This window comes from Homarus americanus, unplaced genomic scaffold, assembly GCF_018991925.1.
Source record: "Homarus americanus isolate GMGI-L3 unplaced genomic scaffold, GMGI_Hamer_2.0 scaffold21048, whole genome shotgun sequence".
NCBI lineage: Eukaryota > Metazoa > Arthropoda > Malacostraca > Decapoda > Nephropidae > Homarus > Homarus americanus.
This window is the reverse complement of record NW_024714126.1, coordinates 400,816-472,904: the sequence shown is the minus strand read 5'-3', so window position 1 is coordinate 472,904 and position 72,089 is coordinate 400,816. Positions and strand designations below refer to the sequence as shown.

The 72,089-nt window shown below is 37.2% G+C and overlaps 3 protein-coding genes across 4 annotated transcripts in view; 1 reads left to right on the top strand and 2 right to left on the bottom strand.

The window, feature by feature from the left end:
* Window positions 1–27,149: 27,149 nt before the first annotated feature.
* Window positions 27,150–44,830, bottom strand: LOC121875851 (transcription initiation protein SPT3 homolog). Of its 2 annotated transcripts, XR_006090683.1 has the most exons (9): window positions 44,527–44,830; window positions 41,090–41,199; window positions 37,826–37,934; window positions 35,508–35,734; window positions 34,852–34,980; window positions 31,379–31,543; window positions 30,248–30,420; window positions 29,284–29,421; window positions 27,150–28,801 (listed from the first exon to the last, which is right to left on the bottom strand). XR_006090683.1 is itself a non-coding variant. In XM_042380558.1 (8 exons), the coding sequence occupies exons 1-7, from the start codon at window positions 44,540–44,542 to the stop codon at window positions 30,250–30,252; spliced, it is 927 nt and encodes a 308-aa protein (XP_042236492.1). In that variant the 5' UTR covers window positions 44,543–44,829; the 3' UTR covers window positions 27,150–28,801; window positions 30,248–30,249. The 2 variants fall into 2 exon arrangements, 1 of the variants encoding a protein (XP_042236492.1); XM_042380558.1 differs by lacking the exon at window positions 29,284–29,421 and having other exon boundaries at window positions 44,527–44,829.
* Window positions 44,831–45,004: 174 nt separating this feature from the next.
* Window positions 45,005–50,012, top strand: LOC121875837. The gene is made up of 2 exons (XM_042380551.1): window positions 45,005–45,148; window positions 46,806–50,012. Exon 2 carries the CDS (start codon window positions 46,835–46,837, stop codon window positions 48,722–48,724), a length of 1,890 nt encoding a protein of 629 aa, XP_042236485.1. The 5' UTR covers window positions 45,005–45,148; window positions 46,806–46,834; the 3' UTR covers window positions 48,725–50,012.
* A 10,850-nt stretch (window positions 50,013–60,862) lies between these two features.
* The window catches only part of LOC121875835 (ras-related protein Rab-18-like), a 13,495-nt gene continuing 2,268 nt past the window's right edge, over window positions 60,863–72,089 (bottom strand). Inside the window, exons 2-5 of the mRNA XM_042380538.1 lie at window positions 71,504–71,621; window positions 70,151–70,342; window positions 68,679–68,804; window positions 60,863–65,193 (exon numbers count right to left, since the gene is read on the bottom strand). Coding sequence (XP_042236472.1) covers window positions 65,080–65,193; window positions 68,679–68,804; window positions 70,151–70,342; window positions 71,504–71,621 — 550 coding nt within the window. The 3' untranslated portion in view covers window positions 60,863–65,079. The remainder of the gene's footprint in view (window positions 65,194–68,678; window positions 68,805–70,150; window positions 70,343–71,503; window positions 71,622–72,089) is intronic.

The window sequence follows — 72,089 nt, the reverse complement described above, 5'->3', positions numbered from 1 at the left end:
CTCCAGGATTCTGGTACTACACCTGTTTTTAAGGACATGTTAAACAACTTTGCTAAGGGCATACTAAGCTCTTCCTTACATTCCTTTAATACTCTGGCAAATATCTCATCGGGACCAGGTGACTTATTAGGCTTTAGTTTGTCTATTTGCTTACTAACATCGTTACTAGTCACTACTATCTCACTTAATTTGTTTTCTTCACTATCTCTGAATAGAGTCGGTGCCTCGGGTATCATGTTTAAATTTTCGGTGGTGAAAACTGTTGAAAAATATTTATTTAAATTATTGCTCATTTCTCCGTCGTTATCAGTGAGCTCGCCGGAGTCTGACCGTATTGGTCCAATCTTTTCTCGTGTTTTAGTTTGATACATTTGGTAGAATCCTTTGGGGTTTGTCTTCGCCTCCCTTGCTACCCTTACCTCATTATTCCTCTTTGCTTTCCTTATCTCGGTTTTAACTCTACTCGCCAATACCCTATAATAGTCCCGGAGGTGAATTTCGCCACGATTTATCCTTCTACCTATAGCCTTCTTTTGGCCAATGATGTTCTTTAAATAATTATTTATCCATTTAGGGTCATTGTTGTCTGATCTGAGTTTTTTGTATGGTATGTTCTGCCTTTGTGCATTAAGTAACTCACTATTTAAATTGTCGTGGAACTCGGCAATCTCAGATCTCGTTATCAGGTCGGTGTCATCTGTCAGGTTCACGGCCAAGCGCGACACCCCCTCTCTCAGCTGCCTCTTTAAACTGTCAAAGTTTGCCCTTCTGAAATCTGGTACTTTAGTGGAATTTTCCTTACGTCTGCCCTGAAAATCTAACTGGAATCGAATTTCTTTGTGATCGCTGTTTGCAAGTTCGTTCCCTACCTCGACATTGCTAATGAGGTTTTCTCTGTTCGTCAGAACTAAATCCAGTATATTATTACCCCGTGTGGGTTCGGTTATATGTTGACTCAGGAAACAGTCCTGGACCGTCTCGAGAAAATCCTCTGATTCTGAGTTACCCGTAAGGACAGTCCAATCTATTTGGCCAAGGTTAAAGTCGCCTACTATACAGACTTTGTTGTGTATGGAAGCCCTGCGCATTTCATCCCAGATAAGTCGCTCATTGACGCTATCGAGATTGGGGGGTCTATATATTACCCCTGTGATTAATTTTTCCCGACCGTCGCTTAATTCGATCCAAATTGTTTCTGTATTCCTCTCAGTTTTTATTTCCTTATTTATTTCACACTTCAGATTATCCCTAACATAGATTGCTACTCCGCCTCCTTTCCTGGTCTGCCTATCGGTATGGAACAGTTTGTAACCCGCAATTTGGTATTCGACTGGTAATTCACGTGTGTCTAGGTTGATCCATGTTTCAGTGAATGCAATTATATCGATTTCTTCGGTACATACCAAGGCCTTAATATCATCCATTTTGTTTCTCATACTTCTACTGTTCGCGTAGTATACATTTAAGTTAGTCGTGTTCTGAGTCCTTCCCTTACCGCGTTTAGTTTTAAACTCCCTGTCTAATTTAGTTTTGTCATCATTCCTAACACTATTTCCCTGTAATCTTTCGCCTTGTTTACCCGCTCCCACTGCAGTCTCCTCCACCCCCGTGCCCCTATGTTCTCTTAGCAGTTTAAAGACTTCGATATCTTTTGAACTGCCCCCTCTAGAGCCCCAGCCAGGGTTGCTACTCCATCCCTAGACAGGTGCACCCCATCCCTAGCATAAAGGTCCCTTCTGCCATAGAAGTTGTCCCAGTTGTCAATGAATGGGACTGATATTGACTTGCAATATCTGTCAAGACGGTCGTTAACACCAACTGCCCTTGACAACCATTCACTGCCAACTCTCCTTCTAGGCAGGACACCGCATATGATAGGGATCCCTCCCTTTGTCCTAATACGATCTATGGCTGCCTTGAACTTATCAAAAAGTTCCTCGCTCTTACACCGGCCAATATCATTGCCTCCTGCACTGAGGCAGATAATGGGTTTGTTCCCATTACCAGACAAGATATTGTCCATCCTGTCGATTATATCCCCCACCCCAGCTCCTGGCAAACACACCCTCATCCTATTTTTTTTTTTACCACAAAAGGCCCTGTCCATGTACCTTACCTGTGAGTCACCAACAATTAAAGTTTTTATACCTTCCTTGTCATCCCTGCCCCTGACTGTACTAACGTCCAATTCGTCTATCAAGGGACTGAACGGGTTGGTACACTTAGCTGTTGTTGTCGTTGTTGTCGTATTCTTCGTGTGCTTCTTCACCACCAGCTTGGTCCTGCCACTACTCACGACTTTCCACTCGTTTGATTTTTCGTCAGACACTGGCTTTACTCGTCCAGCCTCTCCTTTTAACTTCGCCAGCTCTTTCCTTAATTTCACGTTCTCCAACGTGGCCCTCTCAATTTCTAACTTGGCCCTCGCCAATTCTTCAGTGGACCACTCCAGTTTGGTCAACAAACTCTCATACCCAAGACCGCACATATCACTGGCCATATCTGATAATTATCCCTCTGGAGCTAACCCTGCCGTGACCTTTCCCCTAGTGAGGTCAGAACACAACTAAGATTTAAATAGTATATGAATTAATTCTTTGACTTTCCCTGACTGAATTTTAACAAATTCCCTGACTATTTATAGGAGACAAAAAAAGTTTTAGTTGATGTTTTGTATGAAACTGAGGCGGGAAATAGTGGCCACACACTGGAGGGTGTATTCACCCATATTCTTGGACTCGTCGTCAGGGGTTTTGGTCTTGGACGAAGGAAGATTTTTCAGTTTCCGACTGAAGAGTTAATCCCAACGGAACACTACCAACCATCGCTAATATATAATTCATAAACCAAATTGTTCATGAAATTTGCTCTGTTACAGGGCAGTAGTGACTACTGCCCTGTAACAGAGCAAATGACCAAAACTGAATAAAACTTAATCCTTTAGGTCAGCCCAGTGAATGTATAAGGACTCATCGAGCTGGTAAAATTATTATAATATTATACCAGTAATAATGCAAGGATCTGAGGCCTCCTCCTCCTCCTCCTCCTCCTCCCTTAAAGCCTCCACTTTCCACCCAACTGATTTTTTTCTTTATCAGTTTATTACATGAGCTCAACAGACAATAGTTCACAATAATTGAACACAAGAGACATATTAATATATGCAAAGCAAAATATAAATCACAGGAGCTGGGGTGGGGGATATAATTGACAAGATGGACAATATCTTGTCTGGTAATGGGAACAAACCCATTATCTGCCTCAGTGCAGGAGGCAATGATATTGGCCGGTGTAGGAGCGAGGAGCTTCTTGATAAGTTCAAGGCAGCTATAGATCATATTAGGGCTAAGGGAGGGATCCCTATCATATGCGGTGTCCTGCCTAGAAGGAGAGTTGGCAGTGAATGGTTGTCAAGGGCAGTTGGTGTCAACGACCGTCTTGACAGATATTGCAAGTCAATATCAGTCCCATTCATTGACAACTGGGACAACTTCTATGGCAGAAGGGACCTTTATGCTATGGATGGGGTGCACCTGTCTTGGGATGGAGTAGCAACCCTAGCTGGGGCTCTAGAGAGGGCAGTTCAAAAGATATCGAAGTCTTTAAACTGCTTGGAGAACATATGAGCAAAGGGGTGGAGAATGCAGTGGGAGCGGGTAAACAAAGTGAAAGATTACAGGGAAATAGTGTTAGGAAGGATGACAAAACTAAATTAGACAGGGAGTTTAAAACTAAACGCAGTAAGGGGAGGGCTCAGAACACGACTAACTTAAATGTATACTACGCGAACAGTAGAAGAATGAGAAACAAAATGGATGATATTAGGGCCTTGGTACGTACCGAAAAAATCGATATAATAGCATACACTGAAACATGGATCAACCTAGACTCATGAGTTACCGGTCGAATACCAAATTGAGGGTTACAAACTGTTCCATACCGATAGGCAGAACAGGAAAGGCGGCGGAGTAGCAGTCTATGTCAGGGATAATCTGAAGTGTGAAATAAATAAGGAAATAAAAACTGAGCAGAATACAGAAATAATTTGGATAGAATTAATCAACGGTAGGGAAAAATTAATCACAGGAGTAATATATAGAACTCCCAATCTTGATAGAGTCAATGAGCGACTTATCTGGGATGAAATGCGCAGGGCTTCCATACACAACAAAGTCTGTATAGTAGGCGACTTTAACCTTGGCCAAATAGATTGGACTGACCTTACAGGTAACTCAGAATCAGAGGATTTTCTCGAGATGATCCAGGACTGTTTCCTAAGTCAACATATAACCGAACCGGGGTAATAATATACTCGATTTAGTTCTGTCAAACAGAAAAAACCTCATTAGCAATATCGAGGTAGGGAACGAACTTGCAAACAGCGATCACAAAGAAATTAGATTCCAGTTAGATTTTCAGGGCAGACGTAAGGAAAATTCCACTAAAGTACCAGATTTAAGAAGGGCAAACTTTGACAGTTTAAAGAGGCAGCTGAGAGAAGGGGTGTCGCGCTTGGCCGTGAACCTGACAGATGACACCGACCTGATAACGAGATCTGAGATTGCCGAGTTCCACGACAATTTAAATAATGAGTTACTTAATGCACAAAGGCAGAACATACCATACAAAAAACTCAGATCAGACAACAATGACCCTAAATGGATAAATAACACTGCCCTGCATAGTTTTTGAGGTTTGTGTATTATTAAGCTTTTCTGGGTGTATTTTGCATGCTGATCTCAAAAATTTTATCCATTTTGCTCAATCAGGTCAGAATTTTGTGCTATAGCATTTTAAGCGGAGATTCAGGTAAAATATTGGCATTTTTCGCTCAAAATGGGGTCCTCATATTCGTTCATTAAAAAAATCATCCGAGACATTGGCAAGCCTCACAGAAAAGATTTCGGTCAGTTTTAATGCCCTTACGATGCATTTAAATACACCCACGTGCTCGCCGGCCATTTAAATGTCCGCCGTGACGCAAAGGAAAAGAGTATATGTCCGTGTTTTTTTACATATATTTTTTCACAATTAAATTTCTTTTTCATCTGGTGGTACATGGCATGTTTCCTCTGTCTGTGGGATAGTCGAGCAGACAAGCAGCACTACATGCAATGTGACTGGCCTGCAAGAAGTGGACTTACTCCAGGTTCTCACAATGTTGTTGCCCATGCTCTGGTGAATCCGCAGAACATTCTTCTTCCGCCACTGCACACCAAGCTCGGTCTGTTCAAAAACTTTGTAAAGGCACTGGACAAAAAAAGCCAAGCTTTCAATTTTCTGAAAGAAAAATTTCCAAAAGTCAGTGAGGCAAAGCTGAATGCAGGAATTTTTGATGGCCCTCAGATCAGAGAGCTTTTCAAAGATCCCAAGTTTGATTGCAGCATGGATGTAAATGAGAAGAAAGCCTGGCATGCCTTTAAGTCTATTGTCTCCAATTTTCTTGGCAACTACAGAAGTCCAGAGTATGAACGAGTTGTTGAGGACCTACTTCTGAGCTACAAAGTTCTCGGTGCACGCATGCCCATCAAGATGCACTTCCTTAGCTCCCACTTGGACTACTTTCCAGAGAACTGTGGTGATGTGAGTGAGGAACAAGGAGAACGCTTCCATCAAGATATCCGTGTAATGGAGGAGCGGTACCAGGGTCGCTGGGATATCAACATGCTCGCCGACTACTGTTGGTGTCTGAAACGGGACGCCCCAGACACCAACCACCAAAGAAATTCTCTGCGACAGCCATTTATGCATGTCTAACTGTAAAGGCATCTATGTAGTTGACATATTTTGGTCCTATGTGTTGTGGTTACATTTCTTATGATATATGTTGCATAAAAATTTTGACATCATATTTAAGAGTTTCGATTTTTTCCTAATTCCCATAGCATAAAAATCTGACCTGATTGGGCAAAATGAATGGCATTTTTGGAATCAGCACGCAAAATACATAAAGAATCAGCTAAGAAACCCGCACCTCATGAATTTTTTTTTCAAATGCAGCCCAGTGTAATTATTTAAAAAACATCATTGGCCAAAGGAAGGCTATAGGTAGAAAGATAAATCGTGGCGAAATTTACCTCTGGGATTATTATAGGGTATTGGCGAGTCGGGTTAAAACCGAGATAAGGAAAGCCAAGAGGAATAATGAGGTAAGGATAGCAAAGGAGGCGAAGAACAAACCCCAAGGAATTCTACCAAATGTATCAAACTAAAACACAAGAAAAGATTGGACCAATACGGTCAGATACCGGCGAGCTCACTGATAACGACGGAGAAATGAGCGATAATTTTAATAAATATTTTTCAACAGTTTTCACCACCGAAAATTTAAACATGATACCCGAGGCACCGACTCTATTCAGAGATAGTGAAGAAAACAAATTAAGCGAGATAGTATTGACTAGTAATGATGTTAGTAAGCAAATAGACAAACTAAAGCCTAATAAGTCACCTGGTCCCAATGAGATATTTGCCAGAGTATTAAAGGAATGTAAGGAAGAGCTTAGTATGCCCTTAGCAAAGTTGTTTAACATGTCCTTAAAAACAGGTGTAGTACCAGAATCCTGGAGGATAGCGAATGTAATACCGATTTTCAAGAAGGGGGATAGATCACTATCCTCTAACTACCGCCCAATCAGTCTAACATCAATAGTAGGCAAGTTACTGGAAGCAATCATTTCAAACTCTATTCGAAATCACCTGGAGAAGCACAGATAGATCAATGATTCCCAGCATGGCTTCACAAGCGGACGTTCATGTCTAACTAATCTATTAACATTCCTTTCATCAGTTTTCGAATCGGTGGACGAGGGGCACAAATATGATGTGGTATATCTCGACTTTAGCAAAGCCTTCGACAGAGTCCCCACGAAAGACTAATTAGAAAGGTAGAAGCACATGGCATCAAAGGTAATATCCTTAAATGGATTAGGGCGTGGTTACAGGACAGGAAACAGCGAGTGAGCATTAACGGCACTAAGTCCCATTGGAGCAACGTCACAAGTGGAGTTCCCCAAGGCTCAGTACTTGGACTATTATTATTTATTATATACATAAACGACATAGATATCTGCATAGACAGCAACATAAGCAAATTTGCTGATGACACTAAAATAGGACGTGTTATTAAATCTGACGAGGACTCTGCAAAACTACAGGAAGAACTAAGCAAATTTTTCGAATGGTCTGAAAAATGGCAGATGAAATTCAACGTGGACAAATGTAAAGTACTCAGTATAGGAGATGTAAACAGGGAAACCAGATACCAGATGAACAACTATGCCATAGAGAAATCAGACTGTGAGAGAGATTTAGGAGTAATGATAAGTAGGAACTTTAAGCCAAGTAAACAATGTGTTTTTGCTCGTAACAAGGCTAATAAAGTACTTGGGTTCATACAAAAGAGTGTGAGTTACAAGACTAGCGAGGTCATCCTAAAACTGTATCTTGCGCTTGTGAGACCACAACCTGGATTACGCAGTTCAGTTCTGGTCACCGCATTACAGAATGGATATAGAATCCTTGGAAACAATTCAGAGGAGAATGACAAGACTAATCCCGGGCATTAGGAACCTTGAGTATAGAGACAGGTTAAAGCATCTTAATTTGCACTCCCTCTAGAGACGTAGAGCGAGGGGCGACCTGATAGAAGTGTATAAGTGGAAGTCAGGGCTAAACAAAGGGGACATTACAAAGGTACTCAAACTATCCAACCAAGAGCGAACTCGTAACAATGGTTATAAATTAGACAAATTTAGATTTAGGCGTGAAATAGGTACACACACTGGTTTGGAAACAGAGTAGTGGATGAATGGAACAAGTTACCAAATATCATCATTAACTCGAATACGCTGAATAGCTTCAAACACAGGTTGGATGCTTATATGAGCAATAGGGGTTGAGTGTAAACGGGACTGCCCAGTATGAGCCAATAGGCCCGCTGCAGTTTCCTCCATTCTTATGTTATGTTCTCGCCACCTCCTGCCACTGGCAGCCCCCCACCCACCTCGCTCAGTCCGCCACTACAACAAAATTCAGCCCATACGAGCCCGCATTGATAGATATTAGAATAGCACCATCCCATCTATTGTAAAAATAAGAAACAACTCCTGATTTATGTACTGTACAGTCCTGTAAATGTATTCAACGCATATTATATCATTATGTCTAAATCAAATGTAAGACTGTATATTTTCAGCCACCGGCTGCAACTCTATTATTAAACCGTTTTTATTATTATTATTATTTACACACACACACACACACACACACACACACACACACACACACACACACACACACACACACACACACACACACACACACACACACACACACACACACACACACACACACACACACACACACACACACACACACACACACAGCCTTCGGGCTGCAGAACTTTTCAGTACTTTTTCAATAAACCGTTATTATTATCATTATTATTATTATTATTATTATTACACACACACGTGAACATAAATATAAATATATATATATATATATATATATATATATATATATATATATATATATATATATATATAATATATAATATATATATAATATATATATATAATATATATATATATATATATATATATATATATATATATATATATATATATATATATATATATATATATATATATATATATATATATATATATATATATATATATATATATATTGATAAAATCACAAGGGAAACAACGGAGCACCTTAGCTTTCGTCTTTATTCAAGACATCTTCAGTTGCCTCTGAAGATGTCTTGAAAGACGAAAGCTAAGGTGCTCCGTTGTTTCCCTTTTCCCGTGTGATTTTATCAAGATTTATCTTATCCACGTTTTCATTGTGGATCTATATATATATATATATATATATATATATATATATATATATATATATATATTTCATTAGCCCAATAAAGCACGCGGACTTCTACATACAATCAACACCTCAACCCGCCAGGATTCGAACCCACGGCCCACAAGCCTATGACTGTGACCGGGGAACGCTAACCGCTGGACCACTAGGATACTAAAAGCAGTCCTAGACATTGTTATATTTCACACAAAGCCTGTTCAACGAGCTTATGGCGCCGTGAACCTCTAATGGGGACCACCCGTATCACGAAATGGTCGAAGGTGTGTGTGAATGTCTGTTTGTAGAGACTTCACACACACACACACACACACACACACACACACACACACACACAGTGTTAGTACCGGTATCAAGTACAATAAAACCTATCTTACACAGCTTCCTCTTATACAGTATTTCAACAACTCTCAAAACTGACTGTGACGTGATTAGTTTATTTCCAGTATTTTTTTTTATTCTTTAACGTGTATTATCTATTCTGGGGGAGTGGGCGGGTGTGAATGTCTCATCACGGTCACACACTTCCATGAATATCAACGAGAAAGTCATGTCGGCCGCTACTTAGTCTGCGTGTGAGGCCCAGCTTGTCATCACCACCACCACTACCACTACCACCACCTGTGTACACGGAGAAAATCCCACAGGCGAAAATACTACCAAGCAAGAAATCCCATCACAGAGGAATTCCCACCCAAAGTAAATCCCGTCAGAGAAAACTTAATCGGGGAAAATAGTCAGTCAGTATATAACAAATTAGGAATAAAAATAACATCGGTTCGACTCTACTCACAACCAGATTAGTTACCCTGTCTGGTTATATAAAATCTCCCATGAAGAAAATCCATCGGAATAAAAAAATAGAAATTGTACAGCTTCACAAACAATACAAATTCCACTACGAAATTAATTTATATAAACGAAATCCCACAAATGAACAAAATCCCTGCCGGAAAATAAGTAAGTTTCATTCAGTCTACCCACACAGGTTCATCCACTCCATCCGCAAAGTTTCATTCAATATATACACAGTTTCACCCACTACCCACAGTTTCAACCACTCTACCCAGTTTCATTCACTCTACCCAGTTTCATCCACTTTACCCAGTTTCATCCACTCTACCTACCTACAGTTTCGTCCACTCTATCCAGTTTCATCCACTTTACCCGGTTTCATCTACTACCCATAGTTTCATCCACTCTACCCACACAGTTTCCAACACTACCCTGTCTCATTTACTACCCACTCTACCCACACAGTTTCATCCACTCTACCTACACAGTCCCATCCACTACCCACAGTTTCATCCACTCTACCCACACAGTTTCATTCACTCTACCTACCCAGTCTCATCCACTGCCCACACAGTTTCATCCACTCTACCCACACAGTTTCATTCACTCTACCTACACAGTCTCATCCACTACCCACACAGTTTCATGCACTCTACCCACACAGTTTCACTTCTACGCAGAAATCCCACCCGAGAACATTCCCCCAGATGATTTCCCACTGGAAAATTTTCAACCACCCAAATAATAAAGTGAGCCTCCATCTCGTTAACTTGGTCCTCCTAAATAGTCTGTCAGGTAGGTGGGTGTGTTCTAACCCTACAATCGCAGCAGCTCTGGTGGTGTGTGTGTGTTAACATGTTGAAGTAGGTGCTGGCGTAGGCAGATCGGAAGCGTGAAATTGGAAAGCTATTTAAGAAAAATTTGCATTTTTTATTTTTAATTGTCGATGTCTAGTGTGTGATGTAGTCCAGAGTACGTGGGTATTGGGAGTTGTTGAGGCACAGTAAAACATCTTAGCATCCACAGCATAATTGGAACGGCGGGGGTGACAGGGCGGCACAAATGGTTTACTCACGAAGCGTTTTTACGTTACGGGCGGAAATGTAGTCAGACACACATAAGAATATAATAGGGATGCATGAGAAGGGATCGGCTAAAGAACAATTTGATTTCAGTGTTCCCTTTGCCTTTTCCTCCGTCGCTGTATCTCGCAGTGGGAAGGTCACCTGGTTCAAAACCGTTGGCCATCAAGAGATATTCCTTGGCAATACTATTACGAGCCTCAAGCAATGTTGTATCAGGGTACACAGAAGCGTCTTAAAAATTCTGATAATTAATATTTTTGGATTAAACTGTATGTTGAATACTTCATCGTGTGACCAACACTAGTAACAACGTCAGATGTGGAATTTATATCAAAACTGATGTATCATTCTGATAAAAAAATAAAAAGTAATGAAAGCAAATTTATTATACTTTCCTTGTTGCTCAGTAAAATGAAAGAGCGTTATCAGACTAATTAGCTGTATATTATCAATGATAGAATTAGTGGGTCCCTTATTTATGACCTGAACTGACTAGTCACGTCGCCCCCTTCTCTTAAGCTCCTCTACGTGTGTGTTGGTGTGGGGATTACTGGATGACATCATTATGACCTGATCTCATGTTTAATAAGGTCACCCTGTATATTTAAGCCTCTCTCTGTCCATGTAATCCAGTTGCCTCTGAAGATGTCTTGAATAAAGACGAAAGCTAAGGCGCTCCGTTGTTTCCCTTTTCCCGTGTGATTTTATCAAGATTTATCTTATCCACGTTTTCATTGTGGATCTACATGAAATATATATATGAACCTTGTCAAAATTATGCACAACAGAAATCTGGAAGAATTACGATAGTTAAATAAGGTGCTTTGGAACGTAGAGTTCTTTACAACAACCTGTTTTCAGGAATCTTTTTTTTAGGTACATTGTAACTGTCCATCACACTATATTGTCGCAAGTCAGAATAACTTTAGTTATCTTTTATAAAAAGTTGAGAGAAAACAAAAGGAATGTCAGCATACTGCCGAGTAATTTCAGATAGGAAATGACAAAAAATTTATTTGTCATATGATAGAAAAAAAGTTATATTGCAGCGAGCTTACAGAAAGTTGGTAATAGCAAGGAACGGAACCCAGGCTAGTCAGACAGCATAGTTCCAAGGCCTGGACTCTGGACCGAGTAAAACGGCCAACGGCCTTTGACTGAGAGAGCCTTTCCTCGTACTGAGAGCAAGGGCGCTGTGTCCAGATATTGTGGTCCCACGCATCCCTGGAATGGACGGAGGTCGCTGTCGAGCCTGGTCGATGCATTCATCAGCCTGGATGACTGCAATTATCTGGAGGCAAGGAGAGCTGATAAGAGGAATTAAGGAATGACATCTCATATTCCTTCATTCTCTATATCTTATTCATAGATGAAACTTATAGTATAGTTTTTAGTCACACCAATACACATTTTTATTTACTTCAGGACTTAAGTGCACACAAGATTTCCTTGTCCGCCAAATCCAATTTACTGTGAAATACATCAGCACGTGACTGACCTGAGTATTAGTACGAGTAAGAAAGGGGGAGCTAGGAATTTATTCCGGCAGCCCAGAGAACCATTAACCAAGACACCATCACTACTGTGGATCATGTATCTGTGTAGGATTTTCGTCTAGATAAGTTCACCAGGGGCCTGTACATTATTCCATCATGTGTCCCATACAATACCTGTACCACATGAACATTACACCTCCTCCACTGGTGTTCCCATTTTAGCAGTCAGTCAGCACTGAGAGAAATTGTTAGGGCCCGCTTACCTAGATTATACCCAAAGGTGAAAACACAAAACAGTCACTTTCCTGTTTGTTTGTTTTTTTACTAGGATTAGCCCACCCGGGCACAGGTCACTGACCCACATCAGGGCCTGTGGGGGCGAAAATGTAATAACAATAATAATAATAATAATAATTCAGATATGTAAAATTTATAATAAAAAATACAAAAATATAAATAATAAAATAATAATAACAATAATAATAATAATAATAATAATAATAATAATAAAGAAATGCAAAAAAAATCAAGACCGAGAAACAATATAGGTATGTATGTTGTGTTGTCAATGGTAAGAGAAACAATTGAGACGCTGCAATTTTGTGTAAATGAGGCAGAAAGTCAGATCAGCAACCTGGGACTTGGTCACAATTCTTGTGATGCCATATGGCAGCAGGGTCTACCATTAAACAACACATTATGCTTCCAATATTTTCCCAGGCGTTGTGATAGATCATTCATTGAAGGCAGAGCAAAGCAACAAAGTGGGGGCAGCAAAGGGGAAAGTAAATCGAGATTTGGGGATTATAAAGCGTACTTTTGAATAAAATGATAAGAAAATGTTACCTTCAACTGCTCAAATCTCAAGCACGTCCCAGTTTGAATTACTGTTTGCAGGCATGAAAATCCTGCCCCCAGAAAGATCTAACATCCCTAGAAAAGATAAAACACAAAACGACTAAGATTATTCAGGAACTATGTAATCTGCATTATCCAAGTAGACTTAGGGCTAACGACCCTTCAGACAAGTCACAATAGGGAAGACCGCATTGAAACATTCAAAATCCATAAAGGGATGGAAAACGTGAACCCGGGACATTGTTTTTTGTTATGTAACGCACCACTAACACGAGATGACATACTGTAACTACAAGCTCGCCAAGTTATCATACAAAACGAATTAAAGAAATATTTTTTCACACAAAGGGTGGTAGACTTACTGAACGGTCTACCAGCCCAAGCTGTGGAATCAAGAACAGTAATGGGTTTCAAATCAGATCTTACAAAATTATCAAGAATAATGGAGCGATCCTACGCAGGCCACTGGTCTCCTTCCCTCGACGTGACCACCTTTAGAGGGTGGCAATTAGGTAAATAAATGTTGTTTGTGACTCGCAATACTAAAATGAAAAAAAGGAAAAGGCCGTTACGTCTGCGCTCGTGAGTAGCCAGGTCATACGGCTATATGAAGTCGCAAATAGCCAGAAAGATGGCCCTTGTGTCTTTAACAAAACCTAAATTAAGCTTACCGTAACATTTCATATACTGTATATGCCTCAACCCACCGTTAAAAGTATCACATATTTACTGTAGGTTATAAACGATGAAGGATACATGCGCCTTTCTCAAATTCTTGCACGTGTTTATAAACCGAACTGTAACTAGCTAAACGAAACCCCATCTGTTGAAGTCCTCCATGTTAGCCGGCTATGTTACTAAAACTATGGCCAAAAAACAAAAACATTTAAGACTATTACTTACCAAAGTACTGTACAAAGAAGTTCACGACGGAGATGGCGCTCCTGGAGGATTTAAATATCACTCCTCGTCGACACGTTTCGAAACAGAGACGAAAGTTGAGGCAATAATCGTTTACCACGACATAAACGCTGGCACTACTCTGGGGACATAAGTTTATGCATCACAAATTAAACAATTGTTTAACCATAACGTCATTTTTCTACACTGTAAACGTCGAATTTCACAGTCGTTTAAAGTATCAATCATTTCCCACCACATTTCCATTTCCTACCAGATTTTTAACGCTATAATATCAACATTCGTTCCGCACTGGAAAACAACACTGATGTGAATGAGGTAATATTGACTTTTGATTAACACGTAACAAGTTACAACACTCATGGGTTATCATAAGGACAGTAAAGTGCAGAGGATTATTTATAACACAAGAGCCTGAACAGTTGCCAGTTACTCTTTATTTGCGCCATCTGATGACTGAACTGCTAGTAAGTTGATGTGCTCTTGAATCTTGATAGCGAATTTGGTCAAGGATACTTATTAGTTCTACATTCAACCGTAATTATAGTATGTAAAAAATGAATAGTTCATTTGGGTCAACATAGATTAACTTACTTTTATTATCTTTAACTCACATTGGAATGACGAAATAGTAGGTAGAGGGCAGGCAGCTCAAACAGGGAGAAACTACCGCCTGTGAAGATATTGGAAGAATAATGTATTGTCTAATTGTAGACCCTGCTGCCATATGGCATCACGACAATTGTGACTAAGTCCCAAGCTGCTGATCTGCCTTACTGCCGCATTTACACACAATTGTAGGGTCTCAATTGTTACCCTTGCCACTATCACAACATACATATATCGTTTTCTCTTTTGATCTTTTTTTTTCTTTATGGTTCTTTATTATTATTATTATTATTATTATTATTATTATTATCAACATTATTATCTAGCAAGTAATAGGCAAGCACTGGCTCCAGAATGTATCTGACTCTGCCGCCAGTGTTGGTCAAGTTTGATCTCAATTGAGTTACTCTGTGCCGTTCGCAACACTATAGCAGGCCAGGGTATTTGAAGAGTGAACAACTCGTATTCCAAAAAAGTTTGCACCTGACCATTTTCTGTTTGTGGCTTCTTTTAACCTGAGGTAGAGCCAACCGAACGCCATATTGTTACTCAGCGGGTGGGAAGTCTTCTCGGGCTGTCTCCCACATAGTTTATGAACATGATTATCCAATTGTAAACATGTATGACAATTTTACTTAATAACATAATCCTCTTCCTCTACAGTAAGAGTGCAAACTTTTCCATCAGCTGAGTAACAACATGGCGCACGCGCTTCACCGAGTAGACCGAACTCTATCTATGGCTCTGACGTGAGGTTGTAACCTCAGGTTAATTAAGAAAGTTGAGGTCCAGATAGTTTATTACTTATATCATATAATGCTATAAGACTGAGGATCTCTCGAATCTTAAGATACTGTTTTGTAGGATAACAGTTGCGAGATGAATATAATATGCAATTACACAAATTTGTTTCAATGTTCAAATGTGGTCACATTTTTCTTATAATGTTGATTCGGTGTAGAAACGATCTAATGCCTGCTAGGAATAATTCATATGTAAAGCATTTATTTTTCTCCTGATGACTAAACATCCTAACACCCTCTGGGTGGTTAGGTTAGATCAGCATTAAGGGGGTTAATCTTAAGGTGATCTAAGCTAGTGGGGGCTAATCTTAAGTAATGATTTAGTAGAGGGCAACTATGGAATTGTATATTACTTTATATATAGAGAGATAGAAAAAAGAATACTCTACATAATTTTGATACAAATTTATATACTGTACAGTATTTCAAGTTATTTTGACTTTAAGATTTCACAAAAAAAATCCATTTTGATCACCCATAGTAGGCAGGGCTTTGAATTAGAGGGAAATTATGGTTTAAAAACATACAAAAAGTTGACCAAATCTAACCTTACATTTGCCTTGGCAATTTTGTATGGTTTCATGAAAAGTGTTTATCTTTGCAACATTAACATTGCTATTCTGCATCACACTTTGGATACTTTGCAGAACACCATGAGCCTTGAAAGTGTCCCTTAGGTATTTTTATTTTGGCTAATGCCAGACGATTTTATTCAGCTGAGGGGAGCCACAGCCTGCTAAACCTTTACTTTTTATCCTCTTCACCAGTGATCTGTTCATTAGCCACTTGGGCAGTCGGTCATGTCTCTCATAGGCACTGTTGGCAGATACTGGACAGGCAATGGCTCCTGAATATCTCGGAACCAGCTCCAGTGTTGGTAAATCTGGCCTTGAATGAGCTCACACTCTGTGCCGTCACAACGCTCTCTGGCAGACTGTTCCAAGAGTTCACAATTCTCACTCCGAAAAAATTTGCCCTCACAATTTTCTGGACTTGTGGCTTCTTTAACCTTGAGCTGTGACCCCTTGTGGGGCAGACGTCCGCCAGCTCCAGGTATGTACATTCAACCGAGTAGTGCCTCCCGAAATGTTTATGCACTTCGAGTAAATCGCCCTCGCCCGTCTGTAGTACAAGCTAGGTAGTAGCAGGCGCTCCAATCTCTCTGGGTAACTGAGGTTCCGCAGAGCAGGCACCAGTCTGGTGGCCCTCATTTTGACATTTTCAATCAATTGACAGTATCTAGTATACCTCGGGGACCAGACTGGATGACATTACTCCAGACGGGGAAGCACCTCACTCTTGAAAATCATGAGTGACGGACCATCCAGATATCTAAATGACCTTCTTATAAAACCTACTACAATAGTTTCATTGCCCGATTCTGTAGAACCTGTTCGTTTCTTGCATTACTCCGACACCTTCTGTGGCCCTGCTAAACCCTGAGCACAACTCTTCTTCACTACCCTCTCCATTCTATCAGCTACTTCCTCAGTCTTAGCAAGGATCTCTTTTTCCCAACTTGCTCTAGTTTGGCAACCAGCAAAGATCCAGCTTCATCTATTTCCGTCCCTAGGAATCTTATTCCCCTATGGTTTGCAATTGCCTCATTTACTTTGATTTTGCAGTTCGGGCTATACAGTACCAGGAACAGCCTTCATGCTTAACTGCATTATGTATTGTCCTGAATGCTGTATAGCCCAGACCTGCACAATTTACATCTGACATCGCCCTGCAGTAATTGCATGTCAACAGACTTCCTGGTGATGTTGGGGTTTTAGCCCTTGCTTCCTTGCGCCTCATGTTTGTCGCTGTTGGGGAGGAAGGGTTGGGTGTGCAGACTCTGGACGAATCTTCTCAGCTTCAAGCCCAGTTTACAATGTGATGTAATTCTAATTGTCAGCTTAATAATATTAATCTTTATCATTACTACGATTATCGCTTCTAATCTGTGTCTTGGTGGCAGGGCTTCAGCATCAAGTCCTTTTAAAACCCTGTTTCGCTGCCTTCGTACATATGCCTTTTTGTCTGGTGCCAACCACCGGACTCTCGCACTTAATTTCTTCTGACGAAAAATTTACCCCTCCCAGTCTATTGCTGCCTCTCAAATTAAGTTCTTAACTCTAATATCATTCCTTAATTAGGGTTGTTATGATTTAAATCAAATGATTTAAATCACATGATTTAAATTGATTTAAATCAGAGTAAAAAAATCATGATTTAAATCAAAATTATTTTTTCACAAATAACTGTTTTCTCTTTTTATTCTACATGATTGAAAAGTATATGCAATGCAGCAGGCTAATAACATTATTTGGATTTACATAATTATGTACTGTACTATAGTCTGTTCTCTCCAGTTTTGCGAAACTTTGATCATATCATAAGGTCTCATTATTAATGTATATATTTACATGAAATATATTGTTACCTAAGATAATAAATACTAGTGAAATTCAGAAATCATCACATCCCAGGATCTTTGTATAGAAGAGCAGGAGGAACAATGCTAGCAATGCCATCACACACACGATAGAACAGTGACAGATTCTATTGAATCTTATTTAAAGAACTGGGAGACCCTTGTCAAAGTGTGCAAAGAAAATAGTGAAGACATTGGTAAGAAATTGAAAGGAAAGTTAATGATAAGGCATTAAAAAGAACTGCAGAAGACTATTTAGAGAGACTTGAGCCTATTACTGTGGCATTGGACTGTGTCCAGAGAGAACATACCCTATTAAGTGATGCTGTAGAAATCTGGGTAAAACTGAAAACTGATATTAAGGAGTATTTAACAGATAAGGAGGATATGGATAATTTTGAAAAAAAGAATCAAAGTAGCATTGACACCTGCCCATTTTCTAGCTAATGTGATAGATCCAAGGTATAAGGGCAGACATCTGACTCCTGAGCAGCGAGACATTGCAGAACAGTATGTGTGCGAGTCTCTTCCACATTTCCTTTCAACATTAATGTCCTTCCATGGAAGAAGTGCACCATTTAAAGAGGTCTATTTTGGTAAAGATGTTGTAAAATCTCTCTCACCCCTTGCTTGGTGGCAGTATTTTGCCAATGATATGACAGAAAATGTAATGGATGTTCCTAGGCAATTATTTACAGCTGTTGCATCATCAGCAGGGGTTGAGAGAATTTTTTCCACATTTGGATTTGTACACTCAAAGGTAAGAAATCGCCTAGGACAGGAAAAAGCATCTAAGCTTGTCACAGTACATAAGCATTTCAATGTTCAACTAAGCTAATTTAAATGTTTTGAACTATTTTTTGGTTTACAGAATGAGAGTATTGTGTTGACTTGAAGTTATTACCGGTAATTCTTAATACACTATAATCCTACACATGTAAGAAAATAAACTTGTTACCAGTATTATTTTTTTACAAAATGAGAATATTATTCTGTTGGCTTGAAGAAGTTAAGTTATTAATTTTTGAAACACTGTAATCCTATAAGAGCATTTATGTTAAATTTCATTATTACGTTTGGATTTGTGCACTCAAATGTAAGATATGTTACCAGTTTTCTTTTATTTTACAAAAAGAATATTATTGTGTTAAATTCCAATGGTACATCTACTGCATAAGTATCTTAATGCCAATTTTCTGTTCATTATCCTGAATAAGCTTTGGTTGAAAAATACTGTTTTTATGGTTTAAAAATACAATTTTAATGCAATTATTAAAAAAATAAAAAAAAATCGATTTAAATAAAAAAAATCCGATTTAATTCAAATAAATCAATTTTTTTTTTTAAATCATGATTTTTTCCAACCCTGTTCCTTATAAACTCATTTTATTCTTGGCCTGTCCTTGGCTGTCTTCCCCTCCACAATAGGACTCATTGACCAATTGGTCTCACCTATCTTCCCCACATGCCCAAACCATCTCAGCCTACCTCTATCCAAAAGTAATCTTCCCTTTACCCAGAATCTCAGGTTCCCAGAACTCTCCAACAGCCAAAATGGATTTTTTTCTTTCTGGGAAATTCAGGGAACTCTCTCCAATCCAGGCATGGGAATGAGTTTCCAAGGACGAATTCATGCACATTTTGTGGGAACATTTTGAGTCACATTACACATTTACCTCACCATTCTCATTTGAGCTCACTCCAGCCTGCATTATGACAACATGTTGAATCGCCCATGTTTCCTTTCATGCAGAGGGAAGGTCCTCTTACCATCAATAAAGGCAGCAACCCCCCCTTAACTTCCTCAGTTTTAAAATGTTTGAGGTGCAAACATTAACCAACCTGAGGCAAAATAGCTTCTTACTGTGTAACAAACAAACAAACAAAGAGCTTTAATGTTTGTGCCAAACTATAATACTGTATATATTTTTAATTAATTAATTATTAACCACAGTAAGAGTTGTGTGAGTGGAGGGTATGGTGTGGGTGGATCGTTGAAGGGTACAGTGTGGGAAGACACCACCCAGTCACATACTGTACCTAGAGATCTCGTGAGGTGAAGTGACGTCAGGTCAGGTCAAGTGGCAGTGGCCATGACAGCGGACTTTCCCTTTGATCTTCTTGTGTCCATTAGCACCTTGACCACCCACCTCACCTAAACTACCCCCTACCCCAATAAATCCCCTCTCTTCTCCCCAACCTTTCCTTCAGAGGCTTGGTCTTCCTGTTAGACATCAGTTGCTCTTTGCATTAGTACCTGGACATAAAATGAATTTCAAAGAGGCTGTGATTCTAAAATGCTTTTCATAATTACATCTGAGTGTATTTTAAAAAAAATACTTTTTTTTTTTTTTACGGGGATTAACCCACCCGGACACAGGTCACTGACCCACATCGGAGCCTGGGGGGTGAAAATGTAGCAATAATAATAATAAATAATAATAATAATTCATATTAAATAAGATTTATAGTAAAAAATAAAATGTAATGAAATAATACGGTGGTCCCTAGGTTGACGAACACAATTCGTTCCAGAAGGTCGTTCGTTAACCGAAACCATTGTTTCAATGGGATTTTGGGTAATTGGTTCCAGCTCACCGAAAATTACATACAAAGTAAAAATAAATGCAGTAAAGTACACTTACTTTGAGGTGTGTATGTAGAAGGTTCCTGGTTGATGATGATGATGATGATGGGAATTAGAAGTGGGGATGGAGGAGAAATCATCCCATTCATCATGCCGTCATTTCACCCATAAAATTTTAAGTTCACTAGGTGTAATTCAAGATTATATTCTTTAAATCAACACTGCACTGCACTATATATTGTCAATATGTAAAATAAATTTGACCAATGACCAATAATTGTACTGTAAAAACGTAAAAATAGTTTATGTTCAAGAGAGTCTCAAGCAAGATGTTACCTCTACTGACCAGAGATACAAACTGACACCTGTTTGGTGAGTTGAGTGGCTGTTTGGCACATTAAAAACTAGTTTTCTGTACTTCAATTATGTTAAATAATTGTTAAAATTACTAAAAATTTTAATATAAAACTTGGAAAATTATTGAATAGTACAACCTTCTTGATATTTACTCAAATGGGAACGAATTTAAGCCCTAGAACCAATTACTGTATTGGTGGACTAATATTCCAGCTGGTGAGCAAGCGAAAACATGTTGAGAGGAATTCGTAAGGAATTCGTTAACCGAATTTTTTTCGTTAACCGAATTGAATATTCTTATGGAAGGTAATTCGTTAACCGAAATTTCGTTAACCGAGGCGTTCGTTAACCTAGGGACTACTGTAAGGATGATAATAATAATAACTCTGTAGTAGAAATAATAATAATAATAATAATAATAATAATAATAATAATAATAATAATAATAATAATAATAATAATAATAATAATAATAATAATAATAATAATACAGTGACCCCTCGTTTAACGAACGCCTCGGTTAACGAAATTTCGGTTAACGAACTGCCTTCCATAAGGATCTTCAATTCGGTTAACGAACAAAAATTCGGTTAACGAATTTCTTACGAACCGACCTCAACATGTTTTTGCTTGCACTGGCCGGGCAACCAGCTTTAGTATCAGTCCACCAATACATTAATCGGTTCTAGGGCTTAAATTCCTAACTATTTTAGTAAATATCAAGAAGTTTATACTATTCAATAATTTTAAAAGTTTAATATTCAATTTTTTAGTCATTTTAACAATTATTGAACATAATTGAAGGTAAAGTGACTAGTTTAAAGCGCAGCATCCAGCCTCTTAACACAGCAAACAGGCGTTAGTCTCTCTGTTTTCACTGGAGGTAACATCTTGCTTGAGACTCTCTTCAACTAAACGCTTTTTTCTGTGTTTCCAAGCAAATTATTGGTCATTTTGAAATATATTTTACATATTGACAATATATAATGCAGTACAGTGTTGATTTAAAGAAAATAATCTTGAAATACACCAAGAGAACTAAAATTTTATGGGTGAAATGGTGCCATGGGGTGACTTCTCTTCCACCCCAATGCCTTCTCTTCTTCCTTCTCCTCCACCCCCATTGTAATTCCCATCATCATCATCATCATCCAGGAGCCTTCTACATACACACCTCAAAGTAAGTGAACTTTTCTACCATTTTTGTTGAATTTAGGAAATTTTTGGTGAGCTGGAACCAATTACCCAAAAACCCATTGAAACAATGGTTTCGGTTAACGAACGACCTTCTGGAACGGATTGAGTTCGTTAACCGAGGGGTCACTGTAATAATAAATAATAATAATAAATAATAATAATAATAATAATAATAATAATAATAATAATAATAATAATAATAATAATAATAATAATAATAATAATAATACAGGTTGTACCTCTCTAATCCGGCAACCTCGGGACCTGACCGGTGCCGGACCATGGAAATTGCCGGACCATGGAAATTCACCCTTTTCCTGGAAAGATAGTGACTTGTGCTTATGCCTGAAAGCACTAGCACCACTTTCTCTGTGTCATGGTCTCTTTGAAGACATATTGAAGGGTTAAATGTCACATAGTAGCTTCTCAAATTTCGCAAGTTTTTAATTCTTAATGTATTTTATTGGAACACACAAAAAAATAAATAAATAAAAATTTTGATGGCGGAAACTTGAATTTCGACGGGTTTGAACGGCCCGCCAACGTGCAGACGACGTGCATAATCGTGTAAACAGCGTCATTTCTCTTATGTACAAGAGATTCATTGTTGTTTATTACTGAATGTCTTTTTTATTGAATTAATGTTTATGTGTGCAAAATGAGCAATAGAATTCATTAATAATATGTAGAATATTAAAACACACGAGGAAATGACACAGCATTATTTTCGTTGATTACAAAACCAGTGACTGACTGGTTCTACATATAAAACTGAAGAAAATAAGACCTTGGTTGTAGCTGTAGTAAAATTAATATGGTTGTTTTAAGTAATGTTATTTAATGTTAATAAATGGAACAATAGAAGTAGCTAACGATAATGGTAAAGAAAAAGAGAGATCGCATATGTACTGTAAGTGCGCATGCGCACACGTGAAAACATATCGTCATTACTTTACATAAGAATATGAAAGCAACACTTATTTACTGTTCATATATATTTTAATTAATGTTTCTGAATTTGTTTTTATTGAATCAATGTACGTGTGTGCAAAATTAACAATACAATTTATTAATAATACGTGGAATATTAGAGGAGACGAGACGGCTGCCGGCATTGTTTATGTTAAAGCTTACGAAACCAGTGACTGATTGGTTCTACATATAAAACTGAAGAAAATAAGACCCTGAGTTTAGCTGTAGTAAAATTAATGTAAAAAATGAATATGGTTGCTTGAAGTACCTGTAATGTTATTTAATGTTAATAAATGGAACAATATAAGTAGCTAACCATTAATGGTAAAAAAAAAAGTGAGACTGCTCGTATGTAAGTGCGCACATGTGAAAATATATCGTCATTACTCTACATAAGAATATGAAAGCAACACTTATTTACTGCTCATATATATTGAAGGGTTAAATGTTGTACTCTGTATAGACAAGCAGAGAGAGAGAGAGAGAGAGCAGCCGAACTGCCGGATGTAAACAAACCTTAATTTCCCGCGGCTTTGTTGTTGTTTTTTTTACGAGGATTAGCCCACCCGGGCATAGGTCACTGACCCACATTGGAGCCTGAGGGGCAAAAATTTAATACTCCTGTAATAATAATAATAATTCAGATAAGTAAAAAAAGAAAAAGAAAAAAAAAAGTTGCCTATCTACCTATTGGACAAACTAAAATCGTTCCGGACCACGGGAGTTTCCGGACCACAGAATGCCGGACTAGAGAGGTACAACCTGTACCGATAAAAATAATAATAATAATAATAATAATAATAATAATAATAATAATAATAATAATAATAGTAATAATACCGGTAAAAATAATAATAATAATAAATACAAAAATGAAAAAAAAAGATCAAAAGTGAGAAACAATATATGTATGTTGTGTTGTCAATAATAGGAGAAATGATTTAGACCCCGCAATTGTGTGTAAATGAGGCAGAAAGTCAGATCAGCAACCTGGGACTTGGTCACAATTTTTGTGATGCCCTATAGCAGCAGGGTCCACCATTAGACAACACATTATACTTCCAATATCTTCCCAGGCTGCCTATTACCTAAGTACAATACCACAGCCCCCCCACCCCCACACCAGCCAGATGTTATGTGGTGTGAAAAATTCGGCCAGTACATGACAATGTAGATACACATGCTTGATGCCTTCGTAAAAAAGAAATAAGTAAAATAGTGTTGAATTATAGTGAAACTAATGTAACCAGATACTGTATGTTCCCTCATCTCTCATACTAGAGATTTTCTAAGGCACAAATCAAAGCACCTTGAATGCAACTAACCTTCCTGCGTTTGAGGACAGACGGTTCGACACAGCACTGACCCACATTGTGTTCACAGAAGAGGGTATTAGAAATAAACTGTCCAGGCTAAAGGTCCATAAGAGTCCTGGACCTGACATGGTGCATCCTAGAGTGCTAAGGGAGCTGTGCAACGAGCTTGCAGAGCCCCTGAAGATTCTGTTTTGTAAATGCCTGGATGAACAAATGGTCCCCAGTGAATGGAAAGTGGCTTATGTGAGTCCTATCTTCAAGAAGGGCGATAGGCACTCCACGAACAACTATAGACCGGTGAGCCTGACCAGCATAATATGTAAAGTACTTGAGAGTATTATCAGAGATGCAGCGATGGAACATCTACTACGAAACAACCTTGTAAAAGATTGCCAACACGGTTTTATGCCGGGGCGCTCTTGCTTGACACAATTGCTGAAGGTATTGGATATTTGGACCCATATTCTAGAACGGGGTGGTAATATCGACAATATTTACCTAGATTTTGCCAAGGCTTTCGACAGTGTACCCCACGAAAGGCTGAAAATCAAACTGGAAGGGTACGGAATTCGGGGAAATGTCCTAGCGTGGATAGAAGACTTTCTACATGACCGCAAGCAATGTGTGGTGATTAATGGCACGAAATCGTCATCTGTACCTGTAACAAGTGGGGTACCGCAGGGTAGTGTATTGGGCCCGCTGTTGTTTGTTTGTTTCATAAATGATATGCCTGACGTTGTACACTCCTCCATACAAATGTTTGCCGATGACGCCAAGTTATTTCGGGAAATTAAGAACCAAGCGGACTGTGAAGAGCTGCAGAAGGACCTCTGTGGGCTCCAGGAATGGTCGAAGGAATGGCTGCTGAGATTCAATGTCACGAAGTGTAAGAGGATGCACCTGGGGCGTACCAACGGTAAGGAGGCGTACCATATGTCCCAACGGGATGAAGAAAATGTACTAGTTGAGACTGTGTGTGAGAAGGACCTAGGTGTGTATGTTGACAATGAGCTGAAGTTCTCGGGCCATTGTGAGAAGAAGGTAAATCAGGCAAATAAATTATTGGGTCTTATAAGAAGGTCGTTCAGATATCTAGACGGTCCGTCCCTCGTGACGATCTTCAGGAGTGAAGTGCTTCCCCATCTGGAGTACTGTCACCCCATCTGGTCCCCGAGATATGCTAGGGACTGTCAGTTGGTTGAAAATGTTCAAAGGAGGGCCACCAAACTGGTGCCTGCACTTCGGCATCTCAGCTACCCTGAGAGATTGGAGCGCCTGAACTTGCCTAGCTTATACTACAGACGGGCAAGGGGGGACCTAGTTGAGGTTTATAAGCATCTCAGGGGGCACTACTCAGTTGAGTGTCCTTACTTGGAGCTGGCGGACGCTCGCCCCACAAGGGGTCACAGCTCAAGATTGAAGAAGCCGCAAGTCCAGAAAACCGTGAGGGCAAACTTTTTCGGAGTGAGGGTTGTAAACTCTTGGAACAATCTACCAGAGTGTTGTGACGGCACCGAGTGTGAGCTCTTTCAAGAGAAGACTTGACCAACACTGGAGCGGGTTCAGGTACATTCAGGAGCCGGTGCATGCCCAGTATTTGCCAACAGTGCGTGACAGAGACGTGACCGATCGCCCGGGCGGCTAGCGAGCCGACCTTTTGGTGAAGAATATAAAGGAAAAGAGACGTGACCGATCGCCCAAGCGGCTAACAAGCCGATCAGTGGCGAAGAGGATAAAAGTAAAAAAAGTAAAAGTTGAATGCAAATATCTGCAGATGAGGTTAATATTGTAGTGTATGTAGTCATGACAATTTTAACATTTTTGCTCCTCAGGGCTGATGTGACCCTAAACCCACTATCAATGGTTTCTCATTTAAGATATTTTTCTCTGTTCTGGGATTCTGAGACAAAACTAGTCATTGTCCCAAGATCCCAGGATTTCTGAGTTTATGTGGGTATACTATATATTAACAAATAAAGAAATCCTAAGATGCCATTCACAGTTGACAACTTTGTGCTATACTAGATAGTTACAAAAATCAATATGTCCTATAGAATTTTAAAGAAAAAGTACTTTCATGTAGCACTGCATAATATTTGCTTATCGCTGTTCAGTGTTATGATATTCTTATCAGAACAAATATTATTCCTGTCACAAAAAAAAAAAATTACTTATAGTACATTGGGGAAAAAATCCTTTGACATCTGATTCAGAATGCTAAGACAACATTGTACAGGTAATGATTTAAATATGTAAGGCACAGTAATCATTCCATAAGATGGAATAAAATAAAATACTCAGGTTTCATGTACTATTGGAATTTTCACCAGCAACACGAGTATAAGTAAGGCTATTTTAATATGTAACATATCTATTTTATCAATAATTTTTTTTTTGGGGGGGGGGGGGTGATTTTTTGTGTAGCTCGCAAGTGTTTATAATATACATCTTGTCAGACGCCTAGAGCATTCTACCGATATCCAGACACCTGGAGAGTTCTAAAATGATTTTGGCTTACAATACGTAAGTAAATCATAACAAAATGATATAATACATTCTAGAAAATTCTTAAATAAGTAACACTCTATACAGGAGGTCCTCATTATAAGGGCATTCACTATCTGCATTTCGCAGTTATGTGGTCAACTTTTTGTGGCCATCCACGTAAAAAGTCCCTGCATTTAAGTGGATTCCATTCAAAACTCTGATAACTTGGTATAAAATCTACGGATTTAAAATTCCCGATAAAATCTATGGATTTTTAGCTGAAGCATTTGAAATTTCATCCTCTTCATGGCATCAAGCATTCACATCTTTCTTTTGAAGCTAAGTAAATAAAAATATTTAATTAGGTTAACATTATTTATTTTTAAAACATGATAATAAGTATTTTGTCTCGATGAACCTGAACCACTGGAGTGAGTGTGCACCAGCAACGGTTGCTGTGGACCACCGGGTCGCTGGCACAACCTAAGTTGCCTCCACACACTGACCCCACTGAACTTTAAGGACGTTAAATAACTTATATTTATAAAATTTCTTAAATTAATGTGTTACCAAATGTTTAACAAATGTTTCTAAGGTAACTAATTGTTAAAAGATATCATAAAAATCTTTTTGAGTGTTGTGTATAATGTCATGGTCCCAATTTGACCTATTTCCATTATTTCTTATGGGATTAATTCCCTGCTTTAAGAGGATTCGTTATCAGAGGTGTTTTTCCAGTCCCAATTAACCATTGTATTTTGTCAATCTATTTCTTCTTTTCTCTTAACTTAAGTGATTTTGATGTATATAAGGACTTACGCTATGATATAGTGGGAGTTTTTACTCTGTTCTGTAAGTATGGTATGAACATAGAATGTTTTGACTGACATATTTTTTACTTAAGAACATCCTCAGGAACGGCACCTGTTCGTAACCTGGGGAATATATATATATATATATATATATATATATATATATATATATATATATATATATATATATATATATATATATATATATATATATATATATATATATATATATATATATATATATATATATGATGCATATACTGTACTGTACTTTACATTACTTTATTTTTAAAAATAAATGGAGTACAAGATGACTACCAAGACAGTATGAGAAGTATGGAAAATTAATGTGGAAATAAATAAAAATTATATGGGACAGGTAGGTGTGTAATTTTTTATCACCTCAACTAATAGCGACCCTGCCTTGCCAGCTGAGAGGGCACTTGGAAGTTCGACATAAAATGCCCAGTTCCCACTGTGTAAAAATGGGTTGACAATAGGATGGAGCATCCAGCTGTAAAACTTGTTTCAAAATTGCCTAATGGTAACTGGGACCCATACCATCAGGTAATCATAGCTAACCCATGAAAACATGGAAAATAGTTGTAAAATAGTAATAATGATGATATGAGGCCCAAAGACTGGTTTACAAGAAATGGGTCATCAGTGTGAACAGGTGCTATACCTGTACTGAAGGAAATGGAGTGTCATGATCATATCATAGCCCCCCTCCCCCCACCAATAAATCATCAGTTACATGTTAATCTTTCACTGCCACACACAAAGACCTCACACAATTGTGACAGCAATTTGATATTATAAATATGCATTTCTGTTGTATTTAGTTCTGCAAGTACTGGAGCCTGAAATCATTAATGTGATCTTTGAATTTTAAAATAACTGAAAAATCTACATTCGGTAAATCAATAAATCTTCCTGACAATCTTAATAATTTATAAATTTGCCTGCTACACTGTTAGACTGTGACATTTTCATCAAGAAATTATAAAATAAGAAAACACAAACTTTGTCTAGAAAAGATTCATATTCAAGCTAACATCATAGGAAAGTCATAGTAAAACATTTCATGTGATGACAAATAATACTAAGTATGAATGCCTTCAGAGGAATATTGCCGGTTTCTGTCTTGAAACATCCAGGCAGATTTGGTCCACCTTTCTTGTGCATGCATGTTTGGTTTCTGAAAATAAAGGTATATCCAAAAGTTTACTTAAATTCCTTGAAACTATTTTTGGTCACTGCTGGTACATAATGAAGTAGCAGTAGTACACTTCATTACTTTACATTACAGTATTCGATTTTATTTAAAATTTTCCTTTACTTTAATAGTTTGAATTCTGGATTCTTTTTACTTTTATTTTAAGTACAAGTATCCCTCGAGATACAAATGGGTAACGTTATACCTGTATATAAAAAAAAAAAAAAAATTTAAGTGAATTTTGTATCTCAAATAGAAAAATGTGGAAAAATAGGTTTTGCTTCCCCAATGACAAAAATATCTCAATATCATGCCCCCAAAACACAAAATCGGTTCATAAACAAGAACAAATCCTACCCTAACTAATAATAAATACTTGTAGTACACAACTATTCTCGCACATGAAATTATTACCTAACACATGAAAAAAATTAATAAAATACTGTTTAACTTTGGTACATCACCTTATAGGAGGGCATAACACGTGCAAGCCATGTGAATTGCATGGTAGGTTCTGCCCGTCCCCAGTGATTGCCAGGCCAAGCAGTTGAGCCTGTCAAGTCACCAAGCACGCCGCCAACCTCCGACACACGCTCTCCTCTCTGAAGGCGGGTGATCACATTTAATTTCACGTCCATAGCGATTGTTTTTCGTGCCTCTTTAGCTTTAGGTGCCCCAGAGGAGGCAGATGGACGTTTTCCAGACATGCTCAATGGGGAAAACAGCGTTTAACCCTAAAAAGGTACGTGAAAAACACACAGAGAAAAAGAAGTGCTGGTGTGAACTGAGAAAGCAATACGCTGGAAGCTTGCTGGACGTCGTTACAGTTGCTGTACAGAATACTTCATTATCATCATTATCTTCATCATTAGTAGTAATAACCTTTATTATTACATTATTATTATAATAATTATTGTTATTAATAATAATATTAAAATCGTTGATGTTGATATGACTGCGACTTTAGAGTAATAACTTACAAGCACCTCACCAGGCATCACACGGGACTCCACTGCCAGGCGAATACGTGCGGCAAATTTAAACTGTCTTGACCGCGTTATTTAAAAAATAAGTGAGCGTAAATTAGCTTTTGGTATTAATTGAACAATCGCGTTATTCCAAAAACACTTAAATAAAACGCGAGTTACCTGTACTTACCTTATGGAAGTTACCATCAACTTAACTTTTGTTTTCTTTTATACTGTACAGTGCTAACACTTCATGACTATTGCATGTGTGTGACAACTAATCTGATGTGCAATTCAATGTTTGTTTTAAACATTTGGTAATGTAGCTAAATAAATTCTTAAATACATACATAAAGAGGTTACACCAAGTACAAGAGGTTACACCATCTGAATCACTAACAAATACTTATTATTCAAAATTCATAATAAATGAACAATGATGACCATATAAGTGACTTACCTTTATGCAGCAAGTAGTGTGGAGTAGATAGATGACCTGACTTTAGAGTAAGATGAAAGAGGGGAGTTATTGGCCCAGTAGCGTCTAACAGCTTCTCGTACTTCTGCAGGGGTTATGGGATCCATTCCTATGCCATGATCATCCCCAGACCCAATCTCTTGGAGTGAACCACTCTAGAATAATAAAAGATTATGGAAACTGAGGAATTAAAATCTCTTCTAGTGCAATAACAAAACTTATAGTATTACAGGATACTGTTTACCGTAAGTACCTTATATACGAGGTCTGTCCGGAAAGTATCCAGCCATTTACTATTAAAAAAAAATATTGCTTAACTAGGACAATGGCACCTTAGTCCCCTTCAAGGTACTCCCCTTGGGACCTCACACACTTCTCCCAGCGTCCCTTCCACTTTTCAAAACAGTCTGCAAAGTCCTCTTTCGGGATCTTCATCAGCTGCCTCATCGCATTCTCCTTAATCTCGTCTACGGTCTGAAATCTCCTCCCTTTCAACGGCGATTTTAGCTTTGAGAAAAGCCAGAAGTCACAGGGAGCCAAATCTGGGCTGTAGGGGGGCTGAGAGACCTGGGTGATGTGATGTTTTGCCAAAAAACCCTGCACGAGACGTGAAGAATGGGCAGGTGCGTTGTCATGATGAAGCTGCCAGTCACCACTTGCCCACAGCTGCGGTCGTTTCTTCTTACTGCATCCCTCAGCCGGCGAAAAACTTTGATGTAGTACTCCTTCGTTATTGTTTGGCCTGGACGAGATTAAGGAAAATGCGATGAGGCAACTGATGGCGATCCCAAAAGAGAACTTTGCACACTGTTTTGAAAAGTGGAAGGGACGCTGGGTGAAGTGTGTGAGGTCCCAAGGGGAGTACCTTGAAGGGGACTAAGGCGCCATTGTCCTAGGTATGCAATATTTTTTTCAATAGTAAATGGCTGGATACTTTCCGGACAGACCTCATATACTATGTTATCACTACTATGCTAACATTAACTTAATTCATCATACATGACAAATACAGTACTGTGATCTCACGGAAATTTATGACATGATAGTAATTGGTATTACAAGTATTTCTAAAGAAGACTAAATCCATGCACTATACTCTCCTCCAATACCTACCTGATGTATGAACACACAGGGATAATCAGGGTTGAAGGCAATAGGAGTCCGGAAGCGGGTTAGGTCTGAGGTGTGTGATGTGCCATCTCTCTTAACTAATAATGCAAGATCCACTATCTGAGCAACAGTTTCATAAGCAAGACGGTTGAGCATTTCCAGAACTAACTGAAATGTGAGCGAAAAGATTACATACCGTAATGGTATGGGTTTTACTCAGTGATATACAATTATACTGTATGGTGTAAAAAAAAAAATAAGAAATGTCAAATTGGCTTTTATCAGCACAGAGAATTAAGATTACTTCTCTGGATTACTTACCAACCACCATGTTACTACCTAGCATACTGTAAATGGTAATGGCTAGATGTTTAATATCTCACATATTCCTGACATATTCAACACAAATTGCGAAGTGAATTGGCCCCTCTCATAAGTAATTAATATACTTTGCTGAACTATGTAATGCTATTAGTTATAGTTTAATACAGTACAGTACAGAATTCTCAATAAGGTACCCTGGTACAAAAGAGAAGGTTTACTTAATCTTTAAATGTTTTCAGTCTTTAAATTCCAGCCATAAGACAGTACCCTGAACTTGGGGTTGAAGACAGACTTGCTTGCTTGCTCAATCCTAGATATAAGTTCATAAAATTAATTATCTGATTTAAGTTGAACAGTAGCTATGTTGTCTAGGGGAAGTTTAGCATGGCCCTCCCTTGTCATACTAGAAAGTATGACAAATTTATGAATTTTCATAGCTACTGACTGCTGTTTGACTGCAAGGCTTTCTTTTATCTTGTCTGATGAACGGGACAAATAATTTTATAAACTTTCTGCCAGTTCAAAATGTGCATTGAAATTTATATACAGGCGTTGACCGTAACACGATTGATTGATATATAATCGATCAGTTTTAAAGTGATAAAAAATTAGGAGCACTAATTACCACTATGCAATGGCTAAGATAAGATTTATGTTGGTTATTATAGTGCGTTTCTTCTCAGCTGAGAAAAGATGCCCCGTCCCCTTCTCAAGACTTGCAGCTGATTGTCGGTTTCAAACCTGTTCGATTTCGTCCTGAAGTATTGATGTACAGTCAACCCTCACTTTACGCGGTCCCACATTCCATGTTTACACGGTGCCCTGCCAGAACCCAGGATGCTCACATTCCGCGGTGGGTGTACCCCTTTACGCGGGTGATGTATAATTTTTTTATTTAGCTCATAAAATTCATACAAATTATCCGGCCAGAATATAATTTACATTGCTGGAATTCTTACAATTTGATGATCATATTGAATATAAACATCATAGATTTTGCATTAGACATACAAATTTTAGATATAATGTTTACTCTAAGTAAATATGTTATCTTTTGTGCAAAATATATGACATTTATATTCAAAATATTCCTGGTCTTACAAGGAATCCAACAATGTCAATTATATTATCCTAACTTTAGTTTGAGGTATTATTTATTACTATACCTGGTTTTCCCCCAAAAATTTCTCAGAGAGGGAAGAGCCAGCGAGTGTAGTGTGAGAAGAGGGGGAGGGAGTCGAGTCCATTATTTGAATGGACATTAACTTGGCGACTGTATTTCTCTATTTCTCTTAAGTATTAATTGTGTGCATGTACCATCATAAAATTAAGATGTTATTTTTACTAGAACATAGGTATTGTGTTGGAAAAAGTGGAGTTTGGGGGTCAGCTGGTCTCTATTTCATTTAATCCCATATGTTATGTTATTCACTTTACGCGTTTCTCACTTTCCGCGGTACCCTGTGGGTTACATTAACCGCGTAAAGTGAGGGGTGACTGTATTTCTAAATGAGTTCATTCATAATTGTTGGGATGACCGTTTCTGACGATAAAGATATTTAGCTAAATTATATAAAGATACACACAGGTACTCCCTGACTGCCGACCTACTCGACTTACGTCCACCCGCACTTACAACCTGCCTCAGTCGTACCAAAATTTGGTCAAATTACGTATTTTCGAGTCCCAAAGTCGGTACAGACAAAATTTTCATCTGTAATTCACTTTAAAATGGCTGGCAAGCTTAAAAGTGAGTGTTTTATGGAGCTGAGAAGAAAAAGAGACCCCCATTTTCGATTTTCTATGTGTTATTTAAGCATTTCCGACTTACGACCTGGATGTCGGTCCCTAACCCCGTTGTAAGTTGGGGAGTACCTGTACATTCATTATTTCAATCAAAAGTACATAGGAAGTTTATCAGAAGTATTATACATGAATTAACTGTTAAACTCTGGTAGCCAATTAACGCTTTCGGAGGATGCATTTAATACTTACTTATTTTTATCCACAATACAGCATACTAAGACAAATTACTTATCAGTAATACTACCTTAGGCAAAAACAACATTTTAAAAGATCAGAATCACACTAAAATATTTACACAACCGTCAGCAGAGGTGGGAAATATGAGAGAGAGAGAATGAAGTGTTTGCACAAATTTTCAATGCCAAATGGCAATGCAGTATTATTTTCTTTTATTCTATTTATAAGTATAGTTTATATCTATTCCTCACAATATACTACAATATACACGCGACCCAGGTCCCTAATAGCCTTGGATAATGAGGAGTGTATATAGAAAAATATGTGGTGAAAGTTGCTGGCTAGGAACGTATTCCTCCCTATTTACATTACTGTAATTCTTATGGGAAAAATTGCTCCAATATTTACAGTTTCATTAATCACAACGACTTTTAGGATCGCATCCCTTGTGATAACTGCGGTATTCCTACTGCAGAAAACATATCGTATGCAAAATCAGCAGCTAGTGAAGGATCTACCTTCTACAATGACAGCAGAGTATGAACTAAGCAATCAAAGCAGTTCGGCTACCCATGCGCTTGTCATGTGGGGACCTGTTATGATGCAAACTCTGGGCACTCCTGGAAATTCATTCCTAGGCTCAAAAGGGAGAGGTTTAGAGAGATTTTCTCAGAACCTTATCAAACTTTTTTCAGAAAAATGGGCCCGATTTTCATCCTCGGAAACTCGTTCGCAGACCCGGAATGAAGAGAGTTTTCCCAGAATTTTTCCAGCCCGATTTCAATTCCAGCTATTGAAGAGTTCCGGTGATCAGAGATTCCAGCTAATGGGGAGATTACTATAATGTCAAGTCAACTGTTAAAATGTACTAAAGTATATAAACACAATTAGTAGTTTTGAATAATACCTGGGCAATTCTTCTCCCTGTGAAAATATTCGTATGTTTGCCTTACAATAATAATAATAATGTACAGATATATTGTTCATGTTTAGCAGCCAATTCTGTAAAATGGAAATTAAGAAACATTGGCCACAACATTTGTAACTAATAAAAACCTTCCTGTGTAAACAGTGACATAGTTGTACTGTATCAGAAGCTATGAAATTCGATGTGCATGTATAACATGAAGTGTTTTTTAAAGAGTGAAGTTTATATGCCAAATACATACCTGAGTTAGTTTTACTTCATTGCTTTCCTCTCCAAGGAGCCAATCTCTGAACTTATTTACCCGAAGACGAGGGCAAAAAGAGGCTTTTCTTGCCTCACAGTACTCTTTGTATCTTTGGCATGACATTCCCTGAAATTCAATTATCTTTGTTAAATTTACTTCAAACTCTCTAATTGATGTTTAGTTGTAATAAAAATGCAATTAACACTTATTTAATAAATATTATATGTAATTTCAGTTTAAGAGAAGCAAACATATAGCAAGTTTACTAACAAATAAATTATTTTTACCCTGTATTATAACTTGTATCTCTGGCATGACATTTAAAGCACTATTTAGTTTACTCAAATCTATATAAATTACAGTACATATATAAAAAAAAGATGTCCTGATCTAATAAAATTATAATTACTGTACGTACAGAGAATACAGTTTGTTTTTGAATATGCATAAATAAGCACCTAGTTTCCTTGCACAGTCACCTTACTGCAGTCAACACTGGCCTCAGCTAATGATGGCTGCAAACTAATTACAGTATTGTACACCCAAATAATTCACGGATTTTTATTTTGAGGTCCTCTATTAATCAGGGACAATCATGCAACAAAAGCTCAGTCAACACCAAAATAATTTTGGATAGGCAATGAATCACTCACCTGAGTCATGGCATCCAGACGAATGGTTCTTTCAGCTTTCACTGGGTCATAAAGAGATGATGAGTATATAGGTTCATACTGCCCAGTCTGGTCAATAGTTTGCAGAAAATTAATGCACAGTTTCTTTCGAGACACTTCCCCACCTGCTTCTGCATTTAAATCTTGTAAGTCACTTGATGATGAACCTGAAGTGCTTGTTCGAGTTCTTTGATAAAGATCACGAACTCCTGGAATTAAAATGTACAAATCAGAATTTCACTTATTTTTTCATTCACATTTTGAACTCTCATTGGCATAGTGATCTATTAAAAAATGAGGTATGAAATTTCATTTTATAGCCCAAGGGAAGCAATGATGGGCTTGTGATACGAGAAAGAGAACAATTCTCTGCCCAGCTTGCCCCAGCCAAAGAATTTGACATGTCCTGCAGTAGGCTATGCTGTCCAATCAGATGTGTTACTGCACAAAAGAGAGTTGTACGGACAATGACCTACTTGAAAAAAACAGATCACACAAACGAAAAATTTGCTATATTGAAATTTTTAAAATTCGAGGATATTAACACTTACTGCTGTGCCCTCTTTGTTTACTAATCTATCAATCACTTGCTTGACAATAATTACTTCCAGTTCTGGAATAATCAGAGATACAACTTAAGGCACCCAGAGCTACTAAGACCACCCCCCATGCGCTCCTCTCAGTCCCAGACCTCCATAAAATATCATGGTGTGAAGGTGTGGAACAACTTACCCCCACACATCCGAGCAAAGATACGCTCCCTTCCTTTAAATTATCTCTAAAAAAATATCTATTGTCAAAGTATTAATAATTCTTTTAACACTTACTATATTTACAGTACCTGCTTTTATTGTACCATCAAAACCGTTTTATCGGAAATTATCATGTAAATAAATAACCGTGGTAACACTATGAGATGTACTTATTACTACCATGCTATTGTACTATTCCAGATGATACTATATGTTACATAATACTTCCTTGAGATAAATGTATAGCATATATCAGGTGCCTCAAAGAGAGCTCAGGTTCTCAACTGGCTCAGCCATGTTAATATTGTTATTATTATCCATTCTGTATCTGTGTTTTCTGGCTAAATAAACTGTTACAATTCAATTCAATTCAATTCAACAACTGCTCATTGGCCATCACCCATGAAATCAATACTGAAGCAGTGACCAAATTGCTAGGACAACACTTGCTTTGTAAGCTAATGAGGCACCAAGATCACTAGGCTATAATCCAAGGATTACTGTATTACTACGCATCTTAAACCTCACATCTATAAACAGGAGACTCAAGTTTTAGTCCATCATATTTTCTTGTTGATTTTGAATCTCATTTATGGAGGCAACTGGGAAGCTAGATCACTCATCTCCTCCCTTGGTTATAACATGGGATTTCATACTTCAGTCTTCTATATGCAAGCTACTGGATGCTAAAATAACGTGATATTCTAAGCCTACTGAAAACTGGAATGGAGAAAGTTAACTGTAATAATCTACTGACAGCAAACAGGCAAAGAAGAGCACATTATACCTTAGACCACAATGTCTAATCTTAAGAACTTCCTTGTGCCATAATTTGGGTTAGACATTTCTTCACTGCAATATACTGGTATATATACCTATCATTAAAATGATTTTCACATAACAGACTCCTTTCTAGGAGAGAAGGTTGAGATGAAAAGAGTTGTGCAATTTATATGATTAGTGACAACTGCCAGTGTCTTGGAATAGCCTGCACTTAATGGGTCTGCACTTAATGGGTAAACTATCTCTATCTGATTCTATTTGGACTGAATGAGGCTATAAAAAGGCTCATAAAAATGAACTAGTGCTTCCTAATACATACAACAACTTTTAATGATTTTAAGGAAATAACAAAAACAAAATTTGGAGTATTCCAGCCCAATGTGGTCTTGAAGAACCAATGAAAACTTCAAAAGGATACTGCAAGAACAAAATTCTTGAACCCAAAGATCAAATGAAAGTCAAATGAGTCTCAAGGAGAATGTATGAGACAAATGATGCATAAAATGTTCCATTAATTGACCATCTAGTAAGAAGACTTACAACACTATAGAATAATCAAGTCATCATATGTAAACCTAACCTTCATATGTCTGCCTGAAGGGCAGAGTCCAGCATTTAAAATCTTTAATTCAAGAGTCAGACAAACAATTTTCACTTACAGCCTATCTTTGCAGACTAGTACTGTCATAGAATGTCAGTAATCAATTTATCAACAACATCTCAGTACGGCAGAAATAAAATTAAACAATAAGCCGAGTAACTTACCCATGTAGTGAACGAGACGCTGAAGTTTCAGTGGATCTCTACGCATTACAAAAAGAATGTCTTCTGGCCCCACAATTCTTGTTCCTCTTTGCTCAGAAACTTCTGTTGCCTAAAAATGTAATAAAGTGAATACATATAAAAAAAACATATTAGCGCAAACACATAAACACATTTATATTATTTATCAATATCATCTATCAATTTTTACAAATATAACTGAAAGTGATACAACTCCAGTTTCCTTTCTCTTATGTTAAACACCTTTGTCATCAGTCATGTTCTACGAATACATCAAAAATATTTTTGTGTATTACAGTAAACTTTCATATCTTACATAGAGTTGCATCCCTAAGGCAGTGGCTGATCCAGGGGGAGGCTCAGTCACCCCCCACCCCCCCATCCTCGTAAGACTCACCTGGCATCACATTAGACTAAATCACCTCAGATGGTGTTAAGTATCAACATTTCAAAGGAATGGCCAAGCTGAGAGAGAGACTGTAGATATACTGTAAGGTGACCTCACATGACAAGGGTTACTGCAATTGATATCAGATCATAAGGGAGGGGTGGAAGTTAGGGTAGGTGATCATAGGTGCAGCCTTCAAATCTCTACATGCCCTACAAGTGTGAGGTGAGGAGAGAGAAGTTATGACCTCACATGACAGGGGTTACTGCCACTGACAATGACACCAGATTATGGAGGATAGGGAGGGGAGAAGTGGTAATTAGGGTAGGTAATCACAGGTGCCAGCTTTGATACCGGTTCACTGCTCAAAGGAATTAGACATCAGCAAAATTGTGGAGAAGTTTGCCATAAAGCAAACCAGATGGTTTGTGGTAAGTAATGCTTACACACACACTTATTCATTTAATTTGTTATTATACCCAGCAAAATATAAAAATTTTCACAACTATTCTTATACAGGTTGTACCTCTCTAGTCTGGCATTCTGTGGTCCGGAAACTCCCGTGGTTCGGAACGATTTTAGTTTGTCCAATAGGTAGATAGGCAGCTGCTTTTTTTTTTTTTTACTTACCTGAATTATTATTATTATTACAAAAGTATTAAATTTTTGCCCCTCAGGCCCTAATGTGGGTCAGTGACCTATTCCCGGGTGGGCTAATCCCTTAAAAAAAAAAAAGCCGCAGGAAATTAAGGTTTGTTTACATCCGACAGTTTGGCTGCTCTCTCTCTCTCTCTCTCTGCTTGTCTATACAGAGTACAACATTTAACCCTTCAATACATATGAGCAGTAAATAAGTGTTGCTTTCATATTCTTATGTAGAATAACGACGATATATTTTCACATGTGCGCACTTACATACGAGCAGTCTCACTTTTTTTTTACCATTAATGGTTAGCTACTTATATTGTTCCATTTATTAACATTAAATAACATTACAGGTACTTCAAGCAACCATATTCATTTTTTTACATTAATTTTACTACAGCTAAACTCAGGGTCTTATTTTCTTCACTTTTACTTTTATCCTCTTCGCCACTGATCGGCTTGTTAGCCGCTTGGGCGATCGGTCACGTCTCTTTTCATTTATATTCTTCACCAAAAGATCGGCTCGCTAGCCGCCCGGGCGATCGGTCACGTCTCTGTCACGCACTGTTGGCAAATACTGGGCATGCACCGGCTCCTGAATGTACCTGAACCCGCTCCAGTGTTGGTCAAGTCTTCTCTTGAAAGAGCTCATATGTAGAACCAATCAGTCACTGGTTTCGTAAGCTCTAACATAAACAATGCCGGCAGCCGTCTCGTCTCCTCTAATATTCCACGTATTATTAATAAATTGTATTGTTAATTTTGCACACACGTACATTAATTCAATAAAAACAAATTCAGAAATATTAATTAAAATATATATGAACAGTAAATAAGTGTTGCTTTCATATTCTTACATATGCGATCTCTCTCTTTTTTCTTTACCATTATCGTTAGCTACTTCTATTGTTCCATTTATTAACATTAAATAACATTACTTAAAACAACCATATTAATTTTACTACAGCTACAACCAAGGTCTTATTTTCTTCAGTTTTATATGTAGAACCAGTCAGTCACTGGTTTTGTAATCAACGAAAACAATGCTGTGTCATTTCCTCGTGTGTTTTAATATTCTACGTATTATTAATGAATTGTATTGCTCATTTTGCACACATATACATTAATTCAATAAGAAAGACATTCAGTAATAAACAATCATGAATCTTTTGTACATAAGAGAAATGACGCTGTTTACACGATTATGCACGTCGTCTGCACGTTGGCGGGCCGTTCAAACCCGTCGAAATTCAAGTTTCTGCCGTCAAAATTTTTATTTATTTATTTTTTTGTGTGTTCCAATAAAATACGTTAAGAATTAAAAACTCGCGAAATTTGAGAAGCTACTATACGACATTTAACCCTTCAGTATGTCTTCAAAGAGACCATGATGCAGAGAAAGTGGTGTTAGTGCTTCCAGGCATAAGCACAAGTCACTATGTATCCAGGAAAAGGGTGAATTTCCATGGTCCGGCAATTTCCATGGTCCGGCACCGGTCAGGTCCCGAGGTTGCAGGACTAGAGAGGTACAACCTGTATATTTTTTTTATTTGAATATGTATGTTTTATAACGGAATAAGGTTCATATTGCAATCACATGAAATAACGAAGGTATAATATGATGTACACACAATTTCATTAAGTGTAAACAAAAATGCTGTTCTAAAATGTATAGAAATAAATTATTTTATCATAATTACTCATTTAAAACTGTTTGTAGATAAATTATTTACAATACTAGTGCAACATATCCCACCATTTTATCTCAAATAGCAAGCTTGCTATGACTCATTAAGTACAATTATCTCTTGTATGGTGCAGTCAGGGCTTGGTATATGTAGGAAATAAAGATGGTAGAAGCATGAAGTCAAATTTATGGCTGAATGAGTTCAGAATGTATGAGTCTATCTCAGGGTTTAGACCCATCATCCCTAGAGACTCACTGGCTCTAAAAGCAACCATCAGGCTATATGTTCAGAGAAATGATTCAATCCTGGTGTAGCTCTGTAGCACAGTGTTTTGTCTTCCTTGATGAAGAATCTTCTTGTTAAATATGTCAGAACCTTTTGGCAACGGTATGCTCACCTCGGGGGTGTTTTAGTGGTAGGGATGTCACAGGACACTGGTTGATGATCCACTGGATATTAAACACAGTATTGTATACAGAAATAAACACACAAACAAGCACACTAGGATACATATTCTGTACTAACCAGATGTAAAAACAGGGTCATCTGCTGGTGAACAATAGACTCAATAACTGCTGCTGTCTCTGGCAGTGGCCTACGACAGTCACCAAAACCATGCATCATCAACTGTATATCTGAAATGTTCAATGTTAAGAAATTTTGAAATAAAACATTACAATCTAGATATACAATAATAGCAAACTGCAGTGCAATATGAAGCTTCTAAAATATTATTTACTATATATGTAAACCTCTATTTATGATATCCCAATCTACAATTATTCACATTAATGATGCTGATATACTAAGACCACTTCACTATTTGCAATACCGTATAAACAAACTTGCATTAACAATATTCATCCTCCCACTTTTTTCATTTTCTCACCACCATGAGCATTGCACTAATTTTCCTCTTAGGGGTCGTAATTGCAGTAAAATCAACCAGTAAAGATATATTTTACAAGCACGAACGTCTGGGAGATTTTCACGTAACCAGTGGGAGAGAGAAGGATGCCAGATTTATGCTTATTTTTCAACTCAATTTATCTTCATTTAATTTTTAATCTGTTACAAACACAGATCCTTTCATAAAGAATGTGCAAAAAATAAATAAAATAAAATATCATATGGTCAAAAACATTAAGGGGACACAGTACAGTTACGGTATTTTTTTCTTTACATTACTGTAATTCGTTGGCTTCCTTACTTAACCAGAGCAGTTTGGGCTTCTTCAACCTTGAGCTGTGACCCCTTATGGGGCAAGCTGTAGTTATTTATGCAAACACCACTGTACAATATTGTTCATATTGTAAACATAATAATGTATATGTGCAAAAAACAATAAAATAAAATATAATATGGTCAAAAACATTAAGGGGACACAGTACAGTTACGGTATTTTTTTTTTACATTACTGTAATTCGTTGGCTTCCTTACTTAACCAGAGCAGTTTGGGCTTCTTCAACCTTGAGCTGTGCAAGCTGTAGTTATTTATGAAAACCACTGACAATTTGTTCACTTGAAACATATATAATTATATACAGTGGGGTATGCTTAACGAACGATCCTACTACGAATATTCCTATAACGAACGGTTTTACCTATAAAACTGAGAATGCTATAACGAACGAAACTCCTACAACGAACATTATTTAAAATTTTTTTTTTTTTAATTTATTGTTTTTTTATTACAAGTATTAATGATATTGGTTATTTCAGGGGTTTAGATGCATATTTATGCACTTTTTTACAATTTTTACAATTTTATATTATATTTTTCAGTGTTAAGTGGTTGTATTTGGGGGTCTGGAACGGATTAATCCTATTACGAACGAATGCTATAACGAACAAGGTTCTAGAACCAATTAGATTCCTTATAGCATACCCCACTGTATTGTACTCACCAGCAGATCCTGTCGTCTTTAGCTCAAATGACTGTAATACAAAACTAATCATGTCTTAATACTTGCGATAAAGGTTGGGTGGATGATTATTGGGTCAAGTTACTAACTTCACCTGATGCAATGTCAGGTCACCCATTGATGGGTGGGGGATTAGTGGGTCTTATGACCTGAAGATGTCTTGAATGACATTTTTCTTACCTATGAGGTATATACATTATACTGTATGAATATTATAGTACATAAAAGGTACAGGTATTAATAAGCACAGATTATTATGGTAACATATCTTTACGAATTAATGAAAAACAAATAAACAATATTGTATCATGAATGAGTCAGTACAGTAGATGAACAGTGATGCCACCCTTTGGGGGAAGGGGGCAGCACAGTCACATTTACCCCCCCCCCAGTGGACCCTTCTCCCTCCCTACCTCACAGCATTCGTTATATTCTTTATTTGTGTTAAAAAGATGAATTTGATACCACAATGAGCCTCTATGAGACATTTCTAATATATCCTTAAATATCAAGGTTATTAATAAGGTAAAAATAAGTATTTCACTGTATGTGAAGAGTACTGGTAGAAGAATTTAATTGAAATACTCTGTAACATTCAATACCATAAAATCCTGACCGCTTTTCCCTGTGAAAAAGCCATAATTTTAAGCAGCATATTACTTTACTCATTTTGTACTTAATGTACTATGCTAAGACTAAAATTTTTATCTCTTGTGCAAACTATAAGATCTTTTTAGTCAAATTAATTGCTATCTTGCAAGGATTCCAGCAATGCAATTTATATTCTCTTAAGTCAAGTCTGTGACATTTTATAAGAGAAAACTTAAAACCTAAAACTAAATTTATCCCACTGCTAGTTGAGAGGATGGGGGAGGTGGGGTGTCGACAGCCAGGAGGGGAGATTAACCTGGGCACCTGTTCGTATGTACAGTATTACACACACAAAAAACTAACATGTTAGGCTAGGTTAGGTTTTGTTTCATTTGCTTTTGTCCTTTTTTTCGTGTTTTTACCATAAATTTTCCTCTACTTCAAAGCCCTACCCACTTTGGGTGAACAAAATTGCATTTTTAAGTTAAATCGATAATCAAAAAACTTGAATAATAAAAATTTCTTATAAAAACGTTATAATTTTTTGGGGCTCTATATCCCTATACTGTATACAAATTAATATAGTTCCATGGTTATCCTTTACTGAGAAGAGTGTTATTTATGTTTATGAAATGATTGGTCTCCTGCCCACATAAACACAGTTGGCATCCCCCTGTGCAGGCGGTACGAAGCATCTTTATTTACGAGATAATCTAGGGAAAACCTGAATATGAAAATTCCTATTTACAAATCAATATAGAATTCCATAGTTAACCTTTTGGTATTATTGCAGTTTCGGTCAATGCCCGGCCGACTGTTTTAACCATCTCCAACCTTTAGATCTCCTTATTTGAAGTATTTCTAACCCCATTTCAACCAGGGGGGAAAAGAATAATAGGTTTGGTTAGGTTAGGTTAGGTAACTTTGGGGAGGGAACAATACACAGCTGACTGTTTTAACCATCCCCAACTTTTAGATCTTAATTGGAGTTTTCAACTAGGAGGCAATACGTTATTTTAGGTTAAATAAGGATAAGTTAAATACTGACAACATTATGCTAACCAATCAGGGGGGGGGTCGAGGAGGGCCAGGGGTTAGGTCAGGCTATGTTAAGTTAGGTTAAACAAGGAAAACATTAGTTGTTTTGTTTTTCCCCAGAAAAAAACTCTCTCCAATAAAAAGCAGCAGCAAAATTCATGCAGGAAAAAAATGTTTTGCTTGCGAAATCGCTTCCAGCACTCAAGTAAACATTTACCGGTTATAGAAAATGTCACATATTGTTCTCGCATTGATAGCCGGTAATGGACGATTAGCTTATCAGAGCACAAGGTAAAATAGCGTTAGTAGGAACTCAACCGGTTACGGCAAAATATCCACTGCCATCATTTTAACAAGCTGTTTTACTCCTACCTACAAAGTTATCTTTGGAAAAAATAGTAATCTTACCAGTAACGAAAGACATTATGTCCTCCCTTTCATCAGATAAAGCTGGTGATAAATCTCTAACTGGTTCCTGTTGTAATTATTATGTCCATAAATCGTGTTCAAGATAGATGTTCTCCAATCCTCAGTACAGGTGAGGCCATAAAAGTGGTGTCCAATGTTATATAAATCTTCTTGCTTGGTTAAACATAGAGAATTTGTTAGTTTTCCTCGTCTAGTTCACTGGTTGTACAGGTAAGTATGATCTTTGTCACGATCACATGAACTTGAACAGTTCCCGTCTGGGGCCAGCCACTCGTGGCTGTGACTTTAGCTATTTTTGTTTCTAGTCAAATTTCGTTTAAATTTAACTGAAGCAAATTATTTTTAAATTTATTCAAATATATTAATACATGATACATCAGTTCATTTTATATGGACATATATAATAATTTTAGTTGTCAATGGCGGGACGCAAATTTCATGGCTTCCAGCATCCGAACACATTGTTTACAACCTCCCTCCTCATCAGCTGAGTCTGGCAGGGCTACAATAATACTGTATTATAATAATAAGTGGAAGAACAGAAATGAAATGCCTTCATGAACACTATACAGTATATCCAGGTGAAGAGGAAGAAAATAGGGTAAAGTTTTATCCTCCACCACTGATCTTGGGCGATCGGTCACATCATCCACCTGTTTGGAAGTTGAAATGTTTTTCCGATGATTTTTGATGTGCTTTGAAAGATTTTGACCTTCATTTATATCGCAAATCCAACGATAAAGGGTATCCCCAATTGGCCAGTCAGCCAATGTACATCCTTCTCACACAGATGCTATCTTCCACATTGGAAGGATTCATAGTTGTTCCTAGAGTTACAGGAGTTATATCTTTAAATATGCATTAGCCCTCCTGCCCCCCCCCCCAAAAAAAAGGGTCATATTCATTCAAATCACAATGAAAAGCATAATAAAAACTATTTTAGTAATAGAATTCCTGGCTGGGCATAAAATGAATCTTTACCTACACAAATGATACATACTGTCCATGTAATACTGTAATGTGAAGCCAAGTGAATATTTATGTTTAAAAGGACATTGTTCAGCTTTACTTTTTAACTTAAGAACATAACTGGAGGAAACTGCAACGGGCCTGTTGGTCCATACTGGGCAGTCCCGTTTACACCCAACCTCTATCGCTCATATATCCATCCAACCTATGTTTGAAGCTGTCCAGCGTATTCGAGTTAAAGATGATGTTTGGTAACTTGTTCCACTCATCCGCTACTCTATTTCCAAACCAATCTTTACCTATTTCATGCCTAGATCTAAATTTGTCTAATTTTGATGAAGTACTGTACTGTGCTGTTAATCTGAATGGGTGTAGCCACATAGCCTGTGTCTGTCCTCTGCCAAAATTAACTGTACATTCAAATAATAACCCTACCAAATTTCAGCTGTCAGAAAATGTGGTTGTGTACAGGGAGACCCACTTTTAGGGGGAGTAAGCCTCCAATTTAGATGGTCTTGAGCATTTTCAGGGCTTTTTATATAAGCATGCCAAATTTATCAACTCTCTTAAAACCTCTGGAAGTGCAAAGCACAGAAGCAGAAAAAAATAGATGTGTTTTTATTAAGAGGGTTCCACCTTTGGGAGAGGGGGTCAACAACGGGTTTACTCCCCAAATTTAACTTTTTTGGACACTTGTGGGATGTATGTGCATCTCCATGCCAAATTTAAGCTATCTTCAAAGCTGTATGCCATTCATAGTGAACAACCACACAGACAAACAGATACAGTACTATGCTTTATGTATTAGATAATTTCTACTGTTATACTGTACATGTACTGTGTATATATATATATATATATATATATATATATATATATATATATATATATATATATATATATATATATATATATATATATATATATATATATATATATATATATATATATATATATATATATATATATATAATGACAAATTTTAATGGAAATAGAATAATTATGTGTTTTAGACTTTGTTGAATATGAGTTGTGTTGTACAGAAAATTAAGATAACTAATATTAAAAAAAAATTAAAAGACATGAAATTGGTCTCATACAATCATTAGTTTACAGTTACCCCCCCCTCCCAAAAGTATCTTGACACTACTAGGCAATATTTTCAAATCATTCTTAACCCTAGTACATTACTGTACTGTAATGTTCAAACATAGTGAAAATCATGTTGGAATATTTAGATTCAGTCTTTTTGGAAACTTACGATTTCTTATGTTTTTAATTAATTTCAGATACTGAAACTGCAGTAGACTTATTGAAGATGCAAGAAATTGAGTTGAACAGCTTCATTGAAGAAAATGTTGTCTTTGACAGTGAAGGAGGAGGTCTACAGCGGTACAATTTGCAAAGTACAGTAAAAATCAGAGATGAAGAAAACAAGATTCGAGTCCTCTGTGTTGGAAGCTCAAACAACAAACCATCCACGTGTGTCCTACTGCTTGGAGAAACAGGTGCTGGAAAAACCACGATAGTTAATGCATTCGTGAACTTTATCTTCGGTGTAAAGTTTGAAGATAACTTTCGTATACAAGTGAAGGACCAGATAGATAGTAGCAATAGGAAGGAAACAGAAAGCCAGACAGATTATATTACTGTTTATGTGATCTATCATCAAGAAGGAATGGTATGCCATCACAATTTCATAGTTATAGACACTCCAGGACTGGCAGATACTAGAGGTATGCAAGAGCAGGGAAATGTTATGGACCGATTAGAAATGTTCTTAACATCTGACTTTGGAATAGATGAACTGAGTTGCATTGGGTTAGTTGCTAAGGCAAATACAAATAGAGATTTCAGTTTTCAGAAAGACATATTAGGAGAAATTATATCTTTACTTGGAAATGAAGTGCCAGAGGTTACAAATCTATTTGCTACTTTTGCAGTTGAGAAGCCCATGGTTGACCAAATTGTTAGAAATGCAGGAGTACAGTTCAGTAATATGTTCGAACTTGATAATGGGGTCCTCTATGCTCCTCATAAGCTTAGTTCTAGCATTCATAAAAGAGATCGGGGTATGCTATCCTATAGATGGGAAAATATGATTGAACAGTATGAACGGCTTTTTGCTGCCTTGGTAAATGCTCCATCTGTAAATGTGAAGTTATTGCGTGAGAAGAAACTTTTAGATAAGTCATTGAAAATATTAAAAGTACAGGTTGAGGATTTGGCCAAGTTACTTACTGCCTTGGAAATGAATAAGAAAATGCTGAGTAAATATGAATTACAAGAAGCAAAAAACAGAGAATGGAGGCAAGAAAGAATTGTAAAGAGAAAAGATAGGTTGAGCATTGAGGAAGGGTTTCATGCCCATAATTGCCCAACATGTGATCAAACTTGTATATTTCCATGCCCCCCAGAGAAGGAAAACAGTAAAGCTGGATTTATTGGAGGGATAGCTGGAGCCCTCGGTGGGTCTGCTGCTGGAGCTGCTGCTGTTCAAACTACACTTAATAGTGCTGCTGTAATAACTAGAGCTGCTACTTCTACTGGGTTTGCTGCATCAGTTGGAGGCTGGGTGACAAGAGCTTTAGGTGGAACAGTTGCTGCATCTGAAATTGGTGCTATTGGTGGTGTTCCTGGCATCCTTGTTGGGGGTGCAGTAGGCATTACAATTGGGGTTGTAACTGGAGCTTGCTGTGGCAAATTTCTCTCACAGGGTTCCTGCGCTTTTCCTAGCAGAGGAGACGTATGTGGTGAACGTGGGTGCTTACATTCATTATCACAACACATCAAAGAAGGAGAAAGGATCAGGGAGTACAATGATTTAGAAGTGAAAATAAACAATGATGTAAAGGAACTTTTTGATGTAGCTGTATCTAAGAAAGCAGATGCTAATGTCAAAATTTCAATTGGTAGACAGAAAATACTGGCATATAAGAAACAAGTTGCTCAGGATACATTGCAGATGCTGTTTCACGTGAAGAAAATACAGGAGATATCTTTAACACGCGATCCAATAAATCCTCAAGACCGTCTTGATAAATTAATTGCAGAAGTACGATTAGGCCAGCCAGATCACATTCATCATGCAGTTGGGATTATTAAGTTACTTAAGAAGGCTGTGGCAAAGCTCTCAACTTGTAAAGTTAATCAACTCAGTGATAATGTAAATGTGATTATGAAGTTTCTTGAGAATTTTCAGAAGTAATAAGATGTTCAGTTTGCATAGTATAACTACCTGTAATCATCTGAGTGGTACTGTATTCAGTTTAACCTATAGTGACAAAAATTTTATAATTGTGAAATAATTGTACTGGGTATACATTATATTTTAATAAATTGCAATTACTGAATACACACTATGAAACAGGCAGTTAATACTTTTGGAGACGGGTCATACCGTCTCTCTTTGGTGCTGGGTGGGAGAGTGGGAAATGTGGGAAGGGACGTCCTCTCATACGTGGAGGAAGCTGGCCTTTTACACAAGCTTTGAGTTTATTAACTTTTCAATGTTCTTTTTACAAAAGGTCTATATTATTTATTACCTTTCATTATTTGATTTTAGTCCTTTAATATTTTCTTTTAATTCAGTGACATATGACCTAAGCTATTTCTGATATTCATTCTTTCCTGTCATGCAGATTTCAAAAGTCATACCCAAGCTACTTTGGACTGCACCTCACCGAAAAGGATTCACTGGGCATTTACTACTCTTTTTGCCAACCCAGGGCATCATGTCAGGGACCTGTTCTTTGTATCGAGTGGTATCAAGTGACTTCTGTTGACGATTTTTATCCTGTGCTTTGTTAAAATCATTAGTTATGAAATACAAGGGTTATTCAATAAGCAATGAGACTTTTTGATGGAGACGGCAAAGGGGAGGGGCAAGCGCAGTGATCATGTTATGACATGCTTAGACAGGCATAAACTACGTCTTCATCTGTTTCTTTAGTCAGTTCTTTCGGTTAGTCTCTAGTAAGTGTTGCATTAATGATGAGCGCTCTGCTTGTATTTTGTACTTTGGAAGAACAACGGTCTGTTATTCATTTTTTTAAATTTGTAAGGGATAAAACCAAACGAATTTCATAGCAGAATGCCACCTCAATATGTAAGTAAATGCATCAGTTGAGTGAACATTTAATAGTGGGTTAAACAATTCAAGAATGGTCTAACAAGCTTGCAAAGAAAATGCATGATTCTTCTGCAAGACAATGCGCGACCACACAGTGCACAGCATATGTAGGGCTGGGAGATTTTGCCTCATCCTGCATTCAGTCCAGATCTTGCACCATCAGACTACCACATGTGTGGTCCGCTCAAAACAGCTTTACATGGAAAAAAAAAATATGAGGTGGTCAAGAAAGAAATCCAAAATTGGTTACTTTTACTTTTACTTTTATCCTCTTCGCCACTGATCGGCTTGTTAGCCGCTTGGGCGATCGGTCACGTCTCTGATTACTTTTCTTTTTCATTTATCTTCTTCACCAAAAGATCGGCTCGCTAGCAGCCCGGGCGATCGGCTCCTGAATGTACCCGAACCTGCTCTAGTGTTAGTCAAGTCTTGTCTTGAAAGAGCTCACACTCGGTGCCGTCACAACACACTCTGGTAGATTGTACCAAGAGTTTACAACCCTCACTCCGAAAAAGTTTGCCCTCATGGTTTTCTGGACTTGCGGCTTCTTCAATCTTGAGCTGTGACCCCTTGTGGGGCGAGCGTCCACCAGCTCCAAGTAAGGACACTCAACTGAGTAGTGCCCCCTGAGATGCTTATGCACCTCAACTAGGTCCCCCCTTGCTCGTCTGTAGTATAAGCTAGGCAAGTTCAGGTGCTCCAATCTCTCAGGGTAGCTGAGGTGCCAAAGTGCAGGCACCAGTCTGGTGGCCCTCCTTTGAACATTTTGAACCAACTGACAGTCCCTAGCATATCTCGGGGACCAGATGGGGTGACTGTACTCCAGATGGGGAAGCACTTCACTCCTGAAGATCGTTACGAGGGACGGACCGTCTGATTATCTGAACGACCTTCTTATAAGACCCAATAATTTATTTGCCTGATTTACCTTCTTCTCGCAATGGCCCGAGAACTTCAGCTCATTGTCAACATACACACCTAGGTCCTTCTCACACACAGTCTCAACTAGTGCAGTTTCTTCATCCCGTTGGGACATATGATACGCCTCCTTACCGTTGTTACGCCCCAGGTGCATCCTCTTACAGTTCGTGACATTGAATCTCAGCAGCCATTTCTTCGACCATTCCTGGAGCCCACAGAGGTCCTTCTGCAGTTCTTCAGTCCACTTGGTTCTTAATTTCCCGAAATAACTTGGCGTCATCGGCCAACATTTGTATGGAGGAGTGTACAACGTCAGGCATGTCATTTATGAAACAAACAAACAACAGCGGGCCCAATACACTGCCCTGTGGTACCCTACTTGTGACAGGTACAGATGACGATTTCGTGCCATTAATCACCACACACTGCTTGCAGTCATGTAGAAAGTCTTCTATCCACGCTAGGACATTTCCCCGAATTCCGTACCCTTCCAGTTTGATTTTCAGCCTTTCGTGGGGTACACTGTCGAAAGCCTTGGCAAAATCTAGGTAAATATTATCGATATTACCAGCCCGTTCCAGAATATGGGTCCAAATATCCAATACCTTGAGCAATTGTGTTAAGCAGGAGCGCCCCGGCATAAAACCGTGTTGGCAATCTTTTACAAGGTTGTTTAGTATTAGATGTTCCATTGCGGCATCTCTGATAATACTCTCAAGTACTTTACATATTATGCTGGTCAGGCTCACCGGTCTATAGTTGTTCGTGGAGTGACGATCGCCCTTCTTGAAAATAGGACTCACATAAGCCACTTTCCATTCACTGGGGACCATTTTTTCATCCAGGCATTTACAAAACAGGATCTTCAGGGGCTCTGCAAGCTCGTTGCACAACTCTCTTAGCACTCTAGGATGCACCATGTCAGATCCGGGATTCTTATGGACCTTTAGCCTGGACAGTTTATTTCTAATACCCTCTTCTGTGAACACAATGTGGGTCAGTGCTGTGTCGAACCGTCTGTCCTCAAACGCAGGAAGGTTAGTTACATCCTCTCTTGTGAACACCGAGGAAAAGAAACTGTTCAATGCCTCAGCTTTATCCTGGTCAGAATCTGCATAACTACCATCCACCAGCCTCAGGTCTGATACTCCTACTCGCGTTTTCAATTTCGACTTTGCATAGCGATAAAATGCCTTTGGGTTTGACTTGACCTTGCTTGCAACCAGCCTCTGGAACTCCTTTTCAGCCCTCCTACACTCTATCTTTGCTTGGTTTCTGGCTCTTGCATACATCCTCCTGTCTTGTTCATCGTTTGACCCAACCCATGTCTTGAATTTCTGGGTTTTCTTCTTAATTTTGTTGACTGCCGCATGGTTCATGTGTAGGGATCCCCTCGTATTCCTAGAAGCACTGGGTTTGGTCTTGGGTATATATTTATCGATCAAATGGGTCATTTTACTAGTTATGATATTCAGCGAAAGAATTTTTAACCACAGGAATAAGAAAATTCATAGAAAGATGCAATAAGTGCATAGCTGTAGAGGGATATTATGTGGAAAAATAGACATGTGATTATTAATAATAAACCATTACTTCTGCAGTTATATTCATTTGTCTCGTTACTTATTGAATGACCCTCATATTTTGTTGCCTTTTCATATCACCGAATGATGCCAAGGTGCTGAAATAGGGAACACCCCTATATCAGTCAGTCAGTGGCCTGGGTAGCATGTCATTTAGAGAGGAGGTAGGCATGGAATCTACACCTACTGTATGTCCAATCCTCCCTCTCCTTATAGAGAGGAGATATGGCTGGCTTCTGTGCCAGTGTCCTTCCATCTGCAATGGAAACCTTTGAGAAGTTTCTGGATTGAGATAAACAATACCACAAAAGAATCAAAATCATCCCCTGGAGTATCTGTATCTGTGTGCAGTATTTATTTCCATTTTTTTAAATGTATGTGGTGAATACTAATTTAATTATACTGTACATTTAATGGTGTTCTGTATTGATTAATTGAGTATTAATGTCTTTTGTATAAAGTTTGGTTTGCTTTGGTTGTATAAGGTGTCTGAATATCGGCCCCAAAGAATACATCCTACACTAATAACAGCATGTTTATGGGGAACAACCTTTATTATACAATACTAAGTATTACATTATGTTCCATTTCTGCAGAACACATCCCTTTTTTTAGTGAGGACTGCCTGTATTTGGATATACTGTATACATAATGTAGGCATGAATATGGGAATAGAGTAGCATGTTACAGTAAGTCATGTAAAACTTTAACAAGAGTAAAACATTTCAATCATTCAATTCATCTTGATATTGTACTATACTTTGTTTCAGAGCTACAATTAAAGAATGAGAACTTTACAAGTTTCACATGTTCCTGGATTTATGTGATCTGTAACTATCTCAATAAATAGAACACACCATTGTTAGTGTGGACAAAGTGCCAGTTAATCCATCTTGTCTGTAAATGAGGTACATATTAATTTTTTCTACTATTTTTCACTCTTGTAACCTCTCTCTATATTTCAGGGTGGCCAGAGTTAAGAGAAAACACAGGGTCTTCATTTACAGTCATACAATCGTTACTGCTGTCACATCCTCATAAACAATTTGACATAATACTTTTCAGTCATATCCATAAACTAATACCTCTTGGATATCCATCATTCTATCTCATTCTTGGTCTACCCTACTTGCTACTACTGTATATACCATCCTTTCCCAATCTAAAACACTTGTTTTACCAATCTTTATCTCTCCATTCTCTTAATGTATTCAACCACCTTAGTAAACCCTGTTCAACTCCTTTTCTGTTTCCACATGTCCCAATTTCCATATTTCTAATTCTCTGCATCCTACATATTGCTCTCAAGTACAGTAAATATTTTTATTTCTTTCCAATTTGCCTTTTTACACTTGCAACTAGGGTCCATGCTTCAGAGTACAGGTGTCCCTTGTATAATAATGGGAATGCATTCCTGAAAAACCTATCTTAAGAGAAATGGTCACTAAACAAGGGATAATGAGGAATAATAAACATAAAAACGAAGGCTAACAAGGAATAATATCCTAAACATGGGATAACGAGGAATAAAATCCTAAATTTGGCAGGATATTGAAAGAAGCATCAGAAAGTTAATAAGGAGCAACATAACAACCTAAGGTGTCATAACCAAATGAAACCTTACATATAAAAGGTAGAAGTTAATGGTGAAATATTTGGCCTCGGCCTGTCTCTAGGGCACTCCAGCACGTTTCTGGCTATCCCCAGCCTATCTCTGATTGTCCCAAGCAAATCATCTGGCCATGGCTATCCCAAGTCCTTTCCGGAGTTCAAAAACTAAGGAAATCAGTGATGAAAGCGTTAATATCCACTGTCAAAAATTCTCATCTTTCACTGCCTCTTTTTGGCACCCAACAATCATATACATGCAATGATACCCTAAAACTAATTTATACCTACATTAAAAACATGACAGTACTGTATATATTAACTTGATACTCATATTAAAATGATCTTCACAACAGTAGAAGCAGTGCTTTGACATGGGAATCTCTCAGTGAGCAGCAAGCCACAACATCTTCATTCTCTTCATTTCATTTGGTATTGAGACTAGTATTTTTCTATACTCTTACACATTGGAATGAACATCAACGATGCAATTTTCTTCACTTTAATATTATTTTTGATCAAAGGTGACTCAAAGCGCCCAAATCAACTGGTTGAGTTCCGCCCTTGCCTTCACCACTAACAAATCACTGGGCGTTTTGCAGTCACGTGACTTTTGAGCAACTTTACCCCTTATTTTTTTTTTTACTTTCTGGCCTACGGTATTTTATAATAAAATATGGATACCAAAGTGAAATTCAGCACATTTTTTTATTTCTTGAAGTGCTTAATACAGTGTAATTTTTTTCTTACTGTACAGTGGTCCCTCGGTTAACGGGCACAATCCATTCTAGAAGGATGCTCGTTAACTGAAACCATTGTTTCAATGGGTTTTTGGGTAATTGGTTCCAGCTCACCGAAAATTGCCTAAATTCAACAAAAAAGGTAGAAAAGTACACTTACTTTGAGGTGTGTATGTAGAAGGCTCCTGGATGATGATGATGGGAATTAGAATGGGGGTGGAGGAGAAGGGAGAAGAGAAGGCGCCATTTCACCCATAAAATTTTAGTTCTCTTGATGTAATTCAAGATTATTTTCTTTAAATCAACACTGCACTGCATTATATATTGTCAATATGTAAAATAAATTTCAAAATGACCAATAATTTGCTTGCAAACACAGAAAAAAAGCATTTAGTTGAAGAGAGTCTCAAGCAAGATGTTACCTCCAATGAAAAGACAGAGAGACTGGCGCCTGTTTGGTGTGTTGACAGGCTGGATGGCACGCATAAAACTAGTTTCCTTACCTTCAGTTATGTTCAATAATTGTTAAAATTACTAAAAAATTTAATATTAAACATTTAAAATTATTGAATAGTATAAACTTCTTGATATTTACTAAAATGGTAAGGAATATAAGCCCTAGAACCTATTACTGTATTGGCGGACTAATACTACAGCTGGTGGACCGCCAAATGCAAGCGAAAACATGTTGAGGTCGGCTCGTAAGAAACTCGTTAATCAAGGGATTGCTCGTTAACCGAAGTTAAGAATCTTATGGAAGGTAACTCGTTAACCGAAATCTCGTTAACCGAGGCGCTCGTTAACCGAGGGACCTGACCGGTGCTGGACCATGGAAATTCACCCTTTTCCTGGATAGATAGTAACTTGTGCTTATGCTTGGAAGCACTAGCACCACTTTCTCTGCATCATGGTCTCTTTGAAGACATATTGAAGGGTTAAATGTCATATAGTAGCTTCTCAAATTTTGCGAGTTTTTAATTCTTAATGTATTTTATTGGAACACACAAAAAAAATAATTAAATAAAAATTTTGACGGCGGAAACTTGAATTTCGACGGGTTTGAACGGCCTGCCAACGTGCAGACGACGTGCATAATCGTGTAAACAGCGTCATTTCTCTTATGTACAAAAGATTCATTATTGTTTATTACTGAATGTCTTTTTTATTGAATTAATGTTTATGTGTGCAAAATGAGCAATATAATTCATTAATAATACATAGAATATTAAAACACACGAGGAAATGACACAGCATTGTTTTCGTTGATTACAAAACCAGTGACTGACTGGTTCTACATATAAAACTGAAGAAAATAAGACCTTGGCTGTAGCTGTAGTATAATTAATATGGTTGTTTTAAGTAATGTTATTTAATGTTAATAAATGGAACAATAGAAGTAGCTAACGATAATGGTAAAGAAAAAAGAGAGCGCGCGTATGTAAGTGCGCATGCGCACACGTGAAAACATATCGTCATTACTGTACATAAGAATATGAAAGCAACACTTATTTTCTGTTCATATATATTTTAATTAATGTTTCTGAATTTGTTTTTATTGAATTAATGTTTGTGTGTGCAAAATTAACAATACAATTTATTAATAATACGTGGAATATTAGAGACGAGACGGCTGCCGGCATTGTTTATGTTAAAGCTTACAAAACCAGTGACTGATTGGTTCTACATATAAAACTGAATAAAATAAGACCCTGATTTTAGCTGTAGTAAAATTAATGTAAAAAAATTTATATGGTTGCTTGAAGTACCTGTAATGTTATTTAATGTTAATAAATGGAACAATATAAGTAGCTAACCATTAATGGTAAAAAAAAAGTGAGACTGCGCGTATGTAAGTGCGCACATGTGAAAACATATCATTACTCTACATAAGAATATGAAAGCAACACTTATTTACTACTCATATATATTGAAGGGTTAAATGTTGTACTCTGTATAGACAAGCAGAGAGAGAGAGCAGCCGAACTGCCGGATGTAAACAAACCTTAATTTCCCGCTTTTTTTTTTAAGGGGATTAGCCCACCCGGGCATGTCACTGACCCACATTGGAGCCTGATGGGCAAAAATTTAATACTCCTGTAATAATAATAATTCAGATAAGTTAAAAAAAAAAAGCTGCCTATCTACCTGTTGGACAAACTAAAATCGTTTCCGGACCACAGAATGCCGGACTAGAGAGGTACAACCTGTAATAGGATGCACCCTCAGCAATACATATTAGGTCTTCCTGCAAAGATGAGGAAGTTTATTGTCTCATTGAAATGAGACAAATCAGAATGAAGGAGTTGTTTGACACTGAAAATGATTGTTTGTAAAAAAAAAAAAAAAAAAGTATGCTAGTACAAAATTCCAAAGAACCCTAGAATTGAGAAAGGAAATATTAGTGGGACCAAAGATGCTTTGTAAATGACATGACCTACTGCATAGGTGTCACCACTGCATTCTATAGAATAAGAAGAATAACAAAACAGCAGTAGATAGCCCACTGATCATTAATAAAATGTTAATGTAACCCTTTAACTGCTATCATTGTCTTCAGATGATTTACGAAAATTGCGCCATTGTTCTCTTCAGATAATTGGCATTTGGCGCCATGAATTTGAAGCTGTGCACTAAAAATGATACGTACTGGAGGAGTCTTGGAATTATTTGCAATTATTTATGCCTCTTTTTCCGCAGTGTTCCCTCACCCTCACCTACGAAGCCACAGCCTGACTCGCACCTACATAAGGGCTTACAGGGGCGAAATCAGGAATATCAAAAGAGGGGGGAGGCAGTCCAAGAAGTTGTGGGTGAAGGAACATGGCGAGCACAGCAAGCCCACCTAGCTGGGGGATTTCGGGGGCCACCGTAAGTCCCACCAGAATTTTTTTTTTAAATTTGACCAATATCATGGGCATTTTAAGGCCATTTTGAAACCCTGTGCACTTGATATTAGGAGATATTCTAAGATCAAAAGTAATTACTTTTTACTATACAGAAATATCTGAGTACAATACTGCATTAAAGAAAAGGTATTGGAAATTTCTGGTGAAAAGGGGGGTCCAGACCCACAGAACCCCCCCTCCCCCCCCGGTCTACCTTCCACTTCCTTCACTAAATCAGTATTACAGTTATCAATTTGCACTTGTTGAATTAATGGTCCTTCTTCTCTTTGTACTTTTAGCACTTTTGTTTTCTCTCATTCACTTTGAGTCCTACTGTACCGGCCAGTGGCGGATTGGCCCACCGGGAAATTTCCCGGTGGGCCACAAAGTGATGGTTCCTTTGACTATGTTTTGGGATTAAGTGGGCCCTTTTGGACCCTTTTGAGTGAGCCCTTTTACAAGTTTTCCCGGTAGAAATTTTTGACCCAGTCCGCCACTGGGCTCGGCTGTTAATCTGAATGGGCAGAAAAGACGTTGTATCTGTGGCCATCAGATCCACATGTTAATATATTTACTGTTATGTCTTAGTTTTATTCCTTCTTCTTTACCTTCCATTGTCCTATCGACCTTCTCCAACATAAAGGTGAGTGTTGATGGCACAGTGGTAACATGTGTATCTCTTGTCACATGAGAAGGGTGTTACCCAATGTGACCCTACCAAACATCACAGGTTTTCTTCTGTACTAATACTGGACAATAAATGTTGTAATAAAGAACAGACCAACAACCAAATGACTAGTAAGCTGATCAAGTGTTGAAATGATAAATAAACAAAATAATCAAACTAAGGCGAGGGACAATAGGCATTTGTGTTCCTGATAAAAAATGTTTTTTTTTTATCTTAGTTGTATACAGGTACATATTTTATTCACAGAACATTTCCTAATCACTGTACCTAGTAATCAACTTTTGTGGTATGTCAAAATACTGGTCAGTTCTTTATATACAATACTGTGTATATTTTTCACCTTTTGCTTTAATTTTGAGATTGAGATCGGTATTCATTCAATGAGTTTCCTGTAGGATTAAGAAGTAAAATTGTAGAATGCATTAAAGGTGGACCAGAAAAAAATACTATTTTTTGTGTTGTTCACCAGTTTGGATGATTTTTTAAACAAAAAGTTTGACGTGGATAACTTAAAAATTGCTTGAACATGACCTTTAAAATGTTTGCAGTCATGACCAAAATCATCTGTACATTTGGATTGAATTTATATAGTCTACAGCAGAGGTCGGCACCCTTTTGAACACACTGCGCCAGTTTTTAACATTTCCACTGCCCTACGTGCCAACTATAATTTTCAATAGCAAATAATTGTCATATGTATACGTATTGATAAATAATGCTTTCGTACATATTTGAAATACACACAATTACATATGAATGGTAAGATATATAATAAAATACTATAAAATGCTCTCACCATTTTAGTGTGATCCCTGTCCCTGCTTCCCCTTGCTCAGCGTTGTTATGTAGGAAGCATATCTGGACACCTTAAAGTTGCTCACACCCTCGGAGTGATCAGTTGTAAGTCGGCTGCGATGAGGATTGAGGATATTCTTTATGTAAGAAAATAACTGCTCACATAGATATGTCGATTCAAAGGTTGAAAGCAGTACGAAGGCAACCTTCTTCATGCAATCAAATTTCTCTGGTAGGGATGCCCAGCAGCTTGAGATGGAGGCCGCATGATCACTCACAGTCGTTTCAAGTGATTTACGTAGTTCCGTGAACTTCACTACCCATAATGAAGACAACTTAAAATCGATCAGCTGCATCTCCAGGTCCCCAATTTCCATCCACTCAAATTAAAGACCAGTCCAAGTTCCTCCTTTCAAAGTTTTCAGGTTTAATTAAAAAAGAAAACATTGGACCAATGTGCTGGAAATCAAAATGATCAATGAACACTTTAACAATATCATCTCCCTTGGTAATACCATGCATAGATCTTAGGCAGCACAGCCCCTCATGTACCACCGTGTCACTGTACCTGGTGACAATAGCCAAACGTGGTATGTCATTTATACCATCACTCTCATCAACAGCAATACTGAACACAGTTGCATTTGATAATGCAAAAGTTTGCTGTTTTCTTATATTTGCAGCCATGTCTGATACGTGCCTCTCTACAGTCCTGGCTGCAACAGGCATGTCTTTTATCCTTGAGATGATTTTGTGTTTGTTTGGTAAATCACAAAATAAAACTTGAGAGCTGTTGAGAAAGGTCTCCTTTATATCATCCCCATCAATAAATGGTTTTCCATGTTTAGCAATACACAGAGACACTTTGTAGCTGGCCTCAGTTGCATGATCTTTGTTTGCACTCGGATTCTTCATAACGCTGCTTTGTTTTTCATAGCGGAATACTGCCTTCAGCCATGTCTGCATTGTCCTTAAATGTCTTTTCATGCTTCGTTTCATAATGTCTCATTACACTTGATGTCCAGCAAACAACATTCTCGCAACACAGAGCACACACAGCTCGACCATTCTTTAGAATAAATCCAAAGTCTTTTGTCCAAGAGGGTTGAAACGATCGAACGTCTAATTTGGCAGCTGCCATTGTGGCTACTTAATTATGAGAAGCTTCTGTCACCGCGGCTGAAAGTACACTGACCGTGCCTGATGGTCTGAGTAACTAGTGTTACCACCTAGAAATAGAAACTCCAACAAATAAAAAATCCAGTAGATTGAATACTAACAGAAAGATGATTGTGTAATTTCAATAAAAGTGATGTACTGTAAATACATACCGGTATTCAAAACAAAACATATAATTATACTCCAATTTCTTAGATATAGAAAATATCCAAGAAAAAGAACAAAAGGCGAGCTACCTATTTTGTGTAGCTAGAATGGCAACACTGGGTCTGACGTGACACAGGATACAGCTGAGCGGACGGGTACTAGTTGAGCGAGTTCTAGCTCGAGCTCATGTCACAGTTTGTTCATTTGAAATGACGCTATTATTTTTTGATTTTGTAACATGTTTTTAAAATCACTTGGCATGCCATGGTCAACCCTCTAGCTGGCACGCGTGCTAGGGGTTGCCGACCCCTGGTCTACAGGATATTTCATGTTATTTACAGCAGTATAAGAGTAACTAACAACAGAATCATTTTTGAGGAATTGATATGTTTTTGGGGTATTTTATCAAGTGTAAATTCCTTCATCCCAGTCTTGATGTCACTCATGTGTTCAGCAGTAGAGCAAGGACCATAAAAGAAGAAAGACCATGGGAAAGATATAGAAATCCTCAAGGCTGTCTTAGGCTCAATGTTGTCTACTGTACTGTACTCGCAGTGGTTCCCAAACAGGGGAGCATGAGGTTGGTACAGGGGGGACGTGAAGCCACGTAAAAAACATATATAATGAAAAAAAATTCTTTATTAGGAATTTTAATTAAATTGTGCATCTTTAATTTTTTTTAGTACTGTATATTTCGATCTTCTCCATATGCAAGAGATACATGGATAACATAATTACACGTTAGTTGATCCTGAAAGTAATATAAATAAGAGTACAAGGTGTAAAACCGATTAAAACTTGATTAAATTTATTCTAAAAAATGGGGGAGGGAGCATGAAGCTTTGGTAAAAAGCAAAAGGGGGATGTCATATGATATAGTTTGGGAATCACTGCTTTAGAGAGCCATCCTGTCTATTTTACTTATATTGACTTTCACATTTTGATGCAAAAAATAAAAATGTCCAGATGACACATATATTTAATACTACTAACTACAAATACTCTCGTACAAAAGAAAAAATTAAAAGCTAAGACTACTACATTCTATTATAACCCTAACCACATGTTCTGCATGTTTAAAAGCACCTTTTTTTCTTTCATTTTTATCATTTACAGACAAATACATATTAAAGCTTTTATTAGGTTAACTAAAGTTCCCAGTTGTGTTTTCTACCCAAGAATTTCAGAGACTTGCAATATATCTGAACTACTGTATATTAAAGATACGACTGACGAAAACATTTAAAGGAAAGTCTATAATTTGAATATCGTTTTACATTCAATGTTCCCAATTTGTATGTGTAACCTATGCAAAGATTTGTCTTCAGCCAGGTTAATTTGTGCAATTTACAGAGAAGCATAATTTTGAATACCCAAAAAGTAATGGTAGTGTAGTGTATCCATACAAAATTCTGATGACAATAAAACTGATGATCTCTGGTCTACATCCCATTGCCTTATTAATACTGTTTTAGATGTATATTCTGAAACACAGGACTATATTATGGCACTCCCATTATGAAATCTGATTGCTATGACATATGATCTAAGAAAGTAATGAATTTATGATACTGGTTTCAAATAGCTCAGAGTTCTGCTAGTCATGTTCTGCAATTACCATATTGTAACACCTTGCTTTAACCCCTTTGGCATTATTCACTCTAGAGTATATACAGCTGGTTGAAGTCAAATCAACACCCGTACACTAATCTGACCTTTCTTACATGGGAGGACATAACCCAGTGACAGAGATGATGTGAACAGATATTACAAACTGGAAAATAGCAGATTAGTTGGCTTTAACTGCTAATGGGCAGCATTACAAAAGAAAAGGCAGACTAAATTTTTTTTTAATAAAATTTAGATTTCTTGCTCCAAACCTCACTTTGTTATTTAGTTCTCATTTTAATATTATACTGTATATGGACTAATATCTCCCATTTATCAAAATTTCTACTTAAATAATTTCCCTTGTATATACACAGTAAAATCAGGCAAAATTGCATTTATGCAAAGTAATTGTAACCCCTTGCAAAAACACAAAATCACAACAATGGAATTACTAAAAGCCTTACAAACTACCCAAGTTACATAAAGTGTACTGTAATTCCAAAGTAACCCTCCAATAAATAAATCTCAGATAATAATATATTAATAAAATGCACCATAATGTGTTTGAACCTATGAATACTAAAATATGAATGGAAAGAACAAAAAAGATAAAAGACAAAAAATAAATAAATAAAAAAGTAGCAAAAATTATTGGTTAACTGACTTACCAACATACATGCACAAGGTGCCAGTAGTCCTCAGGGGATTGATTAACTTTCCAGTAGCCCAAAAACTTGATCTTAAACTCTTTACCTTCAACATTCTTCGAAACAGATTTGCTGAGTTCAGGGGCACATGATGCTGCTATCTTGTGACCATACAGGGTATTTTCAAAACAATCACCAATATCACTGCACTTCTGTGAGAGAGGGTGTAACTGTGATGCAAGGGGAGTGACAGAGGATGCTTTACCTGATGCTAAATATCTGTTAAAGTGTGTCAGCTTGACCAAGACTTGGATGCTTAGTTACTAATGTTTCTCTTTCAATCAATGATTACTTCATTTTGTAACAGCATGTTATATTATTATTATACTTAATTTTACATATGTAGTGAAAAACATTCAATACACAAACTTTTATGAACAGTTTCATGTGCAGTACCATGATAACATACTGTAAGCTGCAATCAGTGGTGAATGCGTGCAAATGATTTTATTACAATGTACAATAGTCAAAGGCATTACATTATAATTCATGCACTTCAACTTAACCTAAATTGGTCAAGATCTTTTTATAGAATTCTTGTGTTCACTTCCTTCATGAATTTACCATTTCTTTCTTGGCCCAAGATACAAAGTGAGGGGGTCACAGTTTTGGCATTCTGGGAGCATTTTAGTATGACACCAAAAAAAGTGAATTTACAAGCACAATTTTGCTGGGTTATCCTGTAATGTACAGTACTGAATATCTTAGCTGTTAACCATGTTATTTCTCACATTTATACCTTATAATACATGCAGTAATGACTGAGTCACACACAAGGAATACCCAAACCTTACCATGTACAAGTTTTTTTTTTAAATATCTGAGATGCTTCTATTGGTCCTTTGCATTTACAGGTGTAGGTGTGAGAATGTTATGATGTATCATATGGGAAAAGTTCTGTATATGCCAACATGCTTTTACGATATGGCCTATTCAGTGCAAAAAGAATCATTAATGTTAATTATTATGAAAATGCATTGAAAAATTATTTTTTGTAAGCCATCTGAAATGGATAATACCTGTTAACAGTACAGTACTATTTAAAGGTTCAATGAGAGTCATAAAGCATTTCTAAGACCTAAAATTCATGTTTCAAACATATTTCCACTTCAGAACCTTAATATTTCCTCTTAAAATACTTGCTGTTGTACTTTGTAATAAGCTACCATCATGAATATTATTGAAGTTCATTTATGCAACAAAATCTTATATAATACATACCTACATCACGTACTCTTTTTCTACATGAAAACAGAATGGCATGTGCAGAATGACTACGACAGGAAGGAAGATGGTGGCTGATCACTTTAACTTGTACTATTTCCTCATATATTTAATGGATGATATTGTAGCCAAACTTCTCCTCATTTCTATTTTTTATCCAGGCTCTTATGAAAATATCCTTACATGTCATGACTACTAAATGTACTGTACTGTATACTGTACTGTATAAATAGCAAGTACAGTATTAGTTATAAGACTCCCAAATTAACCTCCAGTTTCCACCACTGTACTGCATTGCTTAACAAAACTGAGCATCAAAATCTCGGGAACAAGAGGTGAATGACCACGTTAAAAATGTATTTTCATAATAAGGATCCTCAAACTTTTTGCTGGCACCATAAAATTTGGCGTTTGTGCTTAATGAGTTCGAATGAAGATTACTTTTGGACAGAGTGTCATTTACTACCCAATGTTCAATATTATTTATCTATTACATTATGGTACTGCAGGGTAACGCCACACTTAAATTAATCATAACTGAGGATCTGGTAAAATCAAGAAAATATGAAGATTCAATACTAAACAAATGAAATTAATACCCCGTGTATTGTATATGTATACATTATATTGTATATATATGCTCTGTCACCTTATGCACTACGATTAAACAAGTGAGACATACTTTATAACCAATTGCAACAGATTTTACCTTTCTACTTGTATTAAATGTAATATGCAAAAAAGTTCTGATGTAGAATAAAACTTTAATTTCAAACTAACTGTTTCTCATGATCAGAAATTTAATAAAAGAGAACAGTATTGCAATACAAGTTCAATCTGATAATTTTTTTTTATATATTTGCTTTTATTAAAAATCATACAGAATTAAAAAAAAAAGCTTCCAAGCAGAATACATTTTTAGTATGAAATTTGATTACAAATATTTGTCCAAAACCTGAGCAATTACCTAATGTTTTTTCTATCTATTCCTAAACTATAATAACTGCTATTAGTTATCAAACATCCATTTCAATTTTTTCCATTCTGTTTAGTATCATTATTGATGTTATCACATATATCTTAATCTGTTATTCAGTATAGCTTTCATGTCATCTTAGAGAAAAAAAATATTGTCCATGGTTTTTCTCAACAATATTTGTTATTGAACTCTGATCATAAAACAACCAGAGCAAAATGTCATTGCTTGCTCAGATATGAGGTGTGTGAAATCTGCCAATCAAACCCACTGAATCTCACTAAAAAGAGTGAGGCAAAAAATAAAGGTTTAGTTGCTCATCTCACACTGTCCAGGAACTCTTCTAAAACATGGCTGCCAGATGACCCTAGAGAACAGAGCAGTAACCACAGTAGGCCTCCTCTTCTGTGCGTTGGTTGGACACACTGAAGGCGCCCTGTGATCTTTGGTCCATTTCCCATAAGCCTGGTGTTTGGATGATCTATTTTGAAATAAAGACATAGCAATTATTCAAAAGGGTTTTTATATAACAGACAAATATTGAAAGCTCCTATCTGATACTCAAGATAAAATTGGAGAACTAAAGTGTGAATTTAATTTCTATGACTGAGAAGACTAAATTTGTGGCCTGTGTGAGAACCTGTGGACGCCCTATATAGGTTAGGCCCAAAGAGTTTTTATCTATATTTAAGAATTTCTTTTATTTATTTGTATATGAGTAATCAATGTGTTCTTATCTGAGTAGTGATGTTAGCGATTAATGTACCGTACATGCATCCGTTAAGGACACATGAATCACTGCTCAAGAATTAACACTGCATGGCTACCAACTGCCACTACTGTACTGTATAATGCTAAATTTTTCCTGCTTATTGAAACTTGAATACAACTGTTTAAGAATTCATTATATTTCTTATTCCATTTTCTATTTTCAATGAGTTTACCATATACAGTAGACCCTCGCCAAACGTGGATTCCACGTATCCACGGTTTTTACTCTTTATACCATTTCAACAACCGGAGCATTGAATTTCCAGTATCCTCGGGCATCTTTATCTGTCCACGGTCTAATGTATTTCTCCATAAATGTGAGGAATGAACAATAATAATGCTGTACTAATAAATAAAAGAAAAGAGAAACTACTGTATTGCCATTTGGCAATTGTTTCACTAAAGAACAGGAGACAGAAGCACACTCCCCCTCCCTCTCAATCATGGGCCAACTCCTGTGGATGTAAGAAATGTTTATTCTCTTTATATTTTTGACCTTTTGATAATTTTTTGGGGGCAAATTTAGTTTGAACAATTGTGTGCACGTAACAGAATAAAAAAATCAATAAAATTACAGTAAAAGTCCAAAAATCCGGATGCCAAAAATCCGGACCACCCGAGAATCCGGACTTTTGGAAAACTAATTATTATTATTTTTTTTTTTAGCGGGCTTTTGTGTGTATGTGCGCATGCGTGAGCGCCACAGCTGCACAGCGACAACAAGCGACCACGTGGTCTCCACTTTAAAACGAGCAATCAAACTGACAACATACCGTATATACTCATCTATAACCCCCCCCTCGTTTATCTGTCAACCCTGATTTTTTGACCAAGAAATCGTTAATTTATGATATTCCTCGTTTATAGTTTGACCCACGTTTTTGAGGGTAAGCGAACAACAAAACCTTCAGTGAAAACGCTCTACGTCCTATAAACTGAAACACGAGTGCCGAAGGCAAATTGTTTACCATTTATTATTACAACACTTTACACTGAAACGTGGGTAGTTTCAACAAAAATATTGTATATTTCCATTCAAGTATTTATTCAAGTCAATTAGGAGGGAATATTATTGTAATACAACAGTTTTTTAACTAAACCATTCGAAAAGCGATTACGGTAACATCTTTTGAACGAAAGAAAGCGAAAGTCATTGTTTTCGTCACGATTTTATCCCACTTTCCACTTTAATACGTACGTCATTTCAGCAAAAATATTACATTTCCGTGAATGTATTATATCAAGCACAGTATGAATAGAATATCATTGTAATATAACAGAATTTTAACCGAAAACTATTAAAAAAACGAGTAACATCTCAAGAACATCGGAAGCTTAGGTAAAGTCTTTTGTTTTCGACATGTATTTTATCCTATTTTACATTAAAATACATCACGTTTCAGCAAAACTACTATTTATTTCCGAGAATATATTCATTCAGGCGCAGTTTAGGTAAAATATACGTGTGATGTAATAGTTTTTTAACTGAAAACGATTCGAAAAACACGTACCCTCTAGCCCTGTTCAAGGAGAGGACTGGGAGAAGCTGTTTGGTGCTGCAGACGATGACAAAGAAAATGATTTTGATGGATTTTAATGAAAATATTCAGAAATATGGTATCGTAGTATTTATTCAAGTCAATTAGGATAGAATATTATTGTAATACAGTACAACAGTTTTTTAACTAAACCATTCGAAAAGTGATTACGGTAACATCTTTTGAACGAAAGAAAGCGAAAGTCATTGTTTTCGTCACGATTTGATCCAACTTTCCACTGTAATACGTACGTCATTTTAGCAAAAATATTACATTTCCGTGAATGCATTATATCAAGCACAGTAAGAATAGAACAATATTTTGAGTCCTACTCTTTCCATTTACAGATTACTGTACAAGCCCATAATAATGGCTCCTGAAGTAGATAAACTTCGTTGTTTGAAGAGAAAGAAGAACACGTTGAAATTGAGTGACAAACTTGAAATAATTAAGAAACTAGAACGTGGTGTGAGCAATACTGTTCTAATGGAAAATACAACATTGGAAAGTCTACAATTTATGATATCAAAAAGGCAAAGAATAAAATTCTAGAATTCACAGCTTTTTCATTAAAACTGCTCGTTTTGATAAATGAAGCATGCTATATTTGCTAATGAATAAACTATCAAAATGTACCTGTTCATCTCTTCTTTATTCCTCCTTAAATTTTAATTTTAAAAGTACTGCCTGAGAATCCAGAAAATCCGAAAATCCGGACCGACTCAATCCCCAAGCAGTCCGGATTTTTGGACTTCTACTGTACGTATATCTACCCAAAAATACTAGTTGAAAAATAACAATAACACACCTTGGCCTGAGAGGGGAAAGCTAGGGGGACGTAGCTACAGGGACAGTCAAATTTGGCGATCTGCCAAGCACGCACACATGCATGCACGTACGCACGCACATATGGGAATTAAGATCTCACTGTTTGGCACAACTTAACTGTGTGGTTTGCTGATTCTATACTGGACAGTTGCCAACTGAACTATATTTGTTCACATCAATTTTGTATGACAATAAATTGTGGTGCTTGCTTCCTGATTGATTTGATATAGCTAATCTATTTTATTCTGGCTACCGCCAAACGACTTTATACAACTGGGGAAGTTCCATCTAGTAGTCAAGGGGTTAAACAAAACTTTGCTGTTTCTACAAGATATAGATTCAAACATATTCATAATCCATTTGCTCATAAATGCCCCCCTTTGCAAACAAACACCTTACTTAGAACAAGAATTCATCCCCTCTCATCCTATTGTAACTTTAGTACTGTACTTTCATCTGGCTAGCGCTAAACTATTACACTCAGCTGAAGAAATGTCGTCGGTATTGTCAGTGTTATCCTTCATTGAAATCTCTCCCAACTGATATACACTTTCTCTCCTCACCCCTAGTATCCCATCTCCCCTACAGAAAGACACCTAACCCAATATACCCCTCCCCTCTCCCTATCTATCACTAATGAATGCTTCGAATTCACACTTAAGAGTTTGGGGTTCACACCTCATTGAGAGAGAACTGGCAACACTATAGGGTAAGCAAGGGAGTGGAGCCAACTGTATATGGAGAAGACTTGCATAAAAAGAGCATGGTTTGAGATATGAACTAAATATTTATGTGGTATATTGTACCAAAATTTCCCTTTTGATATTACCTTTTGAACAAGTTCTTCAAAGGCACACTGTACTCCATCCTTAGTTTTGGCAGAAGCTTCAATGAACAGCATAGCATGACGTCGTGCAAATTTGAGGCCTTCTTCTCTATTTACTTCAATTTTCTCCTGAAAATTGAGCAAGAAGATCTGATATTTCCTGCACACTAAAACACAGACAGTTATGCCACATTAGGACATCCTTAAAAACACAGTTTATCACAATCTTGCCAGGTGGTTTCATCTGGACATTAAAGAAATCCATATACTTGTAATTACACATATACACAGTGATGATAAGCTACATGCAGAAGACTGACCTTAAAGAAAAATACTGCAATTACACATACTGTACACATACGTATATGGTAAATTAGTTAACTACATGTAGTTCACTGAAAATAAAGATAAACTATGTAAGAGCACTTGTACAATGAAAGACAAAAGTCTTGTCGTGAAATTTAGTGAAAACATATGCCGAAGGGCTAAACTTTTCGTGCGCTCTGCCTTGTGGAAGGAGGCTCTCTTAATGTTTCATGAGTTATATTTAATCTTCGGACAAAACTGCGACATGACTTTTGTCTCTGATTGTACATACTGATAATTAATCAATCACATGTACAGTAAACCCCCGCACTACCGGACAATTGGAGAGGGTGTCCGGATGTGGCAAATGTCCAAATGCACCGGGGAACAAAGGAGCATTAGCAATAATCATAATATCCCCATTAGTAGGAACAATTGGTGCAGAGCACTTCCAGGGATGAGAGATTTCTGGCTAACCAAACGACTTTTTCAAACCCGGAAAAATTCCTTACCCCCAGAATCTTTTCTGGTTACTTTTCAGGCATGGGAAACCCATGGCACAGCAGAAGTCTTGATGGTGAAGTGGCTGTATACTGGCAGGGAAAGATTTAAGCAAGTTTGCTTCCCTGTTCACCACGAGGGCTAGCCAGTGGCAGTAGCTGAAAGCGAGGGGATGCAAGTAGTGCCTGCACCTTTGCACTAACATAATGCTGCCACACTAAATGCATTACACCACCCTGTGTGCACACGCGCACACACACACACTTGGTGGTAGCTACAAGACAGTTGGAGAGTGGCTCATCTCCACAGTAGCTGCTAAAATATTGTTGCTGATCAGTTTGAGTTCTTTCCCCAGCTTGTGATCAGTTCTGTGTCCGTGTTCAGGACTGTATTCACCCTTAAAGATGCAGTGGGTGGGAGATGACCTTTTTGGGGGGAAACTGACCATGGAGGTTTTAGAGAACCTAAGCCTTGCAAACATATTAGGTACAAGGTACTGCATGATTAAACTCAATATTGTTATTCTGTATACACATGTAACCAGTTTAAAATTCTAATGTATGAGTGATGCTACAGTACTGTGCTTAGAGAATACACAGGCAGGACAAAATGTATTTACCCATAAAAAAGAAAAGTATACCATAGAAAAGAAATATGTTGTAACATACCTTATCTATTTTATTACCAACTAACATCTTGACAACATCTGTTTTGGTAGAATAGGTATCTAGCTCATTAAGCCACATATCTAACTTTGCAAAAGTGCTCCTCTTGGTGACATCATACACAAGAATAACTCCCTGAGCCCCACGGTAATAACTTGGAGTTAACGTGCGAAATCTTTCTTGCCCTGCAGTATCCTGTGATAATATGAGCAGTTATTAAATATTGGTAATAGAAACAACAGAAATCATGAAGTTATAAAAAAAACACTAAACTTACAGTATAAATTTGACTACAGTACTAAGTGCATATCTCAAAAGTCTGCCTTTTTTGGTACTATTTATTCTCTATTATTCTGCCCTCATCCTAGAAACTCAAAGTAACAAATGGAACCAACTCTTCTTTAATGAAAATATGCCAACGAACTAAATTATCCACATCAAAACCAGGGACATAATGAGTTTTATCTTATACACTAATATTTCCTCATTTTGGCAATATGAATTATATTTTTTCATAAATAATTTAATAACAATCTATTTTGTCTGTTACAAATTTATACAGTTAACTGTCTGTTTTGCACTTCATAAATGTAACGTCAGCTGAGAATCACAAAAATTTATGTTGGTGGCAATTTACTGTTAACAAATGTGTAGGTGTGAGCACTGTGCAGGTCCCAGTATGTAAGTAAATATATACCGTTCCTGTCACAAGTCACAGCCATTCACTCACAGCGCTCTCACAGACAAATACTGTACTTAAACTGTATACTGTACTTTATACTGATGTACTGACATCAACTGTTATGTACTATTGACCTCAACAATCTGCTAAATTCAACAATCTGGACAGGGCCAGGAATGGATGTGTCTGGAGAGTTAAGGTTATACTGTACTTAAATCTAGAAAGTGCAACACACTAGCTGAATTCCTTACTTTAATGAGAGTATGCACATAAAATACAGGGAGTGGTAAGGCTGAGGACACACTCCACCGTAGTCTTATACTGCTTGGCTTAAGGGATATAGCTCCAAATTAAGCATTTGTAGCATCTAGTATTTGATACCAAGACTTTAAATTGGTACAGGTATCAACTTATGAGTACCAATACTGTATTATGCAAAGACTATCATTTGGCAACAAATCAATTTAGCCGTCACATTAACAGATGAAGAACTGATAGAAACACCATCAATAAAGGTTCCTTGTGATAAAATTCTTAAAGAATCTCAACTGACATACAGTAATTGAAAACAACTGAATACAAACTGGTTTAACTACTATAAAATCTTAGTAGGCTCACAACAAAATTAATCCTTTAACGACTTTCAACTTTTATTATATAAAAAGGACACTTACCCATATTGCTAATTTTGCAGTGTTTCCATCTATTGATATTGGCTTAACCTTAAAGTCAACACCTATTGTTGCACTTTGTTCAGGATCAAATGTGTCATCTGTGAAACGAAGTAACAAGCTGAAAATGAAAATAAAAATATTATTTTATACTCTTAATGACATAAGGATATACAGTAGTGTAGCTATGGTAATAACAATACTGTACTGTACAGTAGTGTATAACCTTCCAAGTTGGAGGGTCTCTGAAATCACCACTTCCAAACTCTGAAATTTCTTATATTTTATTCGGTATTTCACCACGCATCAGCTTACTAGCCATACAGGCAGTTGGTCAGTTCTTTGTTACTTTTTTATTACCTTTATTGTTCAATATTAGTAAAGCAGAAAACTTGCAATGTTTAGTAGGGTCTCACTGGATAAAATCTTTCTCACATGTGTTACTACTGTACCACCAACACCACCTAAATTTGTCAAATGTATTGTTTAAACACGTGGCTGGTTGTGTGCGTGTGTGTAATAGGATCACCTGAAAAATCTCAACCCCAACTTATTTCACCTAAAGATTAACCACTGTAATACCTAACTT

Excerpts from the sequence above, each read along its gene's own strand:
- LOC121875851 (XM_042380558.1), bottom strand. Across the intron at positions 34,981-35,507 it reads GTCTGGATGCCATGACTCAG|GGAATGTCATGCCAAAGATA; the intron begins GTGAGTGATTCA and ends ATTGAATTTCAG. Across the intron at positions 30,421-31,378 it reads CCTGTGTGTTCATACATCAG|AGTGGTTCACTCCAAGAGAT; the intron begins GTAGGTATTGGA and ends TTATTATTCTAG.
- LOC121875837 (XM_042380551.1), top strand. The coding sequence starts at position 46,835 with ATGCAAGAAATTGAGTTGAACAGCTTCATTGAAGAAAATGTTGTCTTT.